This window comes from Ciconia boyciana, chromosome 4, assembly GCF_034638445.1.
Source record: "Ciconia boyciana chromosome 4, ASM3463844v1, whole genome shotgun sequence".
NCBI lineage: Eukaryota > Metazoa > Chordata > Aves > Ciconiiformes > Ciconiidae > Ciconia > Ciconia boyciana.
The window spans coordinates 75,103,788-75,175,876 of NC_132937.1; positions in this window are offsets into that span (position 1 = coordinate 75,103,788).

A 72,089-nucleotide genomic window follows, 5' to 3' on the forward strand; every position below is an offset into this window, starting at 1 on the left:
GCAGCCTACAGCCAAATGCCTATACTATTCCAGATAACAGAATCACAGAATCGTATAGGTTGGAAAAGACTTCATCCAAATGTCTTTTAAATACTTCCAGGGATGGCGACTCAACCACTTCACTGAGCAGCCTGTTCCAATGCTTGATAAAGCTTTCAGTGAAGTAAAATTTCCTAATATCCAGTCTAAACCTCCCCTGGCACAACTTGAGGCCATTTCCTCTTGTCCTATCTCTAGTTACCTGGGAGAAGAGACCAACATCCACCTCTCTACAACCTCCTTTCAGGTAGTTGTTAGAGAGCGATAAGGTCTCCCCTCAGCCTCCTCTTCTCCAGGCTAAACAACACCAATTCCCTCAGCCGCTCCTCATAAGAATTATGCTCTAGACCCTTCACCAGCTTTGTTGCCCTTCTCTGGATATGCTCCAGCACCTCAATGTCTCTCTTGTAGTGAGGGGCCCAAAACTGAACATAGTATTTGAGGTGCAGCCTCACTAGTGCCGAGTACAGGGGCACGATCACTTCCCTAGTCCTGCTGGCCACGCTATTTTTGATACAAGCCAGGATGCCATTGGCTTTCTTGGCCACCTGGGCACACTGCTGTCAGCCAACACCCCCAGGTCCTTTTCTGCCAGGCAGCTTTCCAGACACTCTTCCCCAAGCCTGTAGTGTTGCATGGGGTTGCTGTGGCCCAAGTGCACGACCCGGCACTTAGCCTTGTTGAACCTCATACAATTGACCTTGGCCCATCGAACTAGCTTGTCCAGGTCCCTCTGCAGAGCCTTCCTCCCCTCAAGCAGATCAACACTCCTGCACAACTTGGTGTCATCTGCAAACTTACTGAGGGTGCACTCGATCCCTTCGTCCAGATCATTGATAAAGATATTAAACAGGACTGGCCCCTACACAGAGCCATGGGGGACACCACTTGTGACCGGCCGCCAACTGGAGTAAACTCCATTCACCACCACCTCTTTGGGCCTGGCCATCCAGCCAGTTTTTTACCCAGTGAAGAGTACACCCGTCCAAGCCATGAGCAGCCAATTTCTTCAGGAGAATGCTGTGGGAAACCGTGTCAAAGTCTTTACTGAAGTCTAGGTAGACAACATCCACAGCCTTTCCCTCATCCACTAGGCGGGTCACCTTGTCGTAGAAGGAGATCAGGTTGGTCAAGCAGGACCTGCCTTTCCTGAACCCATGCTGGCTGGGCTTGATCCCTTGGTTATCCTCTACATGTTGTGTGATGGCACTCAGGATGATCTGCTCCATCAGCTTCCCTGGTACCTAGGTCAGGCTGACAGGCCTGTAGTTGCCCGGGTCCTCCTTCCTGGCCCTTCTTGAAGATGGGTGTCTTGAAGACGTGAGAGCTGGACTCAGACTAGGGTCTTCTGTGGGCCAGCACTGCTAAGGACACTAGAGTACTGAGCTGCTGTTTGCAAAGGTCAAATACTCTCTTCTCATAGGGCACCCCAGCACTTAACATGAGTTGGCTGAGTCCATCATCTAGGAAGGGCATGACTTTTTAGATGTGAATATATATTGAATGGGAATGTTACAACCTCCCTAACTAACAGGGGTAGTGGAAGAAAAAAACAGCCTTAAACGTTTATGTTTGTCAATTCTTGTTGTAGTGTAACTTACACAAGAGGATACATTAAATCAAGGGGTACAAATGAAATTGCTGAAAGGATCATCCAGAGATATTAATTTTTTTATAGCAGAAGAACTAACAGCCATATAATTTCTAAATTATGCCTTGCCAGGTGAAAATGCAGGATGTAACTTAATAACTTGTATATCACAAAGTTCATCAGGAATGGTACAATTTGTGATTGCCCTGATAAGGATAGAGATTGCTATTGCTTCCTAGAGCTCATACACAATTTAAAACAACATTGGCATACTTTCTCAACTACTGTTAGTAAAGCACTCTGTCCTAAATCATTCAATTATTTAGTTATAAAGACTTGTTTTCCAAATACTTAGAGCCCTACTGTGTTTATTTTTCCTTAGAAAGTGGTCAGGATGTTTTTTTAAGCTTTAATTCATAGTAACTAATTAGACATCAGCTGCATAGATTCAATTTGGAATTTACTACCTTGTTAACTGATACTAGAACAATTGAAAAATTATCCATCAGAAAGTCTGAATGTGCCTTGGCCCATTCTCTTTCTGTTTTGTCCTGGCAACCAGCTTATATCCATGTCAGAGACAGCAAAAAGGAACTCTTTGAGGAAGGTTTCTTTTTATTTGGGACAGTAATAGTCTTTGGAAGCAGTAATTCGGTGTCTACCAAGATTAAGAACCCCTTCATTATAACATGAGAAATGAAAGAACTGTGGGTCACTGTCAGATTACTTCAAATTCCTTTCCAGAATAAGGACCAAATTCAAAACTGATATAAAACTGTTGAAACTTCTTTCAGATCTCTAGAGGTGCACCCACTCCAACAATAGAGTAATTTGCCCTATAGTTTATATTTATTTTTTCTAAGCAGCATTAATTTTGCTGGTGGATGAAAATATTTTCATGTTTTCTTATGGTTAAAGCTTTTAGAACATGTTAACCTAGGTTGTGGTTGCTACAGAAACAAATCATAACTACCTGTATTAGGAGCTTCCAGCAACTCCTACTTTTTCTTTTGACCTTAATAAAAAACTCACTAAAGCTGGCACGAGTTTAATCAATCTGCAAGTGCTATTTCTATATAAAGCCTCATACCCTATTTGCAGAATTGCTTTGTTGTAGGTGGGACTGAAAAACAATGGAAAAATTATGACAACTGAAGGACGTATAACTTTTTTTTTTAAATGTCTGATGTGTGCTACAGCAAAAGGAATATCCTATGCAGGGATAAATCAATAAATTGGCATGCACATTCATGTGAAGTACAGCACAGAATATGGCATAGTTCCCACATTCCTGACTAACACAAAACTTCCATAAAAGGCACTGGAAATATACCTGAGCAAAGAAATGCAAACTCATTAAATAGTAAATTCACTGGAGGTAAAGTATAGCATACTCAGTAATACACATGCAGAAAACAAAACAAAAAACTTCATAAAGCAAGATTTACCAGTATTTACGATGGATATGTGTGAGGTGGGAAATTTACTAAATACTCAACAAAGCCAGTTAGAAATGTTTCAGTGAAGTAATTTTTTGTTTTAATATATTAACTCATGCGGATTGAAACATTGTGCACAGAAACAGTTTGATTTTTAACAAAGCTGTTCCAGAAAATGGCCTTGCTTGCCTGGCAGCTTTGGAACATGATCAGAGATAGATCTGTGTTCAGTGTTGTCTGCTGGGTCAGGAGATTTGAATTCACTTCCTTCCTGCAAGTTGCAAATCACAATGCTATAAGATTTTATGCAATGAGATGCTTGCCATTTCTTTTTGACAGTTTCACTTTATATCACTTCTAAACAATATTTTGATTTAAATTTATTTTTATATAAATATTTACTTTTAAATATTTTGAAACACTATTTATTTCACATTTTTAAACAGACATGGAGCAGTGGCTGGAAGGCAGGAAGCATGTGGGTGCAATGCTCCATCTGGAGGATGCAATCAGAGCCCTGTGATCATGACTCTCACCAAGATAGACAAGGACCTTGGTTCCTATTCACACTGTGATTTCAAGACTGAAATACAGGAAAGAGGATTATCTCCTTTTCTAGCAGTCTGATTAATCTTTCCCCCAGGTGGTCCTTTTTGGTTTTTTTATTTTTGTATTTTACAATCAAAATTGTACAAAAAAAGCTGTTTCTCATGATACCTTGTGGGATGCATAACACTTGTTATTTTATTAGGAGAGGCCATTGGTGGTCCTTTTTTATATTTCTGTGGGATTCTGTGTTGTTTTCATTAATAAAATCTTTTGAGAGTGTACAGAAGAAGCATTATTAACAATGTCTTTGATATAATGATGATATCTTGTCTAAGTCTTTATTTATTCTTTTTTTCAAATCTCTTGGCTTTGCTTTTCTTTCATATTATTTTCTAATTTTGAAAGTGCTTTCTGCCTTTCACCAGCTAAATACTTTGTTTCTGACTTATTAGCTACTTTTAAACCCATTCTTTTCATAATACTTTCAATATGTAGCTGATGACTCATCCTCCTTTGTATCATATTTTAAGTACAAAATTTTATCTACCCAAGTCAGACGGCAGCTGGTGTGGTAATAGCCATATCACAGATGTTACGCACAAAACAGAACTGGCAATATGTAAGAAAGACATAATTAACAAAAATGTGTTCAAATATGACAACTGTGTTGAGGGGGAATCAGAAGAGACCTGTGAATAAAACTGGAAGTTAGTGATCCTACAGAAGTGTTTTCTTTTGCACGTTTATCTTTTTGATGTTATAAGTAGAAGATAAATATATACTGCAAAACCAAGATGAAAAGATGTTAACAAGACTCTATGGACTTCTTTTTCAGGAATTTTGTTTATAGCTTGATATTTTAACTTTTTCTTTTTCTTTTTTTTCTGAAATACAGCCTAAAGCTGTGACAGTGGTATAAGCAATATTAAATCTGATAAGAGACAAGGCTTCGGAATTCAAAGACTTCCATGCTCTCCTCAGCAATAAACAGCCTGAGGTAATCATGGAGAGAGAGAGAAGGAGAGGCAGGGGAGCACAATCATTAGGTGCAGTGTCTGACTTTTCCCTGCATTGTGGGTTTTTTAGAAGTTAATTGGTGCTGTTAGTTGCACTACGAGATGCAAGATTTCTTCTGTGATGATTAAAAATAGACTAGACTCTGGAAGACTTCTGACTCGTTGGAACATCACAGATTACTTAATTATGAGTTAACACTCCATAATCACATATTGTACTTCAGCTGAAATAATTGTGCAGCTTGCTAAATTGCCTGTCCCTATATTATATATTTCCAACAATAAAAATATCTTTTACAAGAAATAATGTAACAAAGAGGGTAGAGTTGAAATGTGATACATATTAATCACACTCACCCCCTACCCTCTTTCCCACAAGAGAAATCAGACACACTTCATTACATTTTCAGTCTGTATATATGTCCTAAGTATATAATTCTGTCATTACTACTTTCGCAATGTCTGCTATGTCCCATTGCCTAATTATTTGTTTTTCAAAGAGATTGGCACATCGTACTAAAATTGGAAGAGGGAACAGTCAGCATCATTTACCTGTATTATGTCTAAATCTATTGATATTGGAACTAGAAAACTTTGATATCTTATATGCATCAATCCATTTACTGGCACAGTGAATTTTAGCCAGCAGCCTTTTTGCTTCATTGGTCTTACTGCTACATGATAAAGCTAGAAATACTGTTTATTTCATGGAGGTGAGTACCAGAGTATGCAGCAGCTGAAAGGTTAAGCTCTTTGCCACAGATCAGAACATGTGGGCCCACATGCTGAGTGTGCCCTTTTAATGCCTCTGGTTTTAAAGTGGCAAAGTGGATCAATACAAAAGTTACTCCCAGAATCCTACTAGAGATTGGCAGTGGTGTCTTGTTACTACACTAATGCTAATGTGTAGCCTAAACTGAAGTGGATCAGACTTGTTCTTCATGTCAGCTATGCATCCAAAAATGCCCTTATGGCTATCATACAAACCTAATGCTAAGCTGCCAGCACTGACTCTCAGGACTCAGCAGCTGGGAATATGCGTTATTTGTGGGAAGTGACTGGAGTGCTCTTCAGAAGGTCCCTGAGCTATGCCCCGGAGCTGGAGCAACGATAAGAGGCTGCTACCTTTTTTTCTAGTTGCTATTATTCCATCATTCCTAGTGTTGGACAGAAAATGTGTCTTTTTGACCATTGAGCTAGATAATGATAGTCTAGTTGACAGCAAATGCATCAAGGACCTGGGATTACAGTGTCACGTTCCCATTTCTGATTCCTGAAAATGGAAATTGGCAAGGTGGGGATTTCTAAATGCGACAAAGCTTGCACCTAGGTGGTGGAAAAACTTTGGTCCCTTTAGCCCCACTTTTCCACTTACCTGGTGCTGCTGAAAGTCTGAAAAGGAGAAAAGCATATGAGGAATATGCAGCAAGCCTCTCATCAGCTCCTGAAGATGCACCTATAAGGTAGAGGAAGGGAAAACAGCTGTTATAATACTGCACACACTGCTGACATGATAACAATTCCTTGAGCAGTAGCTGGTTTATTTTGTTCTTTGCTTCTGAAAGGCAAGTCAGGTGAATTTAGTGGCATCAGAATGAGGCGTTACTAGCAGCTCACTTTGTGTGCCCATTGGCATTTACCCCACCTGCAGCTCCCCACACTTCCTAACCTGTGCTTCACTCAGGGGTCTAGGCCGTCCATTTACAGTTTTTACCTGCTTGAACGTGACACTTGAAACTTATGATATTGAAGGTAAAAATCCATATAGATATGTCAAGTGAAGTTAAAGTCCTTAAAAAATTTTTACATGAAATGCACTTGAAAAAATTTACTTTGAAACACAAAATGTAGAAATATGTTGAGCTTATCAAAATTATTGTTCCTTACTTTTCTTTCTAAACCAAGTTCTGTTTAAAACTATCTGTTGTGATTCTCTTTTATTTATACAAAGAGGCACTAGTAAAACCATGCATTTTGACATGCAATAGGGTATATTAACCACAGCCTTCTACTGTGTCACCTGTGGTACTGTCATCAGGCAGGAGTTTTATCTCTCTGCCCCTTTCTGCACCAGTGAATCTGCCTGTGTCAGGTTCATATGATGCTCATATGATCTGAAGTGAGCCCCTATCTGCTTGTATCACACTGTGTCTTTTCAATTTTCCTTTAATGAATGAACTGATTTTCTGAGGTGAAAAACTATCCAGTCTTCTCACAGTTTGTTTATTAGGACTATGGAAACAAGGTGAAATATAAATCAGATTCAGCAGATGCAACCAAAGTTTTCCCTTGAAGTTTCCTTGAAAAAAAAAGAAGCAAAATTAAACTCACATTTAATCTTATATTCCTGTTTATTCCTGCAAAATGCTCACAGTTTACAGCTTCTGAGGCAATCCTTACTAGAATATTAGAATATTAGAATATATTAGAATGTATTAGAATATATCAGAATATAGTAGAATATTAGAATATTTTCAGTTGGAAGGAACCTACAATGACCATCTAGTCCAACTGCCTGACTAATTCAGGGCTGACCAAAAGTTAAAATATGTTACTAAGGGTATTGTCCAAATGCCTCTTAAACAGTAATAGGCATGGGGCAACAACCACCTCTCTAGGAAGTCTGTTCCAGTGTTTGACCACCCTGTTAGTAAAGAAGTGTTTCCTATTGTCAAGTCTGAACCTCCCCTGACACAGCTTTGAACCGTTCCCACACATCCTGTCATGGGACACCAGGGAGAAGAGATCAGCACCTCCCTCTCCACTTCCCCTCCCCAGGAAGCTGTAGAGAGCAATGAGGTTGCCCCTCAGACTCTTTTTCTCCAAAGTGGACAAACGCGAAGTCCTTAGCTGCTCCTCACAGGACATGCCTTGCAGCCCTTCCACCAGCTAGGTTGCCCTCCTCTGGATGCATTCAAGTACCATAACATTGTTTTGAAATTGTGGGGCCCAGAACTGCACACAACACTCAAGGTGAGGCTGCACCATTGCTAAATACAGTGGGATAATCACCTCTTTTGACCGGCTGGCTATGCTGTGTTTGATGCACCCCAGGATGCAGTTTGCCCTCTTGGCTGCCAGGGCACACTGCTGACTCATACTGAGCTTACCGTCAACCAGCACCCCCAGATCCCTTTCTGCAGGGCTGCTCACCAGCCACTCCTCTCCCAGTTTATACTTGTTTCCAGTGTTCCTCCATCCCAGGTGCAGAATCCACAATTTTGACTTACTAAATTTCATCCCATTAATGATTGTCCAATGCTCCCCATCTCTCTAGATCCCTCTGCAAGGCTTCTTGTCCCTCAAGAAAGTCAACAGCACCTCCTAGTTTGGTATCATCAGCAAACTTACCAATGGTGCATTCAACTCCTGCATCCAGGTCATTGATAAATATATTGACCAGAACTGGCCCTAGAATTGAGCCCTGAGGAACACTGCTGGTGATTCGTCACCAGCCAGATGTAGCCCCATTCACTACAGCCCTTTGAGCCCTGCTGTTGAGCCAGTTCATCACCCACCACAACATGCACCTACTCATCTCACAGCTGGACAACTCGTCCAGAAGGATGCTGTGAGGGACAGTATCAAAAACCTTACTAAAATCCAGAAAACCAACATCCACTGCCTTCCCTTCATCCACTAGGTGGGTGACATTATCCTAGAAGGATATTAGATTAGCTAAACAGGACTTGCCCTTTGTGAACTAGATTAGATTAGATTAGCTAAACAGGACTTTGCCCATGTTGACTGTGCCTGATGATTGCATTGTGCTTTAAATGCCTTTCAGTAGCACCCAGTATGATCTTCCCCATAATTTTTCCAGGTACTGAGGTTAGACTAACAGGTCTGTATTTTCCTGGGCCTTCCCTCGTGACTTTCTTGTAAATTGGAATAATGTTGGCTAGCTTCCAGTCAGCAGGGTCCTCCCCAGACTCCTAAGCCTTTTGGTAGATGATCAAGAGGGGCTCTGCTGTAACATCATCTAGCTCAGCATCTCATTGGCCAGAATATATTCCTAAGTATAGCCAGAGTGTCCCACAAAATGAAAACTATTTGCTAATAACTGTTTATTAAAAAGAAAAAACTAATTTTCTTTCTTTTTTTTTTTTTTTTTACTCACCCAATATTTCAGTAATGAATGAAATTAATTACTAACTGCCTTGGATCCTCTTTAAGTCCTATCTTTTCCTGAACTGCCTCTGTTACAAGATAGTTTTTCGTGTCTCATACCATCTCTGTTGGTCTTGCTTCTTGGGCTTGGATCCAGGGAGAGACAACAAAAGCCAGAATGTGGTTTAACTGACCTATAGATAACTAAGTAAAAAAATGTAATTCAAAATATCCATATCCCTGTAAACATACAAGCTCACTAGGAACCTTGGGTTTTGATGTACAGTTTTCCAAGGTGCTCCCAGTTGGGCACTTAAATGCCTCCGTAGGGGAACTACAGTCTCCCTTGACGTCTGAGACCCAGGCAGAGGGAGTAGCCAGTGCCCACTCCCAAACAGATCCTGATCTGACAGGAATACTCACATATAAGCAGTAACAGGTACGTGGCCATGTAGATGCAGCTATTTAGAAAAGAAAGATTTTCACCTTTTAAAATCCCCAAAGGTTTTCACCTTAAAAAAATCCCATCACAGTAAGTAGTTTTTCCTTTTTATCACGAGAGAGAAAAATGTGATTGACAAGTGTTTTAAATCGCAATTTAGACTGAAGTGATTTTTATTCATGGCTTCCAGCTTTAGGAGAATGCCTTAAATATCAAGATGGTTTGGCATGTACCTTCGTCCCTTTTCTTATTAAAGTCAGGCAACTCATAGGCAGACAGAGACCATTTAAAGGAGGAATGACCATGAATCCAGTGAATCCTAGGGAGCGATAATTCGATAAGCAATTCTTTCTCACATTTCAGGAAGAAAAGATATGTATTTGACTTTACATAGATTTTTCAGAAGAAGAAACTCATAGCTAAATGAAGATGCCTAGTCTTAGATAAACTTAGATTACTATTTTAATAAATGAATGCAATACACAAATACAATTGGCATTTTAAAGAATTCTGTGAATGACCTTGTCCATCTTTTTCTTTAGTGCAAATTAAGTGTTTGAAGCAAGAATGATAACATTTACTGTTTAAATGCTGTATGAGCAAGGATTAAGGATTACTAATATTTTAATTTCCTAATAAATTGTTGCTATAGGGATAAAATTCTGTGGAAAGTTTTCTTTCTGTGCTGTGTGATAAAAGTCTTTCATTTTCCTTGTCTACAGCAAAAACATGCAACCAGATTTCTTACTTGCAGTAAAATTTATAAGTGCGAAATCCTGGCACAGCAAGATGCTTAAGCATCTCAAAAAAATAAATTAATTATGGATTTGGGCAGGTATTTTTGTATGTTTCTTGTTCTAGGTATTGGCATTTTTTTTCTTAGCAGAAAATGGCTTTCATCTAACAATCTGAATCCAGTGGCACCTCAAATACAGCAAACAGATACAGAATTTGCCAGGGAACAAATCATCCTCACTATAATAGCAAAATTTCTCCACACCACACACAGAGTCATCATTCCTACCCATCATTACTGGTGGTCCTATTTGAATGCCCATCTTGCCAGCAAGAAAGAAAAACAGGCAATACATCACAGGAAATTCAGGATGTTTTGAATCTTCAGAAAAAATGGTTTCTAAGACACTGTAGAATGGGGGACAGGCGAAACTGTCAGGATGAATGGGGGGACATCCTGACAGCTTCACCTTCTATATTCATGGGCTTTAAGTCAAAGTAATAGTACTGATTGCAATAGTATTAGTATGTCACAAGGATGGAGGTGGTTTTTTTAGATTTTAGTTGTAAGCCAAAGTATAGGCACTTTCTAATACACAAAAAAGTTATGCAGAAAATGTTGCTATAAAGATGAAGAAAAGAAAGGATCCCATAAGAAGATTAGCCACTGACAAAATGAGGAAGATCACTTTAGATGTCTTCCCACCTTATACATCCTATACATCCACAGCAAACTGGAAGAGCTAAATGGCTGAGGAGCTGCTAAGCTGGCTGTGGGTGGGACACAGGTATGTTTTTTGCAGTTTTGGACTGAACATACCTGGAATTGAATTTTAGTAGATAGTGCAGTTCTGATTTGAGCTAAAATCAATGCCATTTTATTACTGACTATATAATTCCACTGACTATATCCAAATCCAAACCTCTAAGCCCAGGTTCAAGAAACAGCCTTGTTCAAGAAAGCTAGCTAGCTAAAAGGGAAGGGGCGGGGGGAAGGAAAAAAGGCTTTAAATGCTGTTTTTCTTCTGGCTTGCATACTCAAGCCAGGCCAGTGTAACTAGTCTTTGTTTTACTGATCAATTATTTGGTTTCCAAGAAAAAACATTAGTTTTCTAAAATATAATAAAGGGCCTATAAGCAAAGTCAGCTGAGCTTTGCAGAGAGGGAAGGCAAGCAGATGTAAAGCATGCCTTGCTCTTCTAGTATTTTTTCTTTAAAGTAGGTGACACTTGAAAATGTATTCTGCACACATCTAGTCCCCAAGAGCAGAGGATGTGCTGAATTTTTGTAGAATTCACAAGTCTTGTCATTATGACAAAAAGTGTGTACTCTAAGGCTTAGAGCTGATGTGCAAGCCTTCAGGAAGATGGATTCTTCACCATTGCTTATTGCTGGATATTTATCTGGCAGTGAAAACTTAATCCTTAATTCAGCAAAATTCTTTGAACTGGATGTGTTTGGCATTATAGTTTTCTAAATAATTTGCTGAGTTGTGGCAAAAGGTCTAATATTTCCTCTTTTTGAGTTTGATGCTGACTAATACAGAGCGGTTTTCTTTACAATCTTAGTAGAGGTCAACAGCTTCAGAACAGTGGTCTGCCCTTTATTATGTCTAAGACAAAAAATATTTTAATCAAACATTATCAAGATTTGGGATTTTTTACAGAGCACAATATTAATTCCTATTAGCATACATTTTTTAGAAATTAGTTGATCATATTCTCATTGAAAGTTGGTATTTGCATTTGGCTGTATTATGGTAATTATTGTTTTTTCATGCTTACATGCTAGAAATAATGCTCTAGACTTTGTTAGCTCGTTGAAGTAGTGAATATCTACTTAAACTAGGAAAGAAGTGGAACTATATACTTTTAAGTGTGTGAGAGTGGTTAGGGGGAAAAAGGCATCTATAAAAGTAAATGCTTATTACAATCATCATGGTGAAACTGCTGTATAAATTGAACTCTGGTTCCTAGCTGTCACACTTCTGTTGAGGAAAATAGTGTTTTTATGCCCTTGCTGGCTTTCTCCACATGGAACATTCAGTGTGAAACATTTAGGAGTGTGGATTTTCTTCATCTAACACACAAATTTAAGCAGCTGCTGATGCTACTGAATACAGTATTTACGCTCTTTGATAGAGTGTAAACAAGAGTCTATGATCAGGCAGCTAATTTGCAGCTGGGTCTTTGGAACTTGACTGTTCAGGAGAAGAGCTCTAAACAACTTAAGTCTATTGACCATGTTTGAATAGATTCCATGGATCCCAGATATTTTTCCTTAATGATTTAATCTAGGACACATACTGCAGTGTTCTTGAAATTAAAGTTTTGTACAAAATTAAATCTCTGAAGTTAACCTGAATTCCTGAAGGGAACTGTGTAAATATTTGGGAAGTAAACTATCAACTATGAATATGTATCAAAATCATAGTGTAGAAGAAATTTGTGTATCTTTTTGAAATCATGAAAACATTTACTGCAACAGATTTCACTTGGGTGTTGTGGGTTGACCTTGCCTGGCAACCAGGTGCCTGGCAAGCCACTCTACCACTCCCTCTCCATCAACAGGATGGGGGGAGAAAGTATGATGAAAAACTCATGAGGTGAGATAATGACAGGGAGATCACACCAACTACTGTGATGGGCAAAACAGACTCGACTTGGGGTAATTAATTTAATTTACTGCCAGTTAATTGTAAGACAGAAAGATAGTGAGAAATAAGAACAAAACTAAAACCACCTTCCCCCCACCCCTCCCTTCTTTCTGGGCTCAACTTCACTCCCAATTCTTCTTCCTCTTCCCCCTGCATGGCACATGGGGATGGGGAATGGGAGCTGTGGTCAGTCAATTACACTTTTTCTCTGCCGCTCCTTCCTCCTCACACTCTTCCCCTGCTCCAGCATGGGGTCCCTCCCATGGGATACAGTCCTTCATGAACTGTTCCAGTGTGTGCCCCCCACAGGCCACAGCTCCTGCCAGAAAAACCTGCTCCTGTGTGGGCTCCTCTCCGTTGGCTGCAGCTCCTACCAGGAGCCTGCTCCTGCATCGGCTCTCCATGGGCTGCAGCTTCCTTCAGGGCACATCCACCTGCTACACCATGGGGTTCTCCACGAGTGGCAGTGTGGACATTTGCTCCACTGTGGTCCTCCACGGGCTGCAGGGGAATCTCTGCTCTGGCATCTGGACCATCTTTTCCCCTCCTTCTTTATCGACCTTGATGTCTGCAGGGCTCTTTCTCACATTTTCTCACTCCTCTCTCCCAGCTGTTGCACAGCATTTTAACCCTTTCTTAAATATGTTATCATAGAGGCTCCAGCAGTGTTGCAGATGGGCTCAGCTTTGGGCAGTGGCAGGTCCATCTTGCAGCCAGCTGAAACTGCCTCTGTCCACCATGGGGGCAGCTTCTGGTGTCTTCTCAGAGAAGCTACCCTTGCAGCTGCCCCACTACCAAAACCTTGCTATGTAAACCCAATACGGTGGGAAACACAGAACCATAGCAGACCACCGGAGAGCTGGGTAAAAGGAACTAATTGATATGCTGGCATCTGGAAGCAAAGAAAAAATAAGTAATGCAGCAGGAAAGGCAATGTCTGACCTAATGAAGCATTCCCAGAAGCTGAGACATGTGTACTGCCAGCATGTTGGAAGAAGACATACACTCTGAATGCAGAGTTTATGTGATAGGAAGGAAAAGGACATAGAGAGACATAGAGACAGAGAGGACAGAGGCAGAGGCAAAGGCAGAAGCAAAGACAGAGGAAGAGACAGAGACAGGCTGGAGAACACCTGATATTTCTCAGGTGTCAAAGGAGGAAGAGATTGAGAGATGCCAATAGACAGGTGGCCTACAGGTCATGGGAGAACTACACTGAGCACTGAGATGTCTGCATTGGTGAGAAGCCATTTGAGTTACAATGCTTGTAAAACCAATAGGAGGATAATTCTCTGAACCTAGAAAAAACCAAGTTCAATCTCACAAACAGTCAGTGTGAACTTCTGTAGGAGCAGTCTATGTGATGAAGAAGCAATGAAACTAGGAAAAAGTAAAGCATAACCCTTACGAGTGAATTACCACAATTCATGAGAATGAAATGGAACCTTGAAGGGAATGAGATATGGACTCCGGTTCTGGTGTTGAATCGAAGACCCTTTATTGAACTATTACATGGCTTATATACTTTCTAATTGTTTGTACAAGTGCTACTGAAAGAACTCTTATTGGTTTATATGTCTTGTCCACGTGTCCTTCATGTGTTCCTTCAATTAATACAATTGGCTATCTTTTTGCAACTTTGCAGCTCCTTTCTTCTCAACAAAAAATCACACGCTCGCCTATCTCTCTCCAATCCCATCCACTCCTGCTCCTGACACACAGCCTCCTTCCCTCAGGCATAACCCAGACCCTCAGTACTTCAATCTCGTTAACACTTTCACTCCTGCTATGCCTAATTCCTCCTCAATTCCCCCTTTTTGTTTTTCAACAACATATATTTTTTACACCATTTTCTGCAGCATTCCTTGGACACATGACAATAAACAGGGTAAAAGCAACAAGATACATAAAAATATACCGATAACCAATAACCCAGTTTTTAATAATGATTTAAGCCACCCACTTATCTCAATCCGCAAAGGAGGCGCTAACATTACTGGTGGTAGAATTACATTTACCTGCAGTTAGCACTCCACTTGCTTCTTTTTGTATTAACCCTACCTCATCTATAGGCAATCCTACAAGACATGTATGGAATGGTTGTTCCGGTTGTTCCCTAGATACACAAAAAGCAGTTTGATTCAGCGTTCGTGCTAAAGACACCCATTCTATCAAAAGCAAAGGATCATTATTGGTTGCTCTGTAACTTTTATCATGCAGCATTTCATTGGTTTATAGTTATCTTGTTGTTCCTTCTTTTGCATTCTTTTGTTCTCTTTTTTCTCTTGGTCCCTCCCCCACAACCTTAGTTCAGAAACGTGTTTATTAAATCAAGGTCCTCGGCGTACTGATCTCCTATATTTCCCCCTTTTTTTGTTTCTATGAGCCAGACTGATTGCATCGATTTACCAACTAAACAGGTGGTAAAGGGGTTTCCAGCACTCGCCATGGATAGGCACATGTGCTCCTGCCCTGTCATGTTGGCGAGCGTTACCCATATGTTGTTTCGGGGTTGGACGGAGACCCATGGCTCGCTGAGTCCAATGATGATGCTTCTAACCAAGGTCGAACTCCCCGTGCTGGTACCCATCGGGGCCCTTGACCTGTGGAGACACAAGCGTATCCTCGACCCCAGGTTATTAATTGATACGGTCCCTCCCAGCACCCTGTATTTAGATTTTTCATCATTACCATTGCTTTTTCCCACGATATTGGTGTTAACCCTGATTCCATTGCCTTATAATGCTTAACTATAGGTGGAATATCTTCATGTTGAAAAGGTAACGATAGATGGTTCATTACATACAGAGCTTTCCCCAACCTGTTTTGTGGCGATTCCTGAGCTTCCCCCTTTTTTTGTTTTTGTAAAAGAGTTTTCAAGGTGCGGTGTGTGCGCTCTATAATAGCTTGTCCTGAGGGGGAATGGGGTATGCCTGTCTTATGGTTGATGCCCCATGTGTGGAAAAACCTACGCATCATGTGACTAACGTATGCAGGGCCATTGTCTGTTTTTATCTCCCTCGGAATACCGAGCACTGCAAAAGCAGCACGGAAGTGGCCTTGGACATGTCAACTGTTTTCGCCCGTCATTGCGGTAGCCCATACCGCATGGGAGTAGGTATCGATGGACACGTGAACATATTTATGTCGACCAAACTCAGGTATATGTGTCACATCGGTCTGCCAGAGTTGAAGAGAAAAAAAACCTCTAGGGTTTGTCATAAAAGATGGTCCAGATGGTTGTTGTTGACAGTCTGGGCACGTTTGAACTATGAGTTTTGCATCCCCCACAGATATCGCGAATTGCTTTGCTAAAACTTGGCGGATTGGTGGAAAAATTGGTGTGACAACTGAGCTTGGGTAAGTGTGTGTGGTACAGGAGTGTGTACTCCTTATTTGTTAGGTAGTATGTTAGGTAGTATGTTGTACTCCATATTTGTTAGGTAGTCAGCTCGTGCATTTCCTTCTGTCAAAAACCCTGGTAAGTTTGTGTGGCTTCTAATGTGAATCACAGAATAGGATGTCTTCTCTGCTCTATTAAAAATAATAATTCCTTAAATTTCAAAAACAGAGCTTCTTTTGGTATATGTTTTAACTGCGCTCTTTCAATGCGCTGGACTACACCTACAGCATACTGCGAGTCTGATACAATATTTAAAGGAGTCAAAGGCCATTTTTTAAAGGCCATAGTAATGGCGTGCAACTCAACTAACTGAGGTGAACCCTCAATTCGTTCTATTTGATGTTGCCATTGATCTTTTTCTTTCCATGTAATTACTGCTTTTCCTGTCTTCCCTGACCCATCAGTAAATACTGTGGTGCCCGTAACAGGTTGCCACTGATATAGTGGCCTATTTTCGATTTTTACATTATTATAAAAGGTAAACATTTTATGAGGGGGATGATGAGTATCCATTTGCCCATCAAACCCTGGTAAAGCCATTTGAAGTTCCAGGCTATTTTGCAAACACCGATTTAGGTAATTTTTTGCAACCAGAAGGACAATAAGTCCAGGTTCTTTCCCAGTCATTTCGACAATTCGTTCTCTGCCTCTTTTGATTAGGGCAGCAAACAGCTCAATGCAAGTAACAAGAGTCTTTGTAGGTTGATACGGCAAAAACACCCATTCTAACACTATAAGGGGGTCTCTTTCCTGGGTCTCCCATTGTCCAATAATTGCTAAAGGTTGTTGTTCTTGATTACAAAGGTATAACTGCATGGGTAGATTTTCAACTCGTCGGTGACATTGCTGCAGGGAGAGTCTTTCATTCACTGTTCTCAGTGCATCTTTTGCCGCTGTGGTCCATTGTTGTGGAGCATTAAGATCAGTGTCCCCTTTTAATAACTCAAACAACGGTGCTAATCTTTCATTGTCGGTTGCTCGTCAATGGCCGCTACCGAAAATTTTCGGGGCAATTCAGGGTAAAGCCGCCTTGTGCCATCACGTCTCTCCCCAACAGACTCATGGGTAAATTAGTTACGTATGGGCGTACAGTGAAGATGGATCCTTCTTGAGTTTTAATACTAAGCAAGTTAATACTTTGAAAGGTATGTGAAGTGTCACCAATGCCAACTAATCCTTCTGTGGGGGTGGCCAGTGGCCAACTGCGCGGCCAATCTTTCAAGGCTAGCACGGTAACATCTGCCCCTGTGTCTATGAGACCTGGCAGTTGAATACAAGCAGGGCTTGTGTGGGGATTATACAGCATCACGGTAAGCATAGGCCTAGTGGCAGCAATCTGCGTGGCCCAAAAAATTGCAGGAGGACCGGTTGATCCAAACCCTGCGTCACATCGTTCGCAGTTCTCAGCCTGTGGAACTATGGCCTTAAACAGGATGAGCTGGGCAATTCTAGTTTTTCTGGGTATAAACACTGGAGGAGAGGGGGTCCAGACCATGGCTTGAATCTGTCCTTTAAAATCCGCATCAATAACTCCTGGCAAAACAAACAGTCCCGTCAAGGTGGTGCTAGATCTGCCCAATAAAAGTGCGCTATACCCTTGCCCTAAGGGCCCCTTTACATTCAGTGGAATCTTTTGAACATGGGGTCCCCAAAGGGTAACATCCGTTACCGTGGTGACATCCAGTCCGGCGCTCCCTCTGGTCTTGGCAGAGAGGGTGTCCATGGTAATGACGTCTGTGGTGGTGGTGTCGCTGCAGCCGGTGTCGAACTTCCGGCCATCATTTCCTTTGGGCAGAAGTCCGGCGTGGACCGCCCTTCTGGTCCGAGGGGCGGCAGAACTTGTGTCATCGCACGTTTCCGTCCCGTGCTCTGCTTCCCGTTTCCCTGCCACGTTGGCAGAGGTTGTCCTTCCACATTGTATTGTGAACGACACTGGCTGGCCCAGTGCCATCCCTCAGTCTATCAATGAATTGCATATACGGTTCTTGAAGCCCCTGTCGTATACTAGTAAACGATTGTTCTGGCTTTCCAACTTCGGGCAACCGCAGCATAGCCTGGAAAGCTAATGCCGCGGACTGTCGGAGAACATTTGGATCCAATCTAGCTTGCAATCAAGGATCCAGCAAAGGGTCCGTGCCCATCAACTGGGGAATTCCCGCCCTGGCAAGGGGATCACCATCTTGCCGCCCAAGATTACTCAGGGCTGCCACCTCGCAGGATTCTTTCCATTTTTGCTCCCAAAACAATCGCTGGGCTGGCGTTAAAATCATTGCGGCCACTTGCTGCGAGTCAAACGGGGTTAGCAAATATCCTGTCATAACATTCTCTAACAATGACTGAGTGAATGGCGCATTTAAGCCGTACACAGTGACAGTCTTTCTCAATTCCTTAATTAGTTCCCACTGGAAGGGGGTCCACTCATTCGGCCCATTGTCTCGTACGCGCACCGGAAACACAAACCCCGCAGCTTCCCCATCCTTCAGTGCCTCCCTACGGAGTCGCTCCCACCAATCTCGGGGGTCGAAAGCCTGTTCTGCTATTGGAGTGGGTTGTGCTTCTGATGCATGTATCGGACGCGTGGGGGGGGGGCGGCTTCAACGGGGGGAGGGCAGGAGGGGGTGACTCCCACAGGTCTATAAGAACATCTGTTTCCTGGGGCTTGTTCGTGATCGGTTCACTATCCCCTGCTTGTGCCGCCTGAGCGACTGCATTCTGAACTTTCTTTTCTGCTTGCCACGATCGCAGGGTCTCAGTTACTAAACGCCACGTGGTCATAACTTCAGTGGCGGTGGTGTTCCCCCTGGACGCTGCCTCCCAAAACTTCTCCCCCACCTGTTCCCACGTTTTCATGTCAAACACCGCAGATACTGTAAAGGGAGCCCCTTGCTTTTGCAAAAACTTCAGTAATAACTTTATCTTATAGGGATCATACTTCACACCTCTTCTTAATAGGAGCTGCATTAATAACTTCAGTATGGCCTCTTCCTTGGCTGATATATTAGCTCCCATGATCACTGCCCAGCTGCTCACCTGTTTCTTAAGGTGATGTCCTGGGATTAAAGTTGCAGTCCTGCCGCCAGCTTGATTCGTTCAGCTGGGGTTCCCTCTGGACGCCACTTGCAGCGCTGCTACCTCCGAGTGTCGGAGTCACCATTTGAAGGGAATGAGTCACGGAGTCCGGTGCTGGTGTTGAATCGAAGACCCTTTATTGAACTATTACATGGCTTATATACTTTCTAACTGTTTGTACATGCGCTACTGAAAGAACTCTTATTGGTTTACGTGTCTTGTCCACACATCCTTCATGCGTTCCTTCAACTAATACAATTGGCTATCTTTTTGCAACTTTGCAGCTCCTTTCTTCTCAACAAAAAATCACGTGCTCGCCTATCTCTCTCCAGTCCCATCCACTCCTGCTCCTGACACACAGCCTCCTTCCCTCAGGCATAACCCAGACCCTCAGTACTTCAGTCTTGTTAACCCTTTCACTCCTGCTATGCCTAATTCCTCCTCAGAACCTGACAGCTATTCAGTACAAGTTTCCAAGAATAAACATGAAAACTTAGGAAAAGAAACTTTAAAACAGGTTTTGAAAATATTTTATTTACTAATCATTTTCATAGTAGTGTGTCCAGGCCTTTGGCCTGTTCCCTTTATTATCAAAATCCAAATTTTTTTTTCTCAGAAGTTCTTCATCTTCTGCTGGAGAAAAGAACTAGGATCCCCTGAACTGATGTGCCAGAGTTTCTGACACTTTGAAACCAGATTCAGGCATGTAAGAGTTCTAAAGATGAGAAACCGATCACAGTTATGGCATATTTGGATTAGTACTGCTGTAGTCCTATCAACAGAGCAGATATATTCACGTATTAGCAGATATATTCCAACACTGCCCCATCAAATAGTTCACTGCTATTTGTGAACTATTTGACATGCAAAAGAGAAAATCTAGTTAATTCACAGTTTGATAGATATTATTTAATCTTACATATTGAGTTCCCTCTGTATCACTATCCCAATTTACAAAGTAGAAATCTTCGAAAATTATTTATTTTACAAAGGAAATCATTCGCTAACTGAAATAAAAGAGACTGGCAAAAATCTGCCTATGTAGCTATTTCACAACAATCACATGGTGCATTTTCCTAGCTCTTAAATTGGGTGTGCTGTTCTGCATTTCAATCTTTTTAAAAATCTGCAAAGAAGTATTTGGTTTGATCCATGTAAAAAAAAAGACTAAGAGGACCAAATTACCTTAGAAGCAAAAGATTGTTAATGAAAGTTGATACAAGCTGATGCACAAATGAAAAAGCAGTAGTCTAGCCTTTTAATGATTCTACAGGCTGCAAAAGCAGGTAAGAAGATTCTACAGATTGCAGAAATACATCTGGGCACTAAAGCTTTCCACTATTAAAAGACTTAGTTCACTTGGTTTTCATGAAACTCTTCTATTTGCTTTTGCTACAATCACTCTAATGAGCTGTCCTTGTTCAGGTTGTTGTATGATAATGTGGCTACTTAGCCACTGTGTTTCGGAATTTTCCTTACTATTCATTAGCTGGAAAAATGCACTTCTATTTCTTTTGCAAACATACATACCTGAAAATAGCATTGTCTTGAATTTTGTAGTTTTGTCTCTGAAAACTTTACTAAGGACGTTTGGCATTGTGTCCTTCAACACTGAACTCCACCTTTGGACTATGTGGCTCTAAAATCAGAGCTTCCTGGTTCCTGAAGGCATATCACAGGTAATTTCATGGAGAAACACGATACCTGTGTTAGCACTCAGATGCACCATCTCAATCATTACAAGACGGAGCACTGTTAAAAGAGTATAAATCTATGGTGCTACTGAGTAGTAGGTTGATGTTTAAGAAATAAAGGTTTTTATCAGCCAAATACAAATAATTAAATTCATTCTATTTTGATAACTGATTGTTTAAAAAAAAAAAATCTTCCTGAAACTTAATATTTCAATAGTCAAAACAGCCAAAACTTTAAGAGCAATAAATGTATTCAATATTCAAATAACATTTTTCCCCTCTTTAAATGCACATCCATGTGCACAATCATTTTGGGGCCATGTTTCTCCTTGTTGTAACTCATTTGAAGTCAAAGCAGTTGCATCAAAGACATTCACAGTATGCTCATCTATTGGATGTCACAGGGAACCACTTCTGAACAGTCCTGTTGACTACAGATAATCTTTGTATTTAAATAGTGAAAACACTTGTAATGGCAATGAGCTTTAGACCTTATGCAGTGTCACATTCCCACAAAGATTATCCTCTGGCATAGCCTGATAATAAAGCCTAACATAAAGTTTAGATTTTATGTGAAAGGGAAAAAGAAAAAATCAGTTCTAGAGTTTTTTCCATTCTTATTTGAGATAAAATTTAAGATTTGAGTGTGTGAAGGTCCTCGGAAGAAGCATGTATTTAAAAAAGGAGATTTAAAAATAAATGAAGTGAAAGAAAACTCCCTGCTATGTTTCTGATGATGGAAAAGGAAATCACAATATCTTCTTCAGAATGTCCCATGATGCACCCTATCTAAGCCCAAACTACCAATAATTACACTGATAAATCTGTCTGATCTTATCAACAAATACCCAGGAGTTCTCATGCTTCTACAGCACTTAATTTTGCTAAAAGTGAAAAAAAAATTGTAAATACATAACGAAAATATTAATTTATTGATTTTGTCTATGTGGTTAGGACTAAAGGAGTTCTCCCGGGGCTGCAGTTGAGTATGTTCTTATGAACGGTACAACGGTGTTACCCAAGAAACCATAAATTTACAATTCCTAAGATTATATTAAGGAGTAATTATTATTTTGTTTTAAGACCTATTGGTTTTAATGGAACCTTGATCCATATTATGGTTATTATTGTACACATCCATACTGAGAAACAGGCCCTGCCTCAGGGAACATACAGTCTGAACAAGTAAAAGGCACGAGGGATAAAAGATAGGAAAACATAATTGTTTTCATTTCAAAGCCATGTGAAAGGAGATAATTTTAGGTAAAAATTTCATTATGTAGTAGCATTCTGGATTTATTGGCTATATTTATCCCACAGTACTGCTGGTAATGGGCAAACTGCTCAGCAACAACCCTTTCTCCAGGGCTGGGCTGAAATTCCTCATTTACCTAGAGTGATCCACCTTTGCAATGAGTAAACAAAACATTCTGCTTTCTCTTTTGCTAGTGAATTTTTAAAATTTGCAGAGACTAGAGCTATTTTCTCTGTGTTCAAAAAAGGTTTGGTTCTCTCCATGAAAGGAAGGAAATCAATATACCTCTTTCAAAGTAAGTGTTATGATAGATGAGAACACAGTCCTTTTCCTACAGTTGTACATTTTCCATCTGCTAATTTATCTTACATAGGCAGGAGATATTTAATTGGATTTTTCTCTTTTTACATCTTCTACAGCATCCCAGAAGAGAGGTAAGTTCAATTAAGTAACTGGGAGGGAGGTAACGCCAACAGAGAAACTAATAGCTTTCTGTACGTTCATGATTTGCAGCACAAGCCAGAGAACTGACGCTTTTTAGTGACTTGACCATCTTTGAATACATTTTTTCAATTTTATTTTTCTGAATCTTCTGCTCTTTGAAATTTGCTTGTGAATATTCCCAGAAAGAACCTTAAAAAAGCTTTATGTGTGAATATTCAAGTACACTTTCCAGAAATGTTCTGAAAAGTACGGGAGCAGGAGCAAGGAGGGGAGCTCTATTGACCTGTGCTGAAGATGAAACACATGAAAAAAACCTAAAACGGGCATGGCTGAAATATGAGTGGTTTTTACATGTTATTTTTTAAAGTTTGAGCTTTATTTCCAGAAGTGAAGCTATATCAGAAAGTGAAGCATAGTTCTAACAGTGTACAGAAGTCCAGAACAACTAGCTCTGTGTAAATATGCCTGGGGTCACCCTGATTTAAGGCAATACCTTGCAAGTTAGAACCCAAGGGGAAAAAAAGTTATTTTCTTGTAAAAGAGAAAAAATGTTTAAAATCTTTCATGTGAGCTGAGAGACATACTTTTCCATATATTTCTATACTTTTCCAAGAGACAAAATAAAGGAAAAAAACAGCAGAGCTGAGGACGTTAGCTAGGGGGTTAGTGGAGTAAGACCATCAGGAGAACAGCTAACCTTTTGTTACAAGTCACATCAATTGGTCCCCTCAGCCTAAATCAGACTTATTACCCACTTAGACTTAAAATCATGAAATGTAATTCCAGATTACTGTAAGATGGGGAAATCAATCTGTTTGTCTCACAGGCTGTCTTGTCCCACTCGGTGGGTTGTGAGATGAGTGAATCTTTTCAATTCCCTGAGGGTTTGTGTACCGACAAAAGCTGATCTCTGCTCAGCAGAGCCGCGTGGTCGGTAGAGTCACGACAATGACTCAGAGGAACAGTCGGGCCAGCAACTTTATTAACTGGAGAATTCAACAAATGGACAAACTTAACAAACTGGCAAGCCCAATGAACCAACAGAGGCGATTTGGCAATGGAGCTATTTTCCGGGCAACCCATCACAATCTATCCGAAACTTGCATATATTGGAAGAGTACAGGAAGAGAGAAGTGAGAAAAGGAAAGGAGAAGAGAGGAGGAAAGAGAAAGGAAAAGTATCACCACCCTTGGATCCCGTGATGACGATGACAGGCGTAGCAATCCTCCAGTGGTGGGCGCACGCGCAGTTCCCTGGAGGGCATGTGTTTTATAGGCTAATCCCTGCCTCCAGGTACGCCCCTTCAGGACTTACATGGTTCTTGTTCTAGAAAGTTCTCAATCTTCTGTGCAGGCGCTGGGGGAGGAGGGTGGTCATGAGGGGTCTCTTGGGCGGTTGCAAGCCCCTTCCTCAGATCAATTCTGTGTGATCTCTGGCTATAGACAATAAGGTCCGTCGGAACCTGGAACCATGCATGCTCCGATGCGCTCTCCACATCCCGCTCTCGCTCTCCCCCACGCCGTGCTCACCAACCTGCCGTTGCCATGTAAATAGCGCCTTGCCTCGCCACAATGTTTGAGACATTCACTCTTTCAGTCTCTCACACAGGCACATGCCTAGATGAACAGATAATGCAAAGAGTTGTGCTAACTCTTAATGAATACAATGGAAAATAACAGTCTAGTGACAATGTTACAGTGGCAAGAGATAAAAAATGTTTAATATTGGATTTTGTAGTTATGAATCATTCTTTCTGCTCTGTCCAGAAGATGTTAGGAAGTCAGATTTATTTTCAGTCATCTGTAAAGTTATCCAATGTTATCAAACAAGAAGTAATGCTTGTTATTATTTGCATTGGTTGCCAGTGGAGGTCCTGGTGGCAGCTTGATAAGTATTATATATGGAAAAATATCTACCTGATGAACCTAGAATCTATTTAAAACTAATAATGGAGATCAATTGGCATTTTCATTTTCAAAGGAGTGATTTTGATGACATAAAGGGCTCTAAAAATACTACAAGTACTACAGCAAGTTTCATCAATGATTAAGAAGCATGCACTTATGCCCAGGTAGGCATAGTGGGCATCAGGGACTCTACGCTGGAGATGCTGCACACAATTAATATAAATTCTAACAAATACAGAAAATTGTTCTGTTGAGATGTAATTTGCAGGCAGAAGAAAACACATGCCTGGACAATGTGATATGTGATACGCTTTGTCTTTGACTCCTAAACTGTGCATTTCATATTTCTTACCCTGAATACAGCATAGTATACAGAATCATTACATGAACTCCAAATAATTCTGGAGCTGTTTTTAAAAGTAAGGTGACATAACTGCTGTGTACTACAAGTTTCATGTCTTTCATATCTAACTGTTTCATTACAGCTCTTCTCAACACTAGGGATGTAGACTAGTCAGTATTTAGAAGATCTATGTTAAAAAAAAGTCTCTTCTGGGACCTAGTTTTTATTAGGTTTTTGTTAAGTGTTCTCCTTCATTCTTATGGTACAAAAAATGCTTGTCCTCAGGTGAAAGAAATACTTTCTTCAAAATAACAAGGGTTTTAGTTAAAAAGCCGGCAATTAAAATTTCTTTTAGTAATTATTATTATTACAATTATTATATATATTACGATATATAATTATAGAAGTAATAAAAATCCTACATCTAAAATTTAGCTGAGACATCTTATTAGTTTTGACAGGTACTATAGATTTGCTAATAAAGAGTAAATAAATGAGTATAAAGTAAAAGCAGCACTTTACCTTTAACTACTTGTCCTAATAAACCCTAATATACTGTCACTTGCCTACTGACTGAACAGGAAGATAAACATTCCATTCTGAGGAGAATATTTTTTAATGGGAAACATGTATGTAAAGTGTATAGTAATTACTTTTCAGTTATGTTCTTGCATTATTAACAACCAGGGACTGATTTCTTATATTTTGTAGTGTCCAGTGCTATTGTGTCTGGATAAAGACAACATTCAAGCTATGCCTTTACAATTTCTTATCAGGATTATATTCTCTGAGAAGTGTTTCAGAATGCCAGTCTAGTACATAAGTACACTTCTAGTCTAGGCAGGCATTGTTCAAAATTGAGTCAGTAAATTATCTTGAGGATTGGATGGTTTGCAGAAAGATATGGAAGCTATCTACCTCTAGGGAAGACTAAATACGACAGACCTTGGTCTTGATATTGGCTTGTTAGGAATTGCAATGAAGAGACATTGATGTCCAAATTTTTTTACTTAAAAGATATGGGAGGATAATTTTGGGAGGCATTCTCCAGGAAACGAGATGAATGCTTATTTTTTACTTTCAAGGAATTGCTTTCAAGAGAAACAGCAAATTCTACTAACATTTGCATACAAAGTTTAACTGTCTGTCAAAAAAATGTCACCTCAAGGTGAAGTTTGGAATATCTTTTATAGAAAATTTTCATTTTAACCACTTTTCTTCAGCTTTTTAATCAAAAAGTTAAAGCTAAAATATGTGGTTTAGAATTTCCCTTCCCCCCTTTCCTTTGGCATTCTTTTTATGCTTTTTCCCCTGAACTGGTACTATGGGTGGTAACTGGAAAAGAAGAACAAGTGAGGTGAGAAGGAAAATAGAAGAAATATGAAGGGAGGACAATTCTCATGTTGTTGCAACAATTGAGTTTTGGCGTAGTGGGGTGAGGCCTCTATACAATGAAAATCTCAAGCAGCTACCATACATCCTCTGCAACAGGTCCTACTGTACTCAAGGGTCTATGTATTTTCATATCATAAGCTTGTTCCTAATCCTAATGCTGAGTTTATAGTTGGAAATGAATGCCCATGTATCTCATGACACAACACTAAACTTTCTGAGGCAGTATTTGAAAGTTTACTAGAATCATTCCAATGGAATTAAACCAGCATATTGGAGTAATCTTTTCATTGGTCCAGTAGAGGGAAAGAGCAAGGAACAGCTGGAGGCAGTAACTACATTCACCAGATCAACTGCAGCTGGAAGGAGTGGGAATGCAGAAGTAGTAAAAAGACCCAAATAGCAAAGAAGCCTCTTTTAACATGAGTTGTGCCTGGTGACATGTTCCTTCTGATTATTACTCCTCACGTCCTACTATGTTGAGTTCTTATAGGACCCAGATTAATGATTTGTGATCACTGTTTGGTGTTATTGGTAAGTAGCACTTGTGTTACCTTGGGGAAATATGGAATACAAGTCTAAATGGTAAATACTATTTTACTTGAAATGGTAATTCTCTTTTAATTAGAGGTCATCATAGAAATCAACAAACAGAAATTTGGAAATATTGGGAGTGCATATTGTATTAAAGGAATGTATGTATCAATATGGAATCTGGATTACAGTTATGTTTTCAGCATGGGCTATAGTTTTTTTTAATAATAAAATAATAAAGAACTTACCAGTGAAAGCTCAGGCTGATTAAAAAAGGTGACTTGCTTACCAGCTTTAGCCTGTACCCATTTGTGTAATGGGTGATGCTGTGAATCAGTGTTCAATGTGTTTGCCGTAAGACTGTGAATTCTTAACAAAGAAGCTTTTTGCAAACCAAATGGGACCAGTGGTTCCTTTTCTTAGGAAATGTTTGTAGAACCTCTGTGTGCCTTTTTCTCCTGTGGTCAGGCATACAGTGAGTATTCAGGCAATAGAAAACCAGAAATTTACCGTTCCTGTGAAGTGTTTGTTTGAAATACTCTAAATAACTTTTAATTTTGAGATGTTACAGTTCCTGTTGGAAATTATAAAGTCATTGTAACTCCTTGCACCTAGACATATAAAATAGGTGTCAGACAATTCTATGTTTAAAATGCTTGTGACCGCATTTTTCCATCAATCTAAAAGACTGGGTCATTGGTCTGCATTTGTGATGCTATCACATGGCTGAAACGAGCCAGAGATGAATCTGAGTCCATCGATGCTCAAGTGTTTAGCCAATATAAGTTACTGATCTTCAGCTTGTAGCTGCAAATGAGGTTTTCTCCTTGCAGGGTAGGTTAGGAAGATTAACTTTTATCCCTAAGCCTGGCTGACACAGATGGTATCAGCACAAGGAATGCACAAACCTGGAACTTACTTGCCTTGAGGCAGCACACATTGGAGGGAAAAGGAAAAGGGGCTGAGGAGGCTATATGATGATACAACATGTATATTTTGTTTGCGTGACATACCAGAGAATTACTGAGGAACAACTGGAGTTGTACTGTGATTTCGACAAGATGTTTTGTAAGCAACTGTATTTTTCATTTAGGGAAGACTTATTCTGTAATTTGAGTGGGGAAAACATGCTTTTGTAGCACACTTCATTTGGGCATCAGCAACATTTCTGTAATTGATTTCTTAGTAAGTCATTTTGGCCTTCTGTGAAATGATTATTTGGGTGTTTGTCTGTTCCCTCTTACTAACAAGTAAGTGGTGTTTATATCAGGAAATCCTATTATTACCTTTTTTTAGTACTGGTGCATCGTGTCAGTGCTGCAGGCAGAGAAGCCTGAGTGCAAACTGTCCCTAAATGTTTATATAAAATGGAGAAAAACCACTAATGTCTGGACAGAATATCCCAAGTGTTAATAAACCGGTAACAACAATCACAGCATAAACAAATTCTAAATGTCTGCTGTTTAGTGTCTGATGTTGGGGGGTTGAGACAGTGAAACGCTCTGAAGGAAAGAGTTTAAATGGAAAATGAAGACTTTAAAACAAGGAAACAAAATGCATCCTTTGTAGTCCTTCACTGGTGGAAAGGATTTGCTGTTGTTTAATATCAGCTACATTATTCTTCTTCCTTATCCTGTTAAGACAATTGTTTAGTTTTGAATTGTCTGAGTCCTATTAAATACTTCTTGCAGCATCTTAATCTGAGTGAAGAACTGCCTCAGCATCCAAAAAGTAGGGAGTATCATAATTATTAAAGAAAAGATGATTATGCTGGTTCTTGTACAAAGGTCTGAATCACACATATGAAACAAAATGAGATCGAGCTACTAAAATTCTCTAGATATTGCTCTGCTGTGAAAGCTTGATATGTGTATGTGTAAAGACTCAGATACAAAATGTAGTGCAAGGAGCATAGAAAACTTGCAGTCAAATTTCACCTCTTTATTTATAATTTCAAAAGTATATATGCTTTTGAAAGCAGGAGGAAATAAGGAGCGATGATGTTAACAAGGTCCTGTGAAGAATGAAGGTGAAGACCAGCTCTGTTCATCTTAATGGTTAAGAAGTAGCTGATATTTAGAGGAACATCTGTGTCATAATAATACTGTAATGTGATAAATATTAGTATTATCTGTTTAATATTTGATTTCTGGTAGTCCTTCTCTTAACAGTTCCTTGATTTTTTTATTTTATTTTTTTTAATTTCTGTCTTTGATTTCTCTGGACTTATGAAACATCACGATGTTCTTTACCAACATGACTCTTTTTTTTTTCTTTTTTCTTTTGTTGCCTTCTCTCCCAGAGCAGACAACGTGATATTCACAAAAGCTAGCTTTATAGGATTGAATTAATAAACTGAAATAGCCAGTGCTGAGGCTTTTCAGCTCTCTAGTATATGCAGCTCAGTGGTCCTAGTTCTGCAAGAAGCAAGTTTAGATTGAGTGTGCTCCCCTAAGCAAAGTGTTTTACACATTGTCTGATGTTTTACAGAGGAAACCATCCCTTGGATCTCACATGCACCTAGGGAGCACCATACTGTCGTCTGGTCTGTCTCGTGTTCATGACAGGAGTGTTTCGGTGCTTCTGTCTACTGTCCATGTAAGGCTTGGTGAAAAGCTGCATTGCTGTTCTCCCTCTGCCATTTATGCCTGTCCCTGCAGGTCAGCCTTCCTTGCACTCTGAACAATGTTCATTGCACAGGTAGGATGACTCTTGTAAGAGAGAGAAGTTTTTAAAAAAACTTTGCCCCAGTTCAAAGTAATTTCTAGCAACACAATAATATAAAGATGAAAGAAATGGTGTGAAATGAAAGAAGCAAATAACAGTGCTTTCGGTTTTTTGTTTGGAAAGGAGCTTTTAGGTCTAAAAGGTGTTTTCTCCAATTCATGACTGGAAGAAATGAGAAGAGAATTCCTAGTAATTAAGGTAGAATTCTTGAAAACTTTGATTTATGTTGCTATGAAGTTATCTGATTCGAGTAGGGATTTTATATATATAAATCTACTTATATTTATAAAAATCTACCTATAAATCTATTATCATATATAAATCTACCTTTAATAAATTCACTGCATTTCTATGGCTCCTCTCACAGGATAAATCTGAAGCATGTTAAAATATTTTATTTCCATGTTTTAAAGGGCTACAAACTAGAAAGAAAATATTTTGTTTTCTAGCTTTTAATATAGAAGTTACTATAGAACTGTATATAAACTTTACAAAAAAAAAAAAAGAGTGGGAAAATACATAACATTTATACAATTTAATCACTAAACTTGGAAATGTGCCAAGGAGTTTTCTGAAGTATGCGTTAATGCAAGGTTCCAAATTTTAACAGGCACATTAATATCATGTATTGTAATAGTGTTTTAGTTTACATAATGAAAGGCAGTGTGTGAATTACATGTGTTGAGCAGACATTGTTTACCAATTTTAGCACATAATGGATCTTATTTTATTTGCCACAAACTAATTGCTGTGAGAGGCCTCTCACAAAAATGCTGGTTTTGGAAAGAAAGCCTTCTTAGGAAGTTTCCATTCCCAGCTGGTCCTGCTCTTGTTCTGAGGCTTGCTATTCCTGTCAGAATAAGAGCATCATCACGAAACTGATCCAGTTAAATACAAGTTATTTAGTTTTATTTAATTTTTTTGCAGCCTTATTTCTAACATCAGTTCAGTAATCCAGTTCATCTCAAGGTCCCAGTAACAGTGACGTTATGTTGGCTGCAACTGTACAGTTATAAAGTTATTGTCTCGTAAAAGCACCTTAGGCTATGGATGCTTATACTATATTAAAAAAAAACCAACAACAAAACACCACAATACTTTGCATACTTTTAAAAATATATTGGTTTGCATCTTTTTTTAAGTCAACATTTTTTTTTAATCAGTAGGACTGTAGTATTTCTGCATACTAAAGCTGCCATTTCCCCTCACCCCACATATGATGATTACTTAGACTGAAGAGGCATTGATTGAAGAAATGACGGAAACCTGTCCATCGTTTAATGAACCAAATGACACCTTTGAGTTTTGTATTATGAATTGCAGGACTTTCATTAAATATATATAAAGAGAGTATATAATATAGCCTCCAGAACAAAAATACCTTGTCAAGTCAAGCATTTGAACACTGTGGGCATAAACAACTTCTTGGATGGGGCACATTTTGAGACTGTCAAAAAGAAAATGAAGAAGTGTCCAAACCAATCAACCCTTTGGCAGCACAGCACGTCTGTGACATGAGTGTCAAATGTGGCACATTCATGGGGGAAATTCTGATAAAGTATTGCTTAATGTTAACTGTGAGAAAATAAGAATTTTACCCAAGAAAACTGAAACAGCATAACTAACAAGTGAATGGAGTAGTAAATTTTTCTGAGCAGCTTCACAGTATGGAATGAGATTCAGAAGTGAACCTAAACAAAAGCAAGCAAGGAAGACCTTCTGTAAACTTATTCTTTCCTCCAGCTTTCTCAGGTTATAGTTTACATTGACCTAGTCCCTTCATTAAATTCATCTTCATCACAGATATCATGTGCTAGTTATTTCAGGCAGTTCTTGACTGATGTTATTTACATACTAACAGAAAGGAAAAGCATGAAGAATAAACATTACACAGAAAAAACCTCTTTTGTAAAAGTATCTCTGTAATTCATTTAGTTGCTAACTCTGTGGCTACCAGTAGTATTGAGCTCTAACCTACAATTGCTTTTTACCTATGTCTCCTATTACACCCTCTTTGCTTCTTTGCTGCTGCGGAAAGAAAAGATGTTTTCCTGACTTTGTTTAAACATTTGAACTTGCACCATTCTAAGCCATTGATTGTTTTAAATGATAATACCAAGATCAGGGGAAGGCTTATAAATATCAGCTTTACATAATGGAACTAGAATAGCCCTTTAGACTTTGATATCCTTGAAGAATAGTAGCAATAAGCAGAAAATTTTGTAGATTGTTCTTAAACTTTGAATGAAATTACTTTACCTTTGGTCCACAGTAAGGATGTCTGGAAGAAATTAAAAACTAACAAACCAACCAACAAAACAAACCCCTGACTTTTGGAGAGTTCCTGTTTCTGTAAAGAGTTCCTGTTCCTGTTTCTTGAAAAGTTATAGTAATAAAAAAGTCTCAACAGGAAGTGGGCCTTGAGTTGAATTACCTCACTCCAGTGAGTTTCCAGTGTGTGAGTCAGTGGGCCATAGAGGGATTTGATTTGCAAGAAACGGAAGGGGCAGAAGATCTACCTGTTGAATGTGAATATGGTTCTCCAATGGTGTTGCCTCTAGCCAGCTGTAAAGAAAATGAACTTTTGTGTGACATATCTGTCTGTCCTGAAAAGATTTAAAAAGAATGAAATGTTGCCTCATTTATACAAACATCACTGATATTACATTATACCTCTTTTTTTCTTGAAAATTGGAGTACTTTTTGCTTCTCCAAACTTGAGCTGTAATGAGCTAATCAGAAATACATAACAGTAATTATACTGTGGAACAGCAGCTACACTGACAAAATTTTTCATATTACATTTCCTTTTTTCCTAGGAGGAGGAAGGAAAGTGAGAAATATTAAGGTTATAGTATTAAATTATATGTCATTCAGTAACCCACTGAATGCATGAAACAGCCTTTTACTGCCCACATTGATCTTTGGCTTGCTTGTATTAACGAGTAATGCGGCTGGCTACTTTTATGCAATTATGGATACAAAGAAATATCATTTGATGTCTGTTCAGTACCAATAGGGTAAAATCAGGGTTAAGCAAATAGTATGTAAATGGAGCTGTATTTTTTTGCAGGCACCACACAAGTGCATGAGTGTGGTTTCACGAGAATCCTCTTTCAAAAACAAGTTGCCTTCATAAATGGGAAGGGGAAAGCCTGTGTAAATGGGAATACTTTGTCTTAATTCTCTTCCCTTACCAGGATGAGAATGGCTGCAGAAAGCTGCCAAACTGAGCTAAGTGACCATTTACAGCTGTAATTCAGAACAGCAGTCGGAGCCTTTAATTTACATAGTCTTAGTGATGTTTCACACCTGAATTTTTAGGTTATTTTCTAAAAGATATTAATTTTCAGTAGTTGATTTAAAAAATTCTTATTTTTTTTCTCATTTACTGCTAAATATAGTTTCTGCAGTAGATGTGCCTACCTCTTGAGAGCAGTGTTACATCTATATGTATTTATTTCAGTAATTACAGACCAGCATATTCCAATTCTAAGTTTAAATTTTCTTGTGTTAGATGCTTATTTACTAGGCAACTAATGCTTCTCTCATCATTTGGCTAGAAATTGAAAATAATTTTAAAATGTTGCCATCAACTAAGAAATGTCACATACACTATCGCACGTTCAGAATAAAAGCCATAACACGACATGTTAGTTTATCTTTATAAAGTTTGACATCAGAAGCTAACTAGGAATAATTCCTTTGACTCTGTATAGAGAATAACAGCTTATTTGTCAATACATACTTTTTCAATGCTGCTGCTGTTTTATAAAAACTTGGCTTTCACACCTCTTTATTCCCTCATGGTTTATGTTTTGAGTCGCAATGCCTTCTTTCTTGAAACAACATTAGATAATATTTTCTGTTCATGGAAGTGGTTGCATGGTTGGGAAACATTAAGATTTGATGACCCTAGATATTCCCCACTCTGGAAGACTGCCACGCAGTTCTGAGAGCATATATCACGTGGCGCTGATGCCTGGCTGGATACTGTTGTAATAATCAAATGTAAGTATACAATTCACATAATGTTGATGCTGCTATAGAAATCCATTGTAGAGCCCTACCCTACCTACATAGGAACTTAGACAACGTGCCTTTGTCCAATAAGCAGGATGTGGCTGTCGAAAGCAGAAGTTAACCAATGTATTACTAGCGTAGTTAGTAAACCATGAAGAACTACTTAGATCTGCCAAAAGGTAGGAAACTAGGGGAAAGGTAATTCCGGCAGGGAGAGATCGCAACCACCGACTCACAGACCACCTACCCTAATTATACCATAGACTCAAATGATGAAGTTGAAGAACAACAACTAAAGCTCCGTGTGTATGTTGGCATTCTGCACACTGGGTAAACGAACCCCGATATTTGGGACAACAATACTATGAAACTGAGCACATCAAGTCACCAATCTAAGAAAGCTGTCTTACTCAGAGGCCACTCAGCCTTCATAAACATCAATTTGGTATGCTGTAATGCCCACATAACACCTTTAGTAGGAATACATGAATAAAAACAATGCTACTATATTTGCCTTTCTCATGGATGGAGTGAGAGTGCACTCAACTCGTAAGACAGAAGCAAAATATACTTTATTGATATAGACTAGGGAGTTAACAAAATTCAATGCGACAGTGATTTAACAAGATTCGACGGCAAGGTACACTTGATTATTTACTGCATAGGTGACAGGGTCAGACAAAACTGTCAGGGAGACCCTCCCGTTGAGTTATGAAGATCAGAAAAGGACCCCCTTGCTTTCTAAACTCCTTCTCAGAGAGGAGTCTAGGTGTGGCTAGATCCAATCCTAGTCCCAGACTTGCTCAACTGTTTATGTCTAAAGGATTATATATTCACAATCAATCATTTATATCACTTAACTATTATTTCAAAGTTGAGCATGCTATTAGTCACTTACTGAGGATTTGTTGTGGAAAGGAATCTCGCAGCCTTGAGGAGTAACCTTGAAAGGCATCCCTACTCAAGGGGAGATCCTGGCATGCAGCCCACTGGTGTGCAGGAGAGCTCAAAGGGCTCTTGGGCTGTCCACTATTTATGGGGGTAAGATGATTGACTCATAGTCATATTTGCATACCGACAACAGATTTTAGTTTCTTCACTGTGGTTAGGTGGGCGCATTGCACAATAGCCCTTGGCTATGGTGTTGTTACCTGTCTCCCAAATCCACTTTGAGTGGAATGCAGCCATCATGACGAGATGCATCCATTAGGACCGCCGCTGGTGGTTATCACCTGAGCAGGGTTACAGGAGATAAAGTTCAGGGGCAGGAGAAGCACACCGTCACAGCCTTTAATCACTATAATCTACTATATCTGCCGTTACGTTGAATGTCTTGATCAAGCCTTTATGATACATTGTTTTAATAGTTATAAACTAGTAAGGTAGATGGTGACTCTTACATGCAGTATGATGTAATAACTGATGTTGCAGAATATTTTATTAAATTTTAATAAATAATTTTATTTAATATTTTATTACACTTAAATAATCTCAGGAATATTAAGGAATTTGTCATATTCTGTACTTGTTTGGAGGGCACCAGTTCCTCTCCCTAGTCTTTCTGGTGCTTAGCTCAGGCTCAGCAGGTAAAAATCATCCAATTTATATTTTAGCAAAAGTACGGCTAGCTTTTAAGAAACTTCGTATGTCTGAGGTGAAGTTTCAAAGTACAGAATGTTATCTACAATTTCAGTTTTATGTCAGGGCCTTTGTTACCACTTGGCATCCACTGTAGGGCAGGAACAAAAGACAAATTCCGTCTTCCCCTGTTGACTTCAGCCACGTGCTGCCAAAATCTCAGTATAATATGAGTGAGAGGCCGATAGCCTGAAAGATCAATTCTTCTCTCCTAGTATGGAAGAAAAGCACCAACTTTTGCCTGCAGCCAGCTACCCAAATTCCGTGCATGTGTTGTCATCTTTAGGCCACTCAGGAACTTTCTACATGACAAATACTGCCCAGCAGTCATACCTTCCTCGATTTTCCTCTTTTATGCTGTGTCAAAAGATTAAGGAACTCCGCACAATGGGAAAACAGTCTCATAGCATTTGTAACAGGACTATGCATAGACAGTTGCAACTGTATTGTCTCCTTCATTTAACTGGCAACAGGTTTGTTGCTTTAATACTCCTGCTGTATGAAGGGAGTGCACTTCTGTGTCTTGTTATTGAAGAAAGAAACCTTCCACTAAAAAGTCAGTGGAAAAAAATTTTGATGATATTAAAGAAGAAAAATAAAGCAAACCTTCTTTGTTTATTTCTATCTTTTCTCTCTGAAAAAAAAGTCCAGCCACTGCTGTTATGAAGAGTGAGTCTTGGTTCAGATCAAAGTGTTCTTAACCAGTTTGCTTAGCTGTGTCTTCCATTCATTTTTAGTTTTAACTATATTTAAACGGTTGTAGTAGCGGGTTGCTAGACTGGAAGTTCCAGTCCTTACCACTATGGTAAGGACACTAAGATGCAAACTAAACATACCTGCTCCAAGGACTCAGGGGCATGGATCCTACAACCTTTTATACTTTCATATAACTGTACTTGCAGTACTAGTTCAGTGGAAATAAATAATACTGCCTTTAGCAGTAAAATTCCAGAAAGGTTAGAGCTTTTGAAGAATGGAACCCTGGTTTCACATTATATTTTTTTTTATATAATCTGATATAACTTAGTAATTTAGATAGTCTGTTAGGTATCTTTATGTTGTGTTTAAGCTCTGTCTTCCTTCCGCTGAATCTTGCACTATTTGTCCTGCAGGTAATCTAGCCTTTTCACTGAAGAAATTAACTACCAGTGTAATTTATGCTATCTGAGTTCTGTGAGTTATCTGAGCACTGTGCAGTCAGGAATTAGATATACAGGGATAGGGTTAATTAAAAATATATCAAATTGGCTACTAGAGAATGGGCATTTCAGGAAAGACTTATTTTCAGTATTTGACATTCAAAGAAAATTACTTTTTACTCGGAGTACAAAGAAAATTTTGTGATAAGGAAATGAGACAATGTAAGAATATAGATTGTGGCAACAATGTCCCCTGAAATGAGGAGATATTTGAAATACATGAAAATTTCTGACTAAATGAATCATTAAGAAAAATGCAATTTAATTACTGGTCAACATATATTTTGTGCAAGTTTGAATTAATTGGTAGTTTTTGCTGAACTTCAGGCACAGGCAGCTGTTATGTAGGAGGTCTCCTCCACACTAAGTGATGTAAGTAGAGGAGGCAGAAGGTAAATAAATCTCATTAACTGTAGTTCCTTTGTTCAAGCAAAGGAATTGTCTGGAGATTTGACATGCTTATTTCATGGCTATGTCTACATAGGTACCAATACTTTGTTCACTGTAAAATGACTTTTGTTGATCCTCAAGCTACTGGGAATTCTAGTACTAAGACATCGCCAGCACCAAGCTGTGTTTTATCTAATGATGAAAAAGCTGAGGCCACAAAAAATCTAGGGTTTTATGATCAAGGGTCACTTATGCTCTGGAGTGACTCAAGAAAAACTATTCCTGAATACTTGTGAGTATGGATGTCCTTAAGATATATCTGTAACACACACTGAAGTGTACTATAGAGTCACCTGACCAGACTGTTTGGGTGTGGAAGGCATTCACTGTGTGGCAGCACTCTCTGGGAATAGTACCTGTCAAGATGATATACCTTACCATACTGGAACAAGCCTTTTCCTTTTCTGAATAAACGTAATGTACATTGTTTAAATTAATAGACATAAAGTATTTTGTCCCAGGGAGTTAATTAGAAATAGCTTTTTCTTTAAAACTTACACTGTATCTTAATTTTCAAGTGTAGACAAGACTTATAATGGTGGTGGGAATACCAACTTATATTCTGTGTTCGTAGGCATGAATAGGAGAGGATGTCATGTGATGTCAGCTAATAAACTATTTTTAACTTTCAAATGCTAAGGAGTCTTAGCCACATGAATTGAAATGGGAAATATGTGGTTTTCAATTTTAACATCTACTCTTAAAATTTTCTTATGCATCCCAAATTAAACATAACGGTAACCACATGACTGTAAAATAAAACTTCTTTTGTATTCCTTTAATAGGCATACCTATAATCTAGGAATATTATTTTAGGATGATATTTCATCTAGTGTGACAGAACTAAAATTTCTGCGTATGTCTGCTTTTACATGACAAGTGAAAACAAACTAAGAATAGAATGACTTATCTGGAGACTGATTTCCTAAAATTTTCTGGTTCTCCTTTAGTTTTGTTAAAAAGTTGTTTAACTTGTCTAACTCATCCCTAGGGAGGGTAGGTTTTTTATTTGGTTTGTTTATTTGTGGAGGTTTTTTTAAACAAACATAACTTTTAAATATTTTAGATTTTTAGCTTTATACTTTCAGCAGCTAAGGAAAAGTCAGTATCTGATATTCCGTATGTTTCTAGAGTAAAAGCCAAACTGCACTTCAATTTTTCTCAAAAAAAAAAAAAAAAAGCAATTGGGATGAAAAAAGAAGACAGGTTTCTTAAATGACCTGAAATCCTTAATATGTGACCTCTTGACCAAGACTTTAAAATCACATTTGAAAATGCAGTTAAGTACCATTTTAAGTAAAACTTCTGGAGAGAGAAAATCCTAGTGCTTTAAGATTGCCCATTGCAGTCTTAAAATCCTTGGTATCAGAGTAGTTAGGGAGTGGAAAAATTTAAGTGATTTTTGTTTTATTGCTAGCAGTATACAATTAATATAATTTTTTTTTTTGGTATAAAAATAAATCCTAGAGGAGGATCCTAAAAGTGGAAACCTACAATTATAACTACATGCCAGTCTGTCTAGGCTATCATATGATTTAACAGGGCACAATTCAGCATCTATCATCAGTAATACTAATGACCAGGGACACCTATAAATATTCTTAGACATTTACAATTATCTAGAGACTTGTTGTTCTTGTGGACTTTCAGCTCTACACGGCTAATTACAGTCTGAATTTAGAGTTAGTTAGGTTTGCTTGAACAGTTTTTAAATAAAAAGCTCAGAGAAAATAAATTTCCAAGTGAGGTTATTTATCTGACATGTCAGAAGAAGTGAATGATGTTTACATGACAATAAGTGCAATAACTTAGATCCTGCCTGAATTTCTATTTTGTTTTAATGCCTCTCTGATTTTACTTTCAACATTATCTTAATATTAAAAATTTTTAAAAAACCCCAAACAACCAAACCTACACATAATTACATAATAAAAATGAAATTATATAATTAAAATTGCACTGAAGGTACAATTCAAAAGTTCTTTGAGAAAAGACTCTAAGTTTAACTGTCTGTTCACACAAAGGTAATATGTTTGTTGGTCATAACCCTGAAATGTGAATAAGGGCTTTTTATCAGATTTGCTGTGGAGATAATAAAGAACACTAACGCAAGTACTCTGTGGTGTGTAAATTAACAACTGTATTCAGTGCTAGTCTGATAGAATAATTTTGAGAATCTAGTGTTTATTTAGATATTCAAAGTAAGTATTATTCTTTTAATTTTTTTTCCTTGGTTTGGGTTTTTCTTTGTTTTGTTTTTAACCAAACACAATAAAAACTACTTCTTCGAAAGCAAAAAAACCACTTCTTTGTGGTAGATGCATAAAAGTATATCTGTTCCCTTCAGGGAAATATTGTCATCTGTTAATCTAATTCAGAGGAAGAAAAATAATTTTGGCTTACTTCTGCAGTAACAGAAGACTCAAATTAGAACCATGTCAAATATGCTGCATTGCCTTAGCAATGCATACTTAGATACTAGCAGACTACGTAATGCTTAGCATACTAGAGCAAGTCTCCTTACAGCTTTTTGTTCAAGACCCAGAAATGATTAATAATGTGACACAATGGACAGAAGGGAAAAAAAATTATATATTTGTCTGAGGAATGTTAAAATATTATTAAGCAAATAATAAGTTCCGTCTAAGCTGCTTTCCAAAAAGCCTCTTATCACTCAGAGCACTGAGACAGTGTAAAACGTCAGTTCACCCACAAAGGCAGCTATGTGGGATCCAAAGCTCCTTTCACACTGACCAATGACACAGTCAATAAAGATGATAAAGTGAGAAAGGGATAAAACTTTTTTCTATTTGACTGTCAACAAATATGATGTCCTTGAAGTTATTTTTAAAAGACTCTGTCTCCTCTACCTATTGAGTAGCTCTATAATAAAAAAGGACAAAAAGATGAAGTCTGTAAGATAGGAAGTTAATTCTTTCTAGGTTAAAGCATTTTTGATCACTTTCTATGTCAATTCTAAAGAAAAAACTCAATCTTTTGAATTAAGTTAAAAACTACAATTTGACAGGCAGTATGAAACAGAAGAGTGGAAGAGAAAATGGTTTATGTCAACCAATAATGGGGACAAGGCTTTCACACTTAAACTTTTAGACTCAAGTCTGGGTGAAGCTAAGATTAATAACCAGGATGCAAGTTCATCTTGTTTTCCCACAGTAGAAGTCGGAAAAGAGCAGCATCGGTATAGCAATCTAGACTAATACCTTTCCCCTAGAGTAACTATTCACAGAGGTTTCTTCATCTGGGAGAATAAAGTACAACCCAGACAAATATTTTAATGGTTACAAGCTCTGCCTGGGGAACAAAATCAAGCTTAGTCCCTACTCTACTCAAATACAGAAGAGAAAATAAAGCCATTTGCAGGTTGGAATCTGGGGAAGCAAAACAGCCCAAGAGACAGGGCTAATGAGTTAACTTCTGGAGTTAACCTGTCATGTTGCAGTGAAAAAATGCCTCTGGAGCCTTTCTTTTATCCATGAGACATGTGGATTGGAGATAGTTCAACATCTTGCTTTACTGTCTGCTGCATCAATTGATCATTTCATTGGAATCCTAAAAAAAAGATTTGCTGGCCATAGGTCTCATGTCTGTGTTGCACATTTTGAAGTGACCTAATTTTGGAACTGAAAGAGGAGGTGTAAGAAACTGAGTTTGAAGCCTCAGTCTGAGGCTGAGAGATGGTTTCAATAGCACATTGTCAAAAGGCAAGAATGAAAGCCATAATGCTAAAAAGGACTGATGCTATTGAAATTTGTTCAGGAAAATTAAAATGCATTTTCAGACTGTAATTTGCTTTTCTATAGTTTGTGGATGCTTCCACCCACGAACCTGAGAGAAAATTCGATCTGTGAGAGATACACTTCTGGTCAGGTTCTGGGACCATGCCATCGCCTGGTCCAGTGTACTCTGGAGGTGGTTGTTATGTTAAGCAAGAGATGCATAAAATTAATCTAAGATGAGAAAGCACATGACTGCTGCTTTTAGGAAAAATTTTAAAAACATATCCATAAACTGTTACACCAGAGAACTCTGTCACTTATGTGTGTCTGGTGATGGCTAACGAAAAAATAATATAGTCCATGATAAAACTATGGAATCATGCCTTTTTTTTTTCCTCCTGTGTCAACGGAGCAACTACAGCTCTTCACTCAGCTTCCTGTGTACATAATAGCTTTGAAACATATTCTTAAAAAGGTAATGTGCTAAACTAAAAGATAAGTTTTGAAAAGCATTTGAGATAACAAATAGAGTATTTTGAATATGAAAGGTATAATGAAGAAAACAATTTCCACTGGGGCTGTAAAGTCTTTGAACAAAAGGACAAGTGATAGGTTTTTTCATTTGATCACAAGATTAAACCTTCTCAGGAAAAGAAGTGTTTTTTTTCAATTAAGAACTCCACTGAGACGCTCCTTTCAGAGAGGTAACTAGCTCTTAAATGCTATCAGATGAGCTGCTATAAATTGCTTCAGGAAAAATTATAATATACATAGAAATGTTAGGCCAAGGCACCGTAATAATAATGCTGACTTGTGAGCTTCTCTTTTTACCATCTGCTTCTGGATTAAACCTTGACTTGGTTTATCTTGCATGAAATCATCAGTCTTTCATGTATTTTCATTAAATCTATGTTAAATTTGTCTGAGAGTCCCAGGCATATACAATTTTCATTTAAGGTCTTAATGGTTATTGGTAGAGTTGGTGAGATATCATGAAAAGCCACAACTCTCAGAAAGATTGAATGATATTATTACTCAGTCATGACATCATGATCGAATCATTCAATTTAGGAATACGTTTGGTATCATCAATCCATCCTACCCTGAGTTGTGCTGTAGGCTGAAGAAATCTGGGAAAGGGGTAAGCAAAGGTAGATTCAAGTAGGACATGAGAGTGAGTCTAGTACGACTCAAGCTGCTGGACACTTGAAAACAAGCCGCTGGACAAGACATGCAGGTATGTGGTCTTGGTGAATGTATATTTCTTGTTGAAAAAGGTCCATACGAACAACTGCAGATGTTTGTGCTAGGAAGGCAGTAGGCATAAAGTTATGACATCATTTTACTGCATGGTAGCTTACTTTGCAAAACTTTTTCCATGTAGACAAGCTCTCAGTGAGAAAGATTCTCCTCTAGGTCTTCCTAAAATGGGACATGACCCAAGAGGAAAGTATTATCTTGACGAAGCGAAAGATGGATTTTTTTATTTGTTCTATACAGAACTTTTGTAGAAAAGCTAAATTTAATGGTTCATGCTCTTGTTCAAAATGTGTGTGCCTACTCTTAGCTCTCTCTGTGTAGTTTCATACAACAAGTTCCTCTAATGCTTGTAATATAGGCTATCTGGAAATGAATGAATAGGTGGGATTCATGACTGATGAATAGTGTGCTCTTCTGAACCCGCAGTATGTAAGGATCTAATACTGTTGTACAAGTTTCCTATGCCTGATAGGCTTGCCTTTAAAATAAATTCAAAATACATGAAATGATTCTAAAGAGTGGTGAGGAAGGATTCAAAATGATGAGTTTATTAAGACTTTTGCTTTGCAAAAACATTATGGAGACAATAAAATAGATCTTAGTTCCTCTAGTCAGTTTACATTTGCCTGTTTAATTTTCCCTAAACTGAAATATTTTTGATATATCACTCAACATTGATCACCAGCCTTCCTACAACATATGTCTTTATTAAAGTATTGAACACAGAGGAACAGTCATCAGAGTCACTTGAACTGAAAATAGTTGGTTGTTACTACTAACAGAGAAGGCAAAGAACACCCTAGTGACTTACAGCAGTTAATCAAACTACAGTCTGTTGGCTGAAAGTGGTTGTTTTGAAGTTTGTAATGTGTATTGTACTCCAAACCTTTGTAGTCAAACTTAATTCTCAGTGATTTATGATAGTTACATTCAATCCTACTATGTTATTTTCTATCAGAAAACAAGATACAGTAAAGTAGTTCAGTTTTGTTTTGCTTTAAGACAAGACTGAATTTAAATTATAAATTCAACAGAATGTAGTGTGTCCAGGTTTTGCTTTTTTTTTTTGAAAAGTTAACTTCAAGGTATGAGTTAAAAATTCTGTTAGGCCCCATATTGACTTCTACAGTTAAAAAATAGAGTTGCACCTAACAACAAAGATATAAGATTCAATAACATGTATAATTTTCTAGGCTACTTTAACTAAGTCATTATTTCTCACTTTGCTCAACTTGCTACAAAAGCCACATGAATGAAAAGGTGAAACTTACAAATTTTTAAGAAATAAAGCACATGTTTGTTCACATATCTTGTTCCTAATATTTTTCTTTGTCCTAATATCTTCTGAAAATACCTATTGACACTAAAGATAAAATATACCTGTTCTTCTCACATAGGCCCATTAACAACTGTTTCTGTGTCATTGGCATACTGCTTCATTTTAGTCTGTTATTAATTTTCCCTTTAGCAAAACATATGAGTTGCATTGAGGCAAATCCAAAATATATTGGTGTAAATTATATTAATTCTCTGTTATTACAAATTATAAGATTATTTACTAGGTGTCCATAAAGTCAAATACCTCCTGCCCTCGTTTTTCTTTACTTTAGCCTACGTAGGTTGTAACTACTGTGATTTTATTTTTCTTTATATTCCTATTAAAAAAAAAAATAATCTGAGGCTTAGGCTGCTCTCCAGGTTTTACTGCAACTCTTTATTTGTTCCTTCACAGTATCTATTTTCATAAGTCGTTTGTTTTTTTCTCAAGCACATTTTTATTTTGTCTGTGTACTTACTCCTCTTTCCTTCTATGGGCAGTCCCTCCATGTTTTAAACTCCTTACCAATGACAGCTGTTCCTTCTATAAGGACACTTCTTATCTGTATAGACCCTATCTCTCGTAAAGCTATTTATTATTCTTCACAAAACCAAAATCCCATCCCATTTATGCTGTGTCTCCAGCTAAATTTTAAATCTTCTTGTGTTTCACCATGTCTAAGGCTAAAAAATGTACAACTGGTATCCCTAATCCTGACACATCTCAAGGTTCGTGTGTGTGAAACACTGTTTGTGGTGATCTTACATTGGAGATTAGTCACTCCTCTCCCAGGCACCTTCATCAGTCTTGCATAAAACAGACTGTAATAGTGCTGGTGGCATGAAAGAAATGCAGCTAGCATACAAAAAAGGAATAAGTTGGCTCTTGAATTTAGATTTCCCCCACTCCCCTGAATCTCTTCCACCAAGAGAAGAAATCTGAAGTACTCCAGAAATGAAGTGCTGGGACACCATAGTCCTTAATGACGATAAGCTTGCCATTTGAACACAACCAAATAAAAAGGAAAATCCTGTCTTGGATCTATGGTAATCAGCTACTTTGCATATACATAATTGACCTGAGCTTCTACAGTCTTAGTAATAATGAGTGCCACTTTGTAATCAGGCAAGAGCAGAAAACAGAGAAGTACATATGGGGGTAACTGAACTAGGAGCTTGCTCTGCAATAATCGGGAAGCGATGCAGGTAAGCAGCAGCAGTACTGAAAGAAGGTCATGGAAAACCTCCTATGCTAATGATTTAAGCTGCCAACATCTTCTCATGGTTTTCTTTGGGTGGGTTTCCCCCCCTGCCATGTTAATGTACCTGGAGTAGGTAAGGGGAGTGATGTATGTAAAACCACATTTTTACAACTCTGTCTCTGTTTGTCAGTGTGTCTCTCTCTGTCTTTCTCAGCCTGGCACAGCCAGGAAGATAATGCAAGAATATCTCCCATTATAGAAAAGATAGAAACAGTTAGCTTTCTGTCATCCAAATTTCACACACCATGATCCCTCCTCACTTTTGCAATAGAAAAGAACCCAGAATATCTTGCAGGGCTTTTTATGATAGTTTTTTTTCGATGAGAAGTCATTGAAATATGACAATAGGTCACTGTTTATACAGTGAAATATACAGTTGACTACTAGATTTAAGAAAAGATAACTTCTACCTCATCAGCCTTCAAATTTTTTTATGTATATTGTTTTATTGGCATTCATCTCTTTGTTGACATGCTCATGGAATAAGCTTTAAGAAATTTGTTTCACACTCTTCTGGAAACTCACTGAAGAAATAGTTTTCAGCATCTTGAATTATGTGAAATTACATTTCTTACCAAAAAAATTATCGTAATTTAATTTACTTCTTATGTGAGGGGAGAAGGAAAAAAAATTCCCCTAGTAGTTCAAAACGATGCTGCATTTCAACAAAGATCAATTTATAAGCTTTAGATCAGCAGTTTCTAATTTTGGGTGAACTACCAGCATACCTTTGACTTGTTTGAGTTCACAGTCATACTGGAACAAATTATTACTACTGTTGCTGATATTGCTATATATTGATTGGAATTCTTTAAGATAGCATTGGTCACCAAACCAACTATCCTTCAGAAGAAGTTGTGTAAGCTGGTGACACCTGATAATGCTGCACAGACAGTAACATTACTATGATTTAATTAGTCAATTAGTTATGGACTAAAAGTAGAAACCATGAAGCAAAACCTAAGCAAGAAAACTAAGTTTTGAAGTGGTTTTCAGAAGTAAACAGGCTTAACTGTTGAAAAGTATCTGTGAATTTGAGTACAGGAAGTGAGAAAGACCACAGGGAGAGTTCAGCTGCTGTTCCTGGAAACCTAAAAAGTCAGTAAGAGAAATGTATCACTGCCACACCAAATTAGAATAGATTAATATTTGTGTGGAAGATTGAGGGATGCTTCATTAACTGGGGAGACTTGCATAAAAAAAGATGTCTCAAACAGATGCAGTCTACTAGGTACCTGGGAAGTAATAAGTTTCTGAACTATATCTGACATGATTAATAAGATCAACTTTAAATGAAGAATGAAGGAAGAAGTTTGAAAAGAGTCCTTTAATAAGCAAGGGGTGAACACACTAAAACAATGGAGCTTGACCTATTGATGAAAGATGTAAACAAATATCATAGAGGTAATAGGGATGTGAAGAAATGGCAGCCACGATTTAACCCAGGTAAGTATTGCTCAGAAAAAACAACTTTAAAATTGGCAAAGCAACATTGTAAAATACAGATTTTAAGGAAAGATCAAGGCATGGCTTAAATGCATCTTTTTAGAGACAAGTGTAAAGGAGGTTCTGCTCAGATAATACTAAGATACTACTCTAGACCCCTGAGATAAGAACTGGATATGGATAGATATGTGAAGTTAGTTATTAGAATAATAAACTCTACAGAGGATTGGGTCATTATAAAGAGATTTTGATTTACTAGATACAGGCTGGAGAACAAATGCTACTAACAGGTGGGACCCTGGCATTCATAGTACCCAATAAATGTTTCATCCCTCATTAATCAAATGGCAAAATATGATGGTACTTTGTGTCTGATTCTGGTAAACAGTGATGAATGCTGGGCCACAGAAAACAAGTCTTAAGCAATAATGAGATGATAGTGCTTACAGGAAATGTAAGATAAACAAAAATTAACTTATAGGTTAAGATCTTAATTTTTCAAGTGATACATTTAAATAAATAGAGGGTTTATATGATAAGACAGATGGCGCTCTATTGACTGTACATTGAGTCAAACAGATAGGAGAGAACTCCAATGTGGAAACTCTGTAGTGTTAGCAAAGTACAAGGAGACTCTTTAGAAGACTAAACGTTGGTGCTTAGTGCTACAGTATGAAGAATGTTATGACCAGCAAACGACAAAACAAAGGGTTTAGTAGAGCTTTCTTGAGAAGCCATACTTCCATGGTTGCCATGTTGCTCAACATTTATACCACTTTTAAGCATAATAATGTTAAAAGCTTAAAAAAGCAGTGAAGGGTTTTAATGAGAAGTGGGCAAATACTCCCAAATACAGGGCAAATACAGGGTTTACAAAGACCGTGTCACTAAACTATTCAACATCCACAATCTCTCTGTTAGTATAGAAAAGAATGAAAAGAAATAACTTTCCTTAATTCTTCCAGGAAATGAAGTTTATTTCAGAAGTCAGATTCAGAGACATACCTTCTGCAGTCCACTTTTGAAAAACAGCTCTTCATCACTTAGAATGTCTTCCTGTTACAAAAATATTTTAGAAGTAGTGTTCACCTTCTATTCCTCATTTTGACTCCTTGGCAGGAGTAGCCTGCCAGTTCATCGTTGTCTCCAGTTCCCTTGTGTGTGCAATAATTGAGATTCACGAGGAAGTTAAGGGGAGCCCTTGTTCTTGTGGGAGACTTCAGCCTACCGGACGTCTGCTGGAAATACAATACAGCAGAGAGGAAACAGTCTAGCAGGTTCCTGGAGTGTGTGACAGATAACTTCCTGACACAGCTGGTGAGTGACCCAACCAGGAAAGGTGCCCCACTGGACCTCTTGTTCACAAACAGAGAAGGACTTGTGAGCAATGTGATGGCTGGAGGCCATCTGGGGCAGAGTGATCACGAAATGATAAGAGTATTTGATCCTTGGAGAAGGGAGGAGGGGGGTGAGCAGAACTGCCACCTTAGACTTGCGGAGGGCAGACTTTGGCCTGTTTAGGAGACTGGTCGAGAGAGTCCCCTGGGAGGCAGCCCTAAAGGGCAAAGGAGTCCATGAAGGCTGGACATTCTTTAAGGAGGAAGTCCTAAAGGCACAAGACCAGGCTGTCCCCAGTGGCCGAAAGACAAGCCGGCGGGGAGGAAGACTGGCCTGGCTGAATAGAGAGCTTTGGCTAGAACTCAGGAAAAAGAGGAGAGTCTACAACCTCTGGAAGAAGGGGCAGGCAAGTCAGGAGGTGCAGGGAGGTTGTGCAGAAAGAAAATTAGAAGGGCCAAAGCTGAGCTAGAGCTCAATCTGGCTACTGCCGTAAAAGACAAGAAAAAATACTTCTTCAAATACATTAGCAGCAAAAGGAGAGCTAAGGAGAATCTCCAGCCTCTAGTAGATGGGGGAGGAAACACAGTGACAAAGGATGAGGAAAAGGCTGAGGTACTTAATGCCTACTTTGCCTCAGTCTTTAATAGCAGGGCCAATTGTTCTCTGGGTACCCAGCCCCCCGAGTTGGAAGATAGGGACGGGGACGAGAATGGAGCCCCAGTAATCCAGGGGGAAATGGTTAGTGACCTGCTACACCACTTAGACACTCACAAGTATATGGGGCCTGATGAGATCCAGCCTAGAGTACTGAAGGAGCTGGCAGATGTGCTCACCAAGCCCCTTTCCAGCATTTACCAGCAGTCCTGGCTAACTGGGAAGGTCCCAGTTGACTGGAGATGAGCAAATGTGACACCCATCTACAAGAAGGGCTGGAAAGAGGATCCGGGGAACTACAGGCCTGTCAGCCTGACCTTGGTACCAGGGAAGCTGATGGAGCAGATCATCCTGAGTGCCATCACACGGCATGTAGAGGATAACCAAGGGATCAAGCCCAGCCAGCATGGGTTTAGGAAAGGCAGGTCCTGCTTGACCAACCTGATCTCCTTCTATGACAAGGTGACCCACCTAATGGATGAGGGGAAGGCTGTGGATGTTGTCTACCTAGACTTCAGTAAAGCCTTTGACACTGTTTCCCACAGCATTCTCCTGGAGAAACTGGCTGCTCATGGCTTGGACAGGTGTACTCTTCACTGGGTAAAGAAATGGCTGGATGGCCAGGCCCAAAGAGGTGGTGGTGAATGGAGTTTACTCCAGTTGGCGGCCAGTCACAAGTGGTGTCTCCCAGGGCTCTGTGTAGGGGTCAGTCCTGTTTAATATCTTTATCAATGATCTGGACGAAGGGAATGAGTGCACCCTCAGTAAGTTTGCAGGTGACACCAAGTTGTGTGGGACTGTTGATCTGATTGAGGGAAGGAATACTCTACAGAGAGACCTGGACAGTCTGGATCGATGGGCTGGGGCCAATTGTATGAGATTGAACAAGGCTAAGTGCAAGGCCCTGCACTTGGGCCACAGCAACCCCATGCAACACTACAGGCTTGGGGAAGAGTGGCTGGAAAGCTGCTGAGCAGAGAGGGACCTGTTGGGGGTGTTGATTCACAGCCGGCTGAATATGAGCCAGCAGTGTGCCCAGGTGGCCAAGAAAGCCAATGGCATCCTGGCTTGTATCAAAAATAGCGTGGCCAGCAGGACTAGGGAAGTGATCGTGCCCCTGTACTCGGCACTAGTGAGGCTGCACCTCGAATACTGTGTTCAGTTTTGGGCCCCTCACTACAAGAGAGACATCGAAGTGCTGAAGCGTATCCAGAGAAGGGCAATGAAGCTGGTGAAGGGTCTAGAGCAGAAGTCTTATGAGGAGCGGCTCAGGGAACTGGGGTTGTTTAGTCTGGAGAAAAGGAGGCTTGGGGGAGACGTTATTGCTCTCTATAACTACCTGAAAGGAGGTTGTAGAGAGGTGGGGGTTGGTCTCTTCTCCCAGGTAACTAGAGATAGGACGAGAGGAAATGGCCTCAAGTTGTGCCAGAGGAGGTTTCGATTGGATATTAGGAAATTTAACTTCACTAAAAGGGTTATCAAGCATTGGAACAGGCTGCTCAGTGAAGTGGTTGAGTCACCATCCTGGAGGTATTTAAAAGACGTTTGGATGAGGTGCTTAGGGACATGGTGTAGTGGTGGTCTTCGTAGTGTGAGGTTTATGGTTGGACTTGATGATCTTAAAGGTCTTTTCCAACCTATATAATTTGATGATTCTGTGGGAGAAGCTAGAATAATTTATTGAATATAATTCTGCAAAGATGCCTGAAAGGAATGATATTCATTATTTGAGTGTGCACTCTAAAGCATAATTATTTCTGCTTGCCTCTCTACTTTCAAAATCATGGTAGACTATACACTGAGGTTACCAATCAATGTAACTGAATACTTATGGCATTATTGTTTCATGATCTTATACAAAAAATAACAATGTGAGAAGCAGTGATATTTCAAGTCAAGTGTGGGCACTTTATGTCCTGCTTAGGCAATTCAAGTAACTTTAATAACAGTTACATTTAATAAACATTAGCCTCACTAGAAAAAAGAACCCATCTTCATTTTAAATTAATTTCATATCCTGGCACTAATAAAATTTAATTAGTCTAGACATTAGTCCTTAAAATACATTACAAATTAAAATTTCATCAAGATCCTGCTTAAATGCTAGAAGTTGGTAGAAACAGGAATTTTAGTAATTAAATTTAACTTTAGAATCATAACTCAAATATTAGTATCATTATTTAAGTGGCTGCATATTTGCCTGAGGGATTTTTTTTTTATGGAATTCCACTGGAAATTCATAATTTAACAATAACTTAAATTAAAAAGTGGCCATAAAAGTTTTGTGTTTTTACAGAGTAGACCAATTCCTAGAATAAAGTCAGTCTTTGTTTGCTGCTTAGGGGAACTAACACCAAAGGTTACAAAAACTGCCTGCTTAATCTGAGACATGTAAATTAATTTGGGAATTGTTTCAATGGACACTCATCTTTTACTTTACTTCAGCAAATGCAGGTTTGTAAAAATTGAACATTTTTGCTACAGTAGACTGCTCGTGATGAAGGCTTTGTCAGGAAAGTTTTTTGTAGGCTAGCGTGCTTTTTTTTTGCCAAGATAAGAGTGTACCCAAACCCATGACTAGTCAAGCACTTGCTTGATTCAGGAGGTTGTAGCTCCAAGTCAGGCAAAGTGTAGCCTAGAACCTCTATCCTTGTCATCCATCAGGTTAATGGGATTTCAGGACATAGCTAGTAAGATTTTGTCTGAAAACTCTAGTTTAAGTAAATATGCATATGGCCAGAAGGAGAAATTGACTTACCACATATTATTGCAAGCCTTAGTTTTCAACAACTGCACTTTCTTCTAAAGCTTTGAGCCTTCCCACCTATCTTAACATGGCTTTTTATCAGTGTGCTGAACAGTCAAGTATCTAATGTTTCTAATGTTTTCCATGGAGAGGAAATTGGCCTAGTGTTAGAGACCATACATCCATACATCTTTTCTCCTTTCCCACACATTGTATCTGTAGTACAGGATTTCTGAGAAAGTAGGACTGTCTCCCCTTTCTTCATCAAAGATAAAGGACAAAGGGAAGCCTGTTTTTTGGGTGTGGGGGTTAATTGGTTGGTTGTTTTCTCTTTTTTTTTCCTCCCCCCTGCCACCAAATTTGGCTGAAATCAAGGAGAAGCAATGTTAAAGCATTGACAAGGAACAGGGGAAATGAGACTGTAGTGTAGACTTCTACTTTAAACTTTGTAAATTAAAAAATCGCATTACTGAAAAAGTAAACTGCTGTCTTTTTTGACTTCTAGTCTTATTTAAAGAGCATTGTGGACATTTAACAACTAAGCTAAATATTTCAGAGTTTCAGAAACAATATTGCCGCATGTAGACCTAGAGATTTACTCACCCTTTTGGAAAAAGACAGGGCTGAGAATACAGCACTTGGATGTGTCAGAGCATGTAGTCAAGTATCAGGCTCCAGGCATTGGTACATGCCCTTGAACAAGATCCTGTGCCTTTGGCATCAAAGGTCTGGAGAGAAACTGTGGTGTTGAAAGCATTTACAGATGACTTGTAGCCCCAAATCTTTGTGGTACAGTAGCTGTACCCCACAAAAGCAGAATACAGAGAGGTCAGTGCCTAAGGATAGGAGGTCAAAAGATTTTCAGGGTGTTAGAGTACATGGGAATGGCTGTCTCCGTGCAATATTGAAATTCTGGAGTGCAACTCTCCTTTTTAAGGGAAATTGCTATTTTTAATATACCAGATGGGTGACTGCATGACATTTATTTCTCCTCTTCAGCTCTCAGTGGTGTAAGTTAAGAATACTTGATACACTTAAATTAGAAGAGAAGGAGTGAAGTATAAGAATAAAAATCTGGAGTATTTTATCGTATACATGGTAACCATGCTAAATAAAACTCAAGATAAATCATATATTATGCTGTCTGAACAAGGTTGTCCAAATCATTAAGATCTTCAGCTCCACTTGGTTTGAGTTCTGTTTCCACCTGTAGAGTCTGGGCACTTCTAATCAATTAATTAAAGTGTTGTACAAAATGTTTTGTCAGTCATCAGGTTTGTTTTATCCTGCAAGCATTAATATATGCTTTTCCCTAGTTAAATTTACTTCAGCTGGGCTTTTCATGTTTTGAGAGCTCCATGCCTCAACCTATGTGGAATTTACTACACGCTGGCAGTGCTGTCACGTATCTGTCAGATTAGGCACAAAGTTAGTTGTTATGCTTGGGTGATCATCTTTTCAGGTAGAATCAATCTGCGACAAACAAAAAACCAACCAAACATACAATGAAAAATGAAAATGAAAAACACATACAAAAACTCCTCTCTTTTACATAATACATCACATATTCTCAAAAAGAAGTTGAAAGGTTAAGAGGCTATAAAAAGAATAGTTTTCCTGGAAAAAAAAGATGAGTTAGCCAAGGCCCTACCTACAACGGTTCCTTTTCAGCTACCATATGTGCTTCTATCAGAAAGTCAGCAGTGGCCATGATTGATGGTTTTGTCTTGATCTTACTAAATATGAACTGTCTGTTCTGTGCTACTGCCTATTGTGCCAAGCACTGAGCAGATAAAAGCAAGATTCAGACAGACAGTGATACCCAAAACATTCACAGTATTAAAAAAAAAGAGATCTGGACTAAGGACTTTTCTCTGTGACAGACAAACAGAGCAGCATAACTTCACCAGTAAAGTTAAAAAGATAAAAACTGATTGAAACAAATAAAATCTTAATGCTGTGTACATCTGCATGTCTTGTTTTAGTCAGGTTTTGGATATTGTGCTGGTTTTGGCTGGAACAGAGTTAATTTTTCTTCATAGTAGCTTGTATGGTGTTATGTTTTGGATTTGTGATTAAAACAGTGTTGATAACACCGGGATGTTTTAGTTATTGCTGAGCAGTGCTTATACAGCATCAGGGCCTTTTCTGCTTCTCATGCTGCCCCATCAGCGAGCAGGCTGGGGGTGCATAAGAAGCTGGGAGGGGACACAGCTGGGACAGCTCACCCTAGCTGTGCAAAGGGATATCCCATACCATATGGTGTCACACTCAGCAATAAAATCTGGGGGAAGAAGGAGAAAGTGTTATTCTTTTTATAGCCTCTTAACCTTTCAACTGCTTTTTGAGAATATGTGATGTATTATGTAAAAGAGAGGAGTTTTTGTATGTGTTTTTCATTGTCAAATTTGTACATGAAGTTCCAAATACATTTATTTTAAAGGAGATTTTCCAACTCCTTTAACATTCAGAGTTAGGGCACTCGTCTTCCCCAGTAACCACTATGCATGATTAAGCTGTGCTTTCCTGGAAATGGCTGAACACGTGCCTGCCAGTGGGAAGGAGTGAATGAATTCCTTATTTTGCTTTGCTTGCATGTGCAGCTTTACCTATTAAAATGCCTTTATCTGAACCATGGGTTGTCCCACTTTTACCCTTCCAATTCTCTACCCCATACCACCAAGGGGGAGTGAGGGAGCAGCTTTGTGGGGTTTAGCTGTCTACCAGGGTTAAACCCCAACAGATATTCAAAAAATACAAATATAGCTCTTAATTCTTGAGCATTGGGTTGTTGGGGTTTTTTTTAATATGGTGAAGTACTTTAAAGGTAGAAAAGAAGTTTAAACCTCTGAAATAAAAAAGTCTAGTCTTTAATAGTAAAATTGAGGTTTCATATGCCCACAGACAGACATTCATGTCACTGAAAGCTGATTCTTTTTTTTAGTTGGTTCAGATTAAAGAATAATCTATTTCAATTTCAAATTATATGGGCCTTATTAATGCTAGTTGTGCTAGGAATTGTCCTATGAGCCTTACATATCTGTTACGTATCTTTAGGAGGCCTCTGCAAAAGAATTGGAACTTCTGTCATGCCCAGACAATGTCAAATGGGGAAAAGTTGATTTATATTTGGAAAAGATAATCTGGGTAAGATATCAGTTCAAAGAAATATTATTAAAAATTATCCTGGTGGATAGCCTGAGGAGAGAAGAGAAACATATTAACATATATTTACAGTTTATTTTTGCTTTTTCAGGTTGAAATTGAGGTCTAGAAATCATGTCCTATAAAGAAAAATAGTGAGAATTGCTTAGTACCCAGAAAAGAAAACTACAGAGGGAACTGATAACAGAGATAAGTTATCAAACATGAAAAAAAGCCAGTGTGGGAAGAAATAACAACTACAATTATCAGTGTCCACTGTTGACAGGACAAGAAGTAACAAGCCTAAATTCTACTAGAGTTCAGGTCAGGCCTTGGGAAGTGTTTTCTTACACTAATTAAATACTAAGTAAATTGCCTGAGGAGGTTGCAGGATTGATTATTAAAAGTTAGATAAATCAAATACAATTTTCTCAGGGACAGCTTAGAAAAGGGCTAATCTGTCTTGAACCATTTGAAGGACAATGTCTGTTTTCTACGCTTTTATGAATATGAACTTTGAGGGAGTAATAACAGTCCTTAGTGTGAAGACAACTTTTTTTCTCAACTGCAGGATCAATTTATCTACCAACAAGAACTATCTTGACAACAATTGTTTTCACAGGGTGAAAATGTCATTAATGATTCCTCTAATATAGGAACTGATGTTTCAGAAAAGAGGCCATTTGACTCTGTGTTGCTGAGGTAAAATAGTATCCTAAGTGTTCCTTCCCAAAGAGAAATTGGATAATATCAACATTTTGTAATAGTTACTAAGGTATTTTACATGTCAGTTTTGATTGATCCTGCTCATATTATCTCCTAGGGTTTAATGTCAGCTAACATCTGACAGCTAGTGTCCAGCTGGGAAGGGTATTCACCTGAAAAGCTGAACATGCAGTGAGACAGAAGCCAAAATAATGAATACAATTATTCATTATTTTGCAGTAGTAGAACAAAAGTACAGCTATTATGTGGTGCTGGAAACAAAAGCTCATTTGCTGATTATTAACCATAGAAACTGTGTTCCATATTTCTTGAGCTGTTGAAGATGACTTCTCTCTTTCTCTTTTTTTTTTTTTTTAAATAAAATACTATGTTCCAATGGTCCTGTTGTGTGTAACTTGGGCCAAGCATATAATATCCAGAATAACCCCAGACCCTATCTATTCTTTTACATTTAATGGTTTTAGGAAAAATGTTCACTTCTGAAAGTCCTTTACCTTGTTCTTAGATAACAGTTAATCTCAGTAATTAATTATTCAGCAATAATTTTGTTAAACATTACTTTTGAATAGAGGCAAATTAATTTATATCATGCAAAGCTATTTGGAAGAATAATAGGCTAAGTACCTTGCAATTAAACATGATTTCACATCTTGAATATCAAAGACAATAAAGAAAAATGACATGTCTGTATACAGAAACTCATGGAGATTTCATAACTAACAGAAGGAATCTAAATCCATGTTCAGGCACAGATTTATGGCACCTCTGGGATTACAGAGAGCTGGTGGAACAGCTTGCATGTCTTAAAGTATTGCAATGGGTAGATGCAGGACAGGCAAGGAAGGTGAGCAGGCAAGAAATGCATGGGTCAGGATGAGAAGGGAAGAGGATGTCACTGTGGGCATCTCCTGCAAAAGGCCTGATCAAGATGAGGAAGTGGACAAAGTTATCTTTGCCTTTTATGAAGGCATGACTAGCTCAGTGGAAGAAGGGAAAGCAGCCCGGAGTTTAACTTGATGTTAGCAGGGCCTGTGGCATGTTCTCTTATACTACTGTGGCAGCCAAAACATGAAGGTACAGACTGAATGGGTGGACTACAAGACAGATGAAAACTGTATGCCTAGGCTCAGAAGGTTGCTGTTCAAAGCCTGTCTAGTGGCTGAGCCTATCTAGTGGCTGGTTACAAGTGCATTTCTCAGTACTTGATCTGAGGTCCAACATTGTCTCACCATCTTTAGAAGTGACTGGGGTGTGTGGTGGAATAGAAGGCACTATCATCGTGTCTATGGGTAACAGCAAACTGGGGGAAGTGATCTGTGTGCACAGGGCAAGGCTGCCATTCAAAGGTACTTCTACAGGCTGGAGGAACTGGCTGGCAGGTGTCGCGGATTTGGAGTGAGAGTGCACTCAACTCGTAAGAGAGAAGCAAAAATATACTTTATTGATATAGACTAGGGAGTTAACAAAGTTCAATGTGACAGTGATTTAACAAGATTCGACGGCAAGGTACACTTGATTATTTACTGCATAGGTGACAGGGTCAGACAAAACTGTCAGGGAGACCCTCCCGTTGAGTTATGAAGATCAGAAAAGGACCCCCTTGCTTTCTAAACTCCTTCTCAGAGAGGAGTCTAGGTGTGGCTAGATCCAATCCTAGTCCCAGACTTGCTCAACTGTTTATGTCTAAAGGATTATATATTCACAATCAATCATTTATATCACTTAACTATTATTTCAAAGTTGAGCATGCTATTAGTCACTTACTGAGGATTTGTTGTGGAAAGGAATCTCGCAGCCTTGAGGAGTAACCTTGAAAGGCATCCCTACTCAAGGGGAGATCCTGGCATGCAGCCCACTGGTGTGCAGGAGAGCTCAAAGGGCTCTTGGGCTGTCCACTATTTATGGGGGTAAGATGATTGACTCATAGTCATATTTGCATACCGACAACAGATTTTAGTTTCTTCACTGTGGTTAGGTGGGCGCATTGCACAATAGCCCTTGGCTATGGTGTTGTTACCTGTCTCCCAAACCCACTTTGAGTGGAATGCAGCCATCATGACGAGATGCATCCATTAGGACCGCCACTGGTGGTTATCACCTGAGCAGGGTTACAGGAGATAAAGTTCAGGGGCAGGGGAAGCACACCGTCACAGCCTTTAATCACTATAATCTACTATATCTGCCGTTAAGTTGAATGTCTTGATCAAGCCTTTATGATACATTGTTTTAATAGTTATAAACTAGTAAGGTAGATGGTGACCCTTACATGCAGTATGATGTAATAACTGATGTTGCAGAATATTTTATTTAATTTTAATAAATAATTTTATTTAATATTTTATTTAATATCCCTTTAGTTAGCCATGCATGTAGTTAACATTCCTCCTTTCTCTTAAAAATAGCAACTTCATCACAGTGAAGTCCTATGTGTGCTAGTAGATGACCAGGTTCACAAGTGTACAAAGTCATTCCTATGGGAGAAATAAGTCAGTAAAGATGAATAATTTAAAATGTTTTTACTCATTCCTTATTAGTTATGGTTAATTATGATCAGCTTTTAGGGTATGAGAGAGGCTTTAAATCAGTTTAAATTTTTAAGAGCAAACAATGTGGTAAAGAGGTTTTTTTTTTTGCTTGAAGTGTTTTCAGAAATGCAAAAAAGATTTAAAATTAAAACTGCAATCTATATTGTTGCAGCTGAACATCCTTGATTCATGGAAGTAATTGAGTTCTTTTTTTTTTAAATTAAGTTAAATATATTTTTTTCCACATCTGCAGTGACATCTCCCTCCTACAAAAATTTGCAATGTAATTTTCCCCAGGGATCCTTTACCTTCTTTCTGCCAAGTTTCACTCCTTCACACCATTTTCTTCTCTAAATAATAATGAGCTGCAACAACAGAACCCAAGTAATGTAATTTCCTCAGTTCATTTGAGTTCATACTGAGCCAAACTTATTTTCACATCCAATGTCTTGACAGTTGATAAATTTCGATGAGAAAGCAGAGGTCAGGTGTAATTCAGGAAAGCAACTGAAAAGACAGGCAGGTATTTAAAATAATGTTCATTACTGAAGAAAAAAGGCTTCATTTCTTTCCTTTCTAAATATGGCTGCTTAAGACTGATTTCATAAATAAAAGTAATAGATACAGATTTTTTTGTTCCTCAGTGGCAGTAATGTATTTCCAAACTGCTTTGCTGGCACTGTTTTCGCTGCTATAGTTTCCAGCTAACTTTCTTTGCTCACTATCTATTGAGCTGTTAGTCTCAAAATTAAAATTTCAGTCAATGAATAGGTTATTGCGAAAGGTGCTAAATTCATTGAATCATTTATTGAATCATTGAATTTAGGAAGCTCACAAATATTACAGATTTCTTTAATGTATATTACAATTATTCACTGTTCTTTAAACATAGCAGATTCTGCAACTAAAGTCACATCCATAAAGCAATAAATTGAAGCTCACTGTTCTGCTGCCTATTCTACACGTAAAATAGAATAATCAAAGAAGTATAGTTCATAATTTGTTTAGCTATATTAAAATAAGCTGCAGTTCTCTACTATTTTTAAGATTGAGGCAAAATAAACTCTAGATTACTCCCTGGAGTGGCAGTATTATTGTTCCCATCAGAGGACAAAGGTGTTGATGGGAGTTTAATATAAGCTAGAATGATATATTCCTAGTTATGGTGTTTAAGTTTAATTATGCAAACAGTGTTTACCAAACATACCTAATAGACATGTTACTGGTTCTGTCTTCTTGTGGCCTCAGTAGCCTATTCCTACACAATAGGAGTCCTGTTAAGCCATCGCACACACTTTGAACTTACTATTACTGTTGCAGGTTTTGTGACCTTTCATGAGTCAAATGAGCAAAGATACATCACTGCACATGTACATTTTAAGTCCATGTTAAGTCCATCCCCACATTGCCCTTTCATAGAGTGCATAATGAGTCTTCGAATTTCAGTTCATATGATCTAAATCAATTTTATGTCTATGCTTCTTGCTAATTACCAATATTGTTACCTTAAGGGCTTCGTTTTTTTGGCAGGGTGGGTGGGTTATTTGGTGGGTGATTTTTTTAGCTTTTACTGTCAGTTCTGTTAGATTGTCTATATTTGTGTCTAGAAAGACCTTAATGGAAAAACACAGATACTAGATCCAATTAACAAGTAAAAGAATAGGATTTCTTACAGAAGGCTGTGAGTTTTCAAAGTGTTTTTACTGTTTTTGAAAGAAGTCCAGATTACTTGCAATCTAATTTTTATGCTTTTGAAACATAAAACCTTTTAAAGGAAATTTACTCAGAGCAAAGTAAGAATTTGTTTTTAATTGGTTGGAGATTTTCCTGAGGCTCATATCCTTTTCCTGTCCTATGAGAATTTTTATTTGAGGAATGTTCATTTAATTCCTTTCCCTCTGCATAAGATTTTCCTTCTAGCTCTTCTGTCCTGCAACTTTTCCTTCTCTGAATGCTTGTGGATATGGAATGTTTTTACCAGTTATAATAGTATTATTACACTGACAGAGTTGACTATAACTGCACCTAACTGACAAATTCCCATCACACCTTCTCCTTCCTCCATTCCTTCCTCTGCCTTGTAATCTAGGCACCTTCCTTAGCTACACATATGTGTGCCACCTGCAGACCTACAAATTCTACCTGTGCATCTAGACTTTTTCTTCTCTACTAATTACTTTCTAGGCCACTACACTTCAGTGTGGATTAGTACACTGTGATCGTATCAGCTGGATAACTTGTCTCATTTTTCACATGTATCAAGGTCAGAGCAGCAAGAATGATCTTTGCCCTATATGCCTGGCAATGTTCTATGAATGGTAATAATGCAAATCACAGCAGCTCTGTGTAGCCAGTCTGGCTCCACCAGTGGTTAGAACTGAATCCAGTTCAAGATTTAGTTCTGTGAAGGTGCTGTTGACTCAGCATTTAAGTGCCTCTGAAAAATTTACCTATGACACATTCAGAATATCTAGTTTAACAACTATTTCTGTCAGCAACTCTCTATTTCCAAAGATGTTTCTGTTACTTAACTCAGCCGAGAGCAATTTTACTTAAATGATTCTTTTCAGTTGCACTTCTAAATTGTGGAAATGAGGTAAAAAGCTGGTTGAAAGAAGAAATTCCATATGCCTTTTGAGGAATTTACTTGTTTTTAAACCTGTCATTTCTAGAATTTGTCTCCCATTCTGTCCAGTATTCAGAATTTAGCTGGTTGACAGCCTGCCTGAATTTATAATCCCTTTTAGCAGTGTTTTACACACATGTACAGCATGCCAACCCTATTGTACACTCTGCATAAATTTTATTTTATTTTTACAATGAGGAACTGGGAAGTTTCTAATCCACAAAAGTAACTTTCCATTGAGTTTTTACCATGCCCTAGCTAATAAATTCATATCAGAATTTACTATATTACTGACTAGACACTTAAAGAATGGTAGCTGGAGCTACTCACATTTCTCTTGTTTTTGAGATCTCCCTTATTCACTTTAGATGGAAATTGTTATTTTTTTAATTTCATATTGGACATATTTTAGTGTTTTATATTTTCTCCCTCTAGCATTTTTCTTTATTTCATCCTTCTTTCTGAAATCCTAGCAGCTTTTTTACATTTACATTTTTAAAGCTCCTATTGGAGAAGTAATTTTTTTCCAGTATTTTCCATGTATTGGAGGCAGAACACAAGAACAGAGTTAAAGAAAACAATTACATACAAATTACAATTCCAAATGTCAGAATAAATTAGCAGGGTACCCAAGGGATAATTTGCATTTATTGGGTTCTAATGTGAAAAAGAATGAATCATCAACTCTCTTATTAAGATTGTACTTCCAAAAAATCTCCAGAGGTATTTCTCCTTTTACAAAACAGGTTCTGCATGGCACTTAAGGATTGTAATTGATCAGTGAGATGATAAAGGTTGCTATAGATCAGACAAATGATCCACCTAATTAATAATACTCCTAACAGTGCTAGTGCTAGTGATTTATAGTGAAAATTTCTTTTAAACATCCCTTTTCCCTTGATGTAGGTGATGGTTTATGCACAAGAAGTACAAGTATTTCATATCCTTTCAAACCGTTTAGGGAGTATTTTTCATCTCTGCATAAATGGTAAAATAGCAAGCTCTTATTAGTATTTTGGCTCAGGTAAATTTGCTGCAATAACTTGTATAGGCTTAATTCCCATTATGTGGAAGGAAATTTATAAATTTTTTTCCCAGTTGTCAGCTATCCTCCAAGTTCACTGAATGCCCCCTTTTTCTTACTTTGTGGAAGGTACAAAATAAAATCCTAGTGCTACTAATGCTCACTGTTTTGCCTGATTTTATCAAGTCCTCCTTTACTAATTTTCTCTTGGAAATAAACATTCCAATTCTTTCTTTTTCTTTTAAGATCGCTTATATCAGAATGAGTATTTCTGTTCTTTCAAATGAGAATGGTCTTTGCTGTAGCACCTCCCATGACACTTTCATTTGAGGTTCGTAGATCTTGTGAAATTCACAAGGTAAAGTGTCAAGACAGGCTGAGATAAAAGTATGCTCTAAGACATTTTCTGAATAAATGGAAAGAGCTTTTTTCAAGGACTTATCCCTACTTGCAGATCAACAGGATTAGGAACAGAACACACAGATAGAAAGGTTAAGACTCTCACTCTGCTGTTAAATTAACCTTGGAGCAATATCTGTTCCCAGGGATCCAGTTGTATAGCTGGAAACTAATTCCAGCATATTCATGTCTACGCTGAAGGAATAAATCAGATTCTAGGGACAAACTAAGCTTGTAGGTTCCATCCCAAAAAGCTGCTGGGAAATTCAAAGGAAGAATAAGCAGAAGTCTCTCTCCAAGGTTGTTGTTCAAGACTACTTACCATCTAGAAAATGTTCCTTGCTGTTCACCACACATAAAGCTCTGGTTCCTCTCTATCCCTTCGAAATCTCTCCTGCTTTCTACAGGAAAACTCAATAGTTCCATTGGATCATCATCTCCAAATGGTAACAGCATTGTTTTCCTTCATCTTTGAAGACGTTTAGATTTAAAACAAAACAAAACAAAACAAAAACCAGAACAAAAACAAAGGTCAATTTCAAAAAGTTTCAAATTATCTCTCTGATATATTTGAAGTTGACAGAATGGTTTTGGTTGAAGAAGATACAGATGTTTGTATGTTCTCCAATCCTAATTCTGTTTTATTATATAGGATATGACAGTTCAGGTATGAAGCTCAAAAGCAGTAGCCTGTTGTGATGCTACTGGTAGCACATTCACACTACATCTTTTAGACTGATTAAAATGTCCAGAGTTATAAATTATTATCTATTGCACTGTCAAATGACTCTCTAGCTCTCTAGATAACCTTAGCTTCTTTTCTGTCCTTTGAAGTTGCTGGATCACTCTAATCCTCACTTCAGATTTTCCTTAAACTAAGATTCAGACAACTACACTAAATCATGTTTTCACTAATATTCTTAAAATAAGAACACAATTAAGCCCAGTTGTTACAACTATCTTACTTTGTTCCTTTTCTCTCTTGTTTACAACTTTTTAATTAGATGCTTAGATCACATTTGACTTCTGACATCCATTTGGAACAGATTGTTCCAGACACCAAACAGTAGGATGAACTCCCTGATATATGACATTTTGGAGGGTGGTTTACCCATAAATCCTAGTCAGAAAATAGCTGACTCTGGCATCATTTTGGCTCTCAGAAGTTTTAAAAGTTTGTAGTATATTTTACTATAATGGTAGCTTTCCGTGAGAGAAATTACAATAAAATGGCATGTGTTTTGGATCATAGCTTTAGTTCTGCCTTAGTTCCTAAATTTACAACTCTTACTGTCATCAGGTAGCTGACAGCATCTCTTCTTTGTGACATTATCACCGTGGTGTTGTTAAAGATATCAGGATTAAGATCATATTCTGTGCATCAGGTTCACTTAATCCTTGAGTTTTAAAAAGCATATTTTGTAATTAAGTGGCATTGCAGGACAAACATTATAAGCACCAATCATAATTTCTGCACTGAAACCACTGTTATTCAGATTTCCTGTATTAGATTAGATTTTCTTCCACAATCAGTCCCTGTGTAATGTTCCTACACATTCTGAATAACCTCCACCAATTCTTTTCTTGTAAAGCACCCTTGCTACACATGAGAAACAAATTAAGAAAGAAATTTAACATGTTGGAATCACTTAAGAAACTATTCCCAAATGGCAGGAACCTGGAATCCTGGTGGTTTTCCTAACTCCTCTCACTTTCTTCCTTTTATGCAAAAGATTTAACACTTTTAGAGGCATTAGAAAATATTTTGCACCTTGGGTATGCAAGGGATTGGGGTGACATGAATACTTTGGGAACTCTTGGACGGGGTGTTGCATAGAGTTTGCACTTCATAGCCTGAGGCAGTCCCTTTTTATTCTTTTTTTTCTTCTTTGAGTCATTATTCTGAGTTCTGATGAACCTTGTTCCACTGTTGTTTCGAGCTTCATATCTATTCCAGCTTCCTGAATCAGTGCCCTCATAACAGAGAGTTTTCAAGAGTTTGTGTATGGCCTTGTAGTTCAGAACTGGACTGACAGAGATTGCAAAGTACGAACGAGTTACATCTACCTGCAAAGCCGGAGTTACTCTTTGGCTTCACTCCAGTCCTGTCTTACTGTAAAACCGAAAACCTCAAATGTGGGAACTTGCTGAACAAGCCACCAGAAGACAGCACATGCCACAAATGGCCTGAAGGTCCCTGACATCCTGGCTAAGGGTTTATTGACACGGAGTATTGTATGCTCTCCATAGACATTTGAGATTAAAAAAAGACTAGGGAGATACCACATGTTCTAAACATGACTTTAGATTTTTAAATTAAAACTAGCCAGAAAGGAAATATAAGAAATGATCTAGGGATATATTTTTTTTAAGAATAACATGCATGGAAATAAGTTCCCTGACTGTTTTTACCTCCTAACTGTGAAGTTGCTTTCAAACAGCAGGTTTAAATAAATTCTAATGGAGATTTAGCAATTCCTACAGTTTTTATGACGGTAAGCGTCAGCAGGTTCTGTGAAAATACAGGACAAGGCAGCAAGGAGTAGCTCTGTGAGTACCTTAAGGAAACAAGGCAACTTTGAGGTAATCATTTTTTACAAGGAAGCAGGAAATCCACACAAGCAAGAGCAGTCAAGCCTTAGGTCTGTAGAAACCAAAGGCTCATTCTTCTGCAGCTTCTGTTCATGGAGGATCTAAACATCTCTACACACCTGCCTTGTGTATGAACACCATAATTAACATCTGTTATGTAGCTTTATTTTCTATTTTTCTATTTTTAAGTTTGATATACTTTGGAAAACTTAGTGAGAGTCTTTCTGCTTGCACATAATTTGCCTTTTGGGCAAGACTGGATTCACCTGAATTCAGGCATCTCACTATTAAGGATACTTGCACATCACACTTATGTAAGGAGAAAAATGCATTTAACAGAATCTGGAAAAAGTGGAGGCTCAAGGGGATTTTCCTGGTCATAGAATTATTTAAAATAATTTAAAAACTTGCACCATCCATATCTTTCAGATATTGTCAGGTATAGAGATTTTGTCTGTAAATTATTTTAAAATGTGAATATCTTACAGTGAAGTAACCTAGCAAGACTATGGAAGGATGCTGCTTTTTAAAAGAGATTTCTAGAAGTCAATGCTTTTCACATAAATCCAATGGATTTCCCAAAAACATAGAGAGGTGTAGTTTATTCCTCACTACGTATCACCTCTCCTTCTATAACGGGACTCAGTTTTGCTTTTAGTAATATACTGAGGAGCAGCTTGAATATTTTCAGCTCATTGGTGTGATAGCAGAGCTTGAGTCTCCGCAATTCAATTGCTCTCCCAAATTAATATTTCTGGTACAAAATAAGGCTATAAGTGGTAAATGCAAATGTACAACTGCAATGCAAAAATGTGTGCTCATTAACACCTGAAAAATGTTTGTCAAAATTGCACGCTGTAATTATTACATGTAATGTAATTGCATGTGGTTATGTCCATTCCAGTCATTGTTACAAGGTATGCAGTTACACACACATTTGGGCAAAGAGTTGCATGAACTTTTTCCAATGCATTTAAAATCTGAACTGATGAAATATTCCCACCATCTCTAGCAGGCTGCAAGAAGGCTGTTAGGCAATAATTTCTGAAGTGCCACTACAGATGTAATCAAACTGGTTTATTTTTTAAGCCTCAAAATAGATATTTTAAATCATCAGAATCAGAGCTATGAAAGTTTATTTTTCAGTAAAGAAACAGATCTTTAACATTTCTTAAAATGTGCACAGAATGTGGGTGAAGTCCTCTGAATTTAGACAAAAGTACCTCAATCCTTTCTTCACAGAGCACTCTAAAATGTAGGGTGTTTTTTTTTTTCTATAATCAAATGCAGCAGCATATGAAAGTACTTTCATTTATAACTTTCTAAACATTCTTTGGAAATGTCTTCTGGAGATAAGACAGGAAGACATGATAGAGTAAATGGTGTGTGCAGTAAGCGAAGCAGTGTGAGAATGTGAAACAGCAATAAACATAGCAGAGAAAAGACTTGGGTTTTATAGATACATTTTTTACAGAATATGAAGTAAAGCAGCAGCTTTCTGTGAGAGCTTCCCAAATATCAGTTAGGATTATAAAATAATAAAATGGAATTTAAACAATTAAAGATTTATCCTTTCAGTTCAGCCCTACCTTTGCCAGTTTGATTAATTATTTAAGTATCATGAGACAGATACATCAGGGGAGATGAAGACAATCTTAAAATATTTGGTGGTCACTGAATGATGTGAAGACATTTGTTTCTAAGTCTTCTCTACCACAAATAAATGGCTTGACTTCCAAATGGTTCAAGGTTCGTATAAATCTCTTTGTTTCTTCACTACAGTTCATAGGGTCTTGAAAGTTAGGACAAGTTTTTAATGATATAAAGCTTAATTTTCAGTGATACAGAACAAGTTTCTATTCTGCTGAGGTAGGTTCCTCAGTCCATGCATTTTTCTAAAATATAATTGGGTCATAGTCATATGTTAGACTTGTCTCACTAGAGGAAAGACAGGTTCACTAGATATTATTCAATATTTCATCTGTGGATGAAATCTCTAAAAAGGGACAGAAAATATAAATATGGTTCTTAGATTGATACTTTATGGAAAAGCTGGTTCTGCATGTACTTCAGATATAAGTAGTGCAACTCAAAATTGTTCTTTGTAGTCAAACGTGACAACATCAAAGTGCTTTTTCAACAATTAAATAGTTTGAAAATAAGTCACAGAATTAAGACAGAAAGACAAAATAATTCACCTATGACAGTTAAGGCATTTTTAAAAAGTTTTATTTATTGGAGGAGGGAGTGCTACTCTTTTAAAAGCAGTACTGACTCTAGTTAAACCTAGCTATTTTCCACTGTTGTAGAATTTTGCACTGTGGAATAACACTAGCCAGGAGATTCTTAGTGATCTGTCCCCACGTTGCCACTGACCAATGACTTGAATACCTGCCTGGAAACTGTGAACAAAAATCTAAATGCTCTTTTCAGGGTAATAGTTTGAACCCAAATCCTCATATTTGAGGAAATTATCCTTGGCATTCTTGGTCAGCATCTGTCTTTCGAGAAACATAACAGGTTGTTGTCCTGGATAGATAAGTAGGTGTTTGCTCTGCTTGATTCCTGTAAGTCTGAAAAAAAAGTATTTTTTGCCAAATCCTTTTGGCACACTTGACAGGAACAATCAAAGTTCTCCTTCTAGCTGATAATTTGTCTATCCTCCTAATTTTGTCTGTTTTACAGAAGAAAGAGAGAAACATACAGAGGCTTAGGCTTGGATTCTCAGAATTGCAAAGTGTTTAATTCTCTTAATTCCTAATAATTTCACTTTGCATGAGGGGGGGCTAGTTATTTCTTTCTCTATCTCTGAGAGGCCAGGCTAGATGTCTGATAACATACAAGATCTGCCATGACCAAAGAGTGAAGCCCAGTTTCCACAAGACCTCAGCTAATTTTCTAACTATTGTAGTGCTCCTATTTAACCAATATGACTCATTTCACAACTGCACATGAAAGATTAAATGAAGAACAGGAAATTTTGTCTGTCAGTGATGGATGGATTAGAAGGGAAATTTTCACTTCTCTCATGTGTTACTTATCAAACATGAGTTTTATCACATTTATTTAAAAAAATGGTTGTATCTGACAAGCTGCATAATATATACTTATAAAATGCTTGAGCTGTGTAATCATGTAAGCATTTTGTATCGACCTTGTCATTCTAGGGCTGCATTGCAAACTGCAAACTAAATGTCAAACATTAAAAGAATGTGTCCTGTTACAGAAAAGGATGTGAAATTGCTGAAATGCATAAAAGGACAGTACAGATTCGTATTAACAAGATACCAAGAAGTGACAACATTACAAAAAGGCACATGCTGCACTAACAGAAGTAGGTGACAGGATTCCTAATTTCTTAAATATCATGACTACTTCAGCATCGACTACGGAAAATTAGTTAATGAAAAAATTTAATCATGATGGTTTTAATACAATATGATAGGGCAATCAAAAAAATGATTTTTTTTTTTAATAATGTACTTATATAAGGCTTCAGGAGACTCTGTTTCAAAGAAATAAAATACATATAGCCAAAGCTGGATTAATTATATCTCTCTGAGCAGTCACCACATAACTTCACCGCATGTGGATGACAGAAAAACACAGATGTGACCTCTTCCTTGAATCATTTTACCAGGATAACCCCAAAAACGTAGAAAAGCTTCTTGCGAACTATTTAAATCTTACCTTTCTGTTTTTTGATATCAGATTATTTTTGTCATTCTATTGCAAGTTATTAATATAGTCTATTCTATAATGCAATGTGCATATTAATGAAGTTATTTAACACACTAGATATTTTGCTTACTTATGAAACATTTATTTAATGACCACAGCATGTACATAGTTGCACCTGATTTACAGCTCCTAAAACTGTTTTTTGTAGCCTCTTGTTGGCTGTGTCTTCTTATGAATTCTCTCATCATATGCAAATGGCTCAAAAGGATCTTCTTGTAAGGCTATTATTCTCAGACTGATGGTGATACTCTGCCAGATTCTTTGGCTTGCTCTTTTTCAAAGGAAAATAAAGTATATATTACAAATATGATTAGATTAGCTGATCCTGTCTAAGTTGTCCTTCCTTTTCCTTTCTTCTTTTAATGATCAGTTTTCCCTCATTTTTTTGTCTAGCTGTCCTACACATGCATAGTTAAAAAATCAAGAATATTTCTAGCAATGTCCAGATTTGAAAGCCAGATGAAAATCAGTAGTGGACAGGGCCTTGGAACATATTTTACCACAGCAACAGACAATAATATGCTGACTTTAGGAATGTAACACTAGAAAGGCCTGGATCTTGTTACCCCATAAAACATTTCCCTATAAAAAGAAAAAGATTTTAACAATTACAAGTTTGCAAGGCAATGTCCTTTCCCTTCCCTTCCCTTCCCTTCCCTTCCCTTCCCTTCCCTTCCCTTCCCTTCCCTTCCCTTCCCTTCCCTTCCCTTCCCTTCCCTTCCCTTCCCTTCCCTTCCCTTCCCTTCCCTTCCCTTCCCTTCCCTTCCCTTCCCTTCCCTTCCCTTCCCTTCCCTTCCCTTCCCTTCCCTTCCCTTCCCTTCCCTTCCCTTCCCTTCCCTCCCCTCCCCTCCCCTCCCCCCTCCTCCTCCCTCCCCCTCCCTTCCCCTCCTCTCCCCTCTCTGCTTCCTCTGGTTCTGGTATCTTGTACTAGAAAACCTAAGAATGCTTTTGATCCTTAGTTTCATTGTTTGGTGACCAGACTTATCCAATTTTCTAACCTGCAGTACCTTACAAACTGAGTAACTCACAAAACAGTTATCGACAAATCTGCCACAATCAATGATTTATTATCTCATAAAACCTGAAATTGGTATTGTAAATGTTAGTAATCTGTGATTTACTGAGAAGATTAGTGTAACATAATTCAGTTTTATCATAAATCTAAAAACTCTGTGCATATTTAATAAAGTTGATGGAACTCAATTTAAGCAGTTTAAAGAGATTTTTTTTTTTTTTTGCCTCATGCTAGTAGCAACAGCATAACTCAAATGTAATTATAATGGTAGTTTTACAACTAAATGTATTATTGCTAACCAAAACTGTCTCAGAATCTAACCACCTTTTTTTTTTTTTTTTTTGGGGGGGGGGGTATGGGATTGTGTGTACTGTATTATCTTAACATTTAGATTGGTCTGTCATACTTAATACAGAAATTAAAAAAATGAAAGGAGAGTTTTGCAGGAGTGCCATAGAAAGCACAAAGAGATGATGCAGTTGGGAAAGGACAAGATGCTAAAGATGGCTGCGTTTCCCTGTACTGACATCCTGTTCCTTCTGTCCCATAGCTCCCATTTTTCAGGTGACCACTTCCCAATTCCCCATTTCCCACTTTTCCTCCTAGAAAGTCGTTCCCATCAGAAATGCCCTCCCCAGTTGTCCCCCCACCTTGTTCCCCTCCCAGAGGTATCTGTAAGTGCATCCTGCCACAAAACACATGGCAAACTTGGCTCTGCTCCTGCAACATGCCAGTTTTATCCCACATTTGATTAAAAATAGTGTGGAAGCAGTTGTGTGCTTCGTATTTATGCCAAAAATTTTAAATGCTGTTTAATTCCAATTCCTTTTTTGGGGTAGGTTACTAGAATTACAGTGGCCATTGCATTTCTGTGTCCACAGTCATATTCCTTTTGTGAGTCTTAGTCATCCTGTTAAGTAATATTTGTTTTTTCAATACATTTATTAGAGGTGCAATAATTATGTAAGTTGGTTTTGGTCTGTAAAGGAATAAATAATCTATTACCTATCCAGGTTTCACCTATCTGCTTCATAGACTTGTTCTGCCTGGCCACACCGCTACATTGCATTTCCATTCATTCCGGATATAATGTAACCCTTTTATATTTTAGCTCTGAGTGTGACTATTTTAATTTGTATGCTTTAGCTTACTTTATAAAAATATTCTAACAATTACTGTTAATGTATCTGGATCTTCCACCACTCTGTAATTAAGAGGATAATCTGTGGAATATGAATACAAAACAGGACTGAAGCTAAGGAAAATCCTACTGAATAATTTCCCTTTCTCCCAGGGGGAGAAATATCAGTAGAAAAAACCTGAGGTGTTCACTTTGCTCCTACGCTCACTATCAGCACCTTTATTCACAGAATGACAGAAATGCCAGCAGTAAGGGACCTCTTGGTCACACCTCCCTCTTGAAGAGTGACCATAATCAGGTCCTAAAATTGTACACATGTTCCATGCCATAAACATACACTGGTTATAAAATGAAGTAGGCAAGAAAAGTATAAAAATACTGGTCAGTGTATATAAACAGTTGATAAATGTGTTGAATGGAAGGAAATTTGAGCTTTGACTCCACTATGAGAAAGTCTAACCTGTTGTTTATAATGTATTTCATAAGATGACACAGTGTCTTTGGTCCTAATATAGACTGATAAACTATTTTAGTAGAAAGCCAGCATAAGGAAATTAAAAAAAAGAAATGCATATTTTTGCACTAGATTTTAACCAATATAGAATTTGATTCTTTAAAAAAAAAATTACGCTTAATATTTTAAATCTACGAAAAAATACAGTTCAAGAATTTGTTTCTAACATTATGCAAATATTTCACTACCTCTAAAGCTCATGTTTTCTGCTAAACTTAATAGAATAAAGTCAGATGGAAAAAAATGGCTCTAACAGTTTTTTGTTTTATTTATCTATTAAAGTAGCAGTTATATAGTATACTCAACCCAGTCAGTGATGAAGAGATACAAACCCCTATCTTTTTGTAATCTGTCTTTAGTGTGTAACAGACAAATTTCTTTTTTTTGCCTCAGACACTGAATTTTAACCATGTTTTATGACCCAGTAAGTGCAGGAAATAGTTTTACTATACCATATCCATGAATACCATATGGGCTTCTACAGCATGTAAAAAAATGACTGATCACAATGTGTTTTGCCATATTTGCTTTGGGTTTTGTTTTCTGACCAGAAAGTACCTGTAGCATTTAAACCCCACACGCTAGTTATGGTTAGCAACTGTGCATTACTGTAGTATTTATTATGGGTGTAAAGCATGAGTGAACTCTTCTGCTAAGACCTGAAAACTTAGTGAGTCTGTTCATTTTATTGAAGCTATGCAAACAGCTGAGGCCAGTCACATCAGTGGACAGCCATGATAGAAGCAACAGAGCAGTTGCAAGAATGGATATTGATAAATTTTTTCTTACTGTTATTAGTGTAAGAATGAAAAGACACCTACAGTGGAATACCCCACATTTTCTTGGGGAGTCTGTGATGTCTGTGGGGAATTTGGTGTCATCCAGGTGACAAGACACCACGCTGGTCATCCAATAATTACTAAAACTTAGTGAAGAATGATCATGGTCAGAACATGTTGCAAATATTTGATTCAGTGTATCAACTCTTTAATCTCTTTCAGACCTTTACAGTGAAATGGGGGGGGGAGGGGGGGGGGCTGAATTGCATAGCTTGCACAATAGCCAGGTGAGAATATCAGTGGAAACAGCTCTCTTCATAAAAAATTATATCACCACTTGGAAACACATGAGAACATGCTGCTACTGAGAGATGCAAGTTGGCACAGTAAGGTTCATCTGAGCCATCATACAGTTCATGGGTTATGTTTTCACTAATGAGTTGTGAGGCAGTATATGAAGCTTTCATTATATATAAGCATGGCTAGCCACTGAAAAAGCAGTTTTCTCCATAGAATAATATGGAGAATATAGAATAATATTCTTTACATAGAATAATCTCTCTATCCTGATTGAAATCTGAGGTGGAGTTTTGACAGGCTAAGACCAAAGAGACGTTTTGTTACTGACAGCACCTTAGGTTAACTGCTAGTCAGACTAAAGCAGAATAAGATACAATAACTATTCCAATAAAAAATTATAATTATTTTAACAGGTAAGCATCTCCAGCAACCTTCAAAAGCTTTTTTTTTTAAGGTTTGTAGGTCTACATAGTAATATTTTCATTAAAAGAATCTTTAAAAAAAAGGATAAGGGAATGTTTTAAAGGTATTCATTCAGGAAGCCAGTTCACGGGCAAAGACTTTTGAGAGAGAAAAATATAGATAACTATTAGAAATCATAAAAGGTAATCCAGAACACCACAGATTATAATAGTGCAGCTGCACTTTCCATGATTACTACCTGGAAATGAATTATTTTTAGATCAGAAAGTATAAAAGCGATAATTTTAACAAAATGCTTTTTTAAAAAAAGGAATGGTTTTCAGTACGTGCTTGGTATGAAACCGTCATTGTTCCAGATTTGAATGCTTTGATATTTACCTCAGAGTAATGAAATTATGGGGAAAATACTCTGTGACGATAGGCTGCGGTGTGTTTTTTTATCAGTGTGCGTATCAGGCAGAAGGCTGCTGAAGCAACAAAACCCACTACAGTAGCAGCAAACAGTCTATGATTAGTATTATTTATTACAAGATTCAGTAGCTTAAAGACAGAGTATCTCATACATTGTATATAAAAGGAGTATGTAATATTCAATACTAACATAAGACTAATTTAGCTTTCAAGGTAGGTTATATAGAAAGAACCCACTGTAACACTCAATTTTGAAATAGATTTTTGGCAGGTCCTTTACTTTGCTTGTGGAATTCTTTGCTTTTGCATTAATG